The sequence below is a fragment of the Dioscorea cayenensis genome, chromosome 17, assembly GCF_009730915.1.
Source record: "Dioscorea cayenensis subsp. rotundata cultivar TDr96_F1 chromosome 17, TDr96_F1_v2_PseudoChromosome.rev07_lg8_w22 25.fasta, whole genome shotgun sequence".
Classification (NCBI taxonomy): Eukaryota; Viridiplantae; Streptophyta; class Magnoliopsida; order Dioscoreales; family Dioscoreaceae; genus Dioscorea; species Dioscorea cayenensis.
In genome coordinates this window covers 13,259,513-13,331,601 of record NC_052487.1, presented here as the reverse complement: position 1 = coordinate 13,331,601, position 72,089 = coordinate 13,259,513, and the positions used below count along the sequence as shown (strand labels likewise).

The following is a 72,089-nucleotide window of genomic DNA, read 5'->3' as shown; positions in this document are numbered from 1 at the left end:
GTTATATTGGATTTGATTAGGAAATTGGTAGGGTTTGTGCATGAGTAGAGGAAGCACAAAGCACTGGCATCACCCTCAACACCATCTTCTCCTCCTCTGTCTGTAGTGCCAAAGAAGAAAATTATGATAGAATCTAAGAGATCTAGTCAGCCACCGTTTGAGGGCACTACCAATCCTGTTGAAGTGGGAATTTGGGTAGAGGAAATGGATAAGGTATTCACAGTGATGAAGTATTCTAAAGAAGAAAAGTTCAGGTTCAGGGTGTACATGCTCAAGGGTTCGGTGAACCACTAGTATAGAGGAGAGCTTTGCATTCATCAAGGATAGGAGTTTGAGTCCTAGGTACAATTGAGGGAAGTCCTCTTTTTCAAATACTTCACCAGGTATAAGATGGTTCAGTTCAAGAGGAAGTTCATTATTCTGACTCAAGAAGCTATGACCGTTAATGAGTATAAGATGGAGTTTGATAGGTTTTCCAGATATGCTCCGAAATTGGTGGATGATGACCATAGCAGAGCCCGACACTTCGAGGAATGCCTACATGCACACAATCATAAGGGGTTAGCCGCTCTACACCTGACCAGCTATGCAAAGATTGTGGGCCGTGCTGTGACCCTGGATACTGTCACCAAGGATCAGTAGAAGAAATTTCAGAGGAAGATTGATGATGAGTGAATTTTATATAGATATTTTATACACCCTATTGTGTGTTTCACTTGTCCTTTTAGCATAATTTTGTTAGAAATGATGTTACTTGAGCACGGTCATGCTTGCCTCAAGAATGCCTTTTTAAGCCCCAAAGTTAGGTTTTCAAAGGAAAATTTTATTGGGATTTCTTCAAAAGTTTCTTAAAGGTGGCGGCTAGACTTCATCTTCCATGGATTGGAGGTGGATCTAAGGTGCTAGGACACCAAGTAAAGTGGAGCAAAGTCTGCAGGACTTCATCGGAGCACCGGCGGAGTTGTTTGAGAAGAAAACAGGGAGTTTTCATGTATTCCTTCTCTTTTGTTTTCTTTAGTCTTTCATGTGTTTGTGAAACTATGAGGGGCTAACCGTCATATGGTGCCCCAGGTTATGAACCTTGACATTTGATGTTTTGATTTTAGTGATATTGATTCTTAAGTTTCTTTGTGGTCTTTCTTTTTTTCATATTGCTTATTTTTCAATGTGTTTCTTGCCTTGATGCTTGTATATTGCTAACTTAATAAGGGACTTGCCGATTAGCCATGTTAGCTTTGATTTTTCATTGCTATTTTCCTCATTGGTTGCGATTGCATTTTAAGTTGCTATTTAACCTTAGATTGATTTGTTGTCTAAAGGGTAATCTCTACTCGTCTAGATAGGGCACACATCAGGAAAGGGGTTAAGTCCGCTTCTAGCCTTGGGCAATGATGTACATTATCAAATCCTCCATAGGTGTTCACCACGGTCCAAGAAGAAACTCTTGAATCATGGGGTAGTTATTGTATTTGTCAAGGGGATAAATCCGGGGCACTACTCTATCTTGGTGATTCTCACCTAGTTTACCTCCAGTCCTATATTTACTTAGCTGATTCTTAGTTCCATTTCACTCTTTAAACCTTTTTATCTAGTTAGATATTAGAAGAACAACGATTAATAAAAGCTTACCAGTCTCTGTGGATTGCACTACCTAATCCCATTCGGTACACTTTACTACTTGTATGACCTGTGCACTTGGGGTTACTCAAAGGGCATATCAAGTTTTTGGCGTCATTGCCGAGGACTAACAACTTTTAGGAAATTTAGGATTTTAGTAATCTAACCATTATCTTTCTTTTCTTTGTATATATTTTATTCTTTTGCTCCTTCTTTGTAATCTAACTCTTTTATTCATTCTTTACTTCTGGAGGGCCAAGATATGGATGAATTGCTTGCAGCAATGGGGACTCATTTATGTCTCCCAATGGTCATCATCCAAGTTACTCTCAACCTAAGCCAGGTTTGGTGGATCTACTGACACACTACATACAAGTCAATTATACAAGGGCACAGTAGTTTGGGGAATTGTTGCCCAACATTCAAGAAGATCCAGTGTGGTTGTTGACACACCCCTTGCATATGACCCGCAAGTGCACGGGTTTGTCGAAGTAATAATACCTCAGTGAGTGGGTAGTCGAATCTACAAGGAATAGTGATCAGAAACACAAAGATTTCTAATTAACTAATGTGAAGATGAATCAATAGTAGTGTGAACAAAATCAATATAAAAAGAACTAAAGAAAATAAGAAAGAGAAGTGCAATAAAATGAGAGGAAAAGCAATCGATGAAAAGTGGGGCACTCGGACATTGCTCCCATAGGACTATTGTTCCAAGTGCAATACAAATCATTACACATCCTAAATGATGTCTAATGAGTCATGGATATCTTTAAACACACAGTCCCAGAATTTAAGGTCAACCGTGACTAACCCTACACTATACCCCGGTGGAGAAATCTCTCAGTCTCGACACCTCACACTATGCTAGGTTGCTTTAGGCTCTAGGGATTCCAAGTGATAAACCCTATTCCCTAATATAGATCTAACCCTTTGGTCCAGGTGAAAGATTCTTAATCACAATTAAGTCCCAAATACTAAGGATTACTTCAACGCTTCACTCTGTTGCTCATGCAGCTAAGCCCCAGCAGAGTTCATCTCTTAGCACTTTACTTTATTGTGACCGCAAAGAACTCTTGCAACATGGAGGTAGGGTAAATCATACCAGATGGGAAGGGGATGCTCTGCTAGCTCTCGACTCACCCTCTCAATCCTCTCCAATCTAGCATTGTCTAACCCTCATGGTGTGTCACTCATCCACAAGGATTATCAAAATGGATTTTCAACCCTAGTGTCACTCTAAGCGAAAATCAACACATCAAGCATTCAAGATTGAAACTCAATTAAAAACATTAATTAAGGAAAGCATAATAAAAGGTCAAAGAAACAATATCATCCTAGGGTTTACAAGTCCAAGCACCCACTAAGTGTTTAGCTCTCCATAGAGAAAAATACAATCAACAATGAAGTCAAAAGTAAAGAGATGCAATCCATGAATAAAACTCCCTTGGTAATCATGTCAATGGTCTTGTGGAGTAGCCTTGGTCTCTTCAAAGGTTCCCTCATCAAGCCTAGGGCACACCTCGCCGAATCGATGCCGATAAAAGCTCCCCCAATAACTATCTTCCGGCAGAAGACGGTGTAGAAGTACATAGAACCACTCCAAAAACCTTCCCAAAGCCTCTCTAAACCCTAGCTGCAAGCCTCTCCAAAATTGTGGAAAAAATGGAGAAAGAATGCAAAAAAGGATTCCCAAATCAGTACAATTTATGCCTTTTTAAAGGGGTGGAATCAGGAATCCACATGAGTGTGTGGAATTTCCACACGCTCGTGTGAATCTGTAGGAACCTAATTTTCTGTGGCCTATGAACAGTAATTGCTATAGTAAATTGCTATACTGATTTGCTGCTTTGGCTCCTTTCTTCTCTATTTAGCTCCATAATTCTATAGTAAATTCACAATCTACTTTGGCCCTTTTCTTCTCTATTTAGCTCCACAACCCTATATGCGTAAAAGAACACAAAAACACAAGTATTAGCGATAAAACCTAATAAAAGTAATGCTCATCGTAAGAAAAGAATACTTCATATTCTTTATACACAAACACTTATCAGTTGTGCAACTTTAAAGTTGAAGCTTTACATTCTATGAAGAAAGCCCACTCCTAACTCAAGATATGTCAATTTGATTCAAGATGAAATATACTATAGGCGATTGGAATATTTTGAGGCAGGAGGATGATATTCCACAAGAGGCGCTCACATCGAAATCAAGTACTTCAGCTGAAAATCAATTTCTAGATGGGTCTAATGATAATGTTGAAGCAATTGGGTGTGATACTTTTCATGAATTGAGGGAAGAAACTCCAATTCTGATTGAGACTTGGGACATGCAAGGAAGTGGAATTTATGAAGCTTATGAGCAGAATTCAATAGTGCCACTTCATGATCCTATTCTAGAAGAGTTTCACGTGACAATAATCAGTTCCATGTCATACTTGACTGTCATGCAAAATGGGTAGTTTTTAAAATCCTTGGAGTGGCAGAGTTCACCTATTATAGTAGTGATTCTGCATCACCACCTCATCTAATTTCAACCACATTTCATAGGCCCATTACAGAATGGCACCTACAAAGCTAAAGGAGATGAAAAAGCAAATTAAAGACTTTCTTGAGAAAGGTTTCATTCAACCTAGTGTTTCGCCATATGGTGCTCCAGCTTTTTTTGTGAAGAAAAAAGATGGCAGATAAGTTCTTATGTATAAGTAATACGAACTATACTTTTCTTACATTGAGTATTACTTTTATCAGATTTTATAGCTCATTCATGTGTATTTGTGTGCTTTTATGCATTTAGGGTTGTGGATACAATTTTGGACAAAAGAAAGCAAAAGTAGATCGTGGACGCACTTGTAGATGAAATTCTTAGGTTGAACAAAGGTCAAGATACAAGTTGTGCTCATTGAAATGTGGGTGTATGCCAACCTTCATTAGGCTCAAGAGAATACACAAAGTCGAGGGATACAAAGATAGTCACACTCATATATTCTGACTTGTGCACCATTGTTAAGAGCTTCATCAATGTGGTTTCATGGAAGACGCAACTTGATCTACTGCATGGATGTGTGCCCATTCATGCGGCCTCAATGAAAAGAGTGAATTCAGGAGCATCTGGTAAAGTATTATAGCAGTTATTATTTACAGCGCATAGGAAAAGAAGTTCTAGAAATCCACACTGCCTTGTGGAAATTCTACACGCCCATGTGGATGCCAGATTTTAGCACTATAAATATCGCTTTGAGAGTTTTATTTGGAGATCTTCTTCCTATCTTTAGCCCATCTTCTGGGGAGAGTGCGGCTAGGGTTTGGAGATGCTTTTGCTTGGTTTTAGGAGTGGTTCTATAGCATTTGACATTGAGTTCTTTTGGAGGAGAACTATTGGGGAAGCTTTTATTGGCATCGATTTGGTGAGGCCTGCCATAGGTTTGACAAGGGAACCTTTGGAAAAGATGAAGCGGCTCCACAAAACCATCGATACGAACTACAAGGGGGTTTCCTCTATGGATTTATTGCATTTACTTTTGATTTCATTGTTGATTTTATATTGCTCCATGGAGAGCTAAACCTCTAGTGGGTGCTTGGACTTGTAAACCCTATGATGATTTTGTTTCATTGACTCTTATTATGTTTCCTTTAATTGATGTTTTAATTGAGTTTCAATGTCGTGTGCTTGTTGATTTGATTTTCCCTTAGAGTGACACTAGGGTTGAGAATCTCTCTAGGTAACCCTTTGAAGTGGTGACAACTTCATTAGGGTTAGACTTAGCGAGATTGAAGAGGGCTGAGAGGGTGAGTCGAGAGATAGCGGAACATCCTCTTTCCCTTCCTACGTGATTTATCCTACCTCCACATTCTATTAGTTCTTTACGATCGCAATAGAGTGAAGTGCCAAGAGATAAACTCCACTAGGGCTCAATTGCGTGAGCAACAAAGTGTTGAAGTAATCCTTGGTGCTGGGGCTTAATCGTGACTAAGGGTCTTTCACCTAGACCAAAAGGTTAGACCTATACTAGGGAATAGGCTTTATCACTTGGAATCCCTAGAGCTTCAAGCAGTCTCACACAGTGTGAGGTGTTGAGACTATTCCTTTCTGCCTAGGCATAGTGTAAAGGGCTAGTCACGGTTGACCTTAGGTTTGGGACCATGTGTCTTTGGATTACCATGAGTCATTAAACTTTGATTAGGAGGCATAATATTAGTCTTGCACTTGAAACAATAGTCCTAGGGTGAGTGTGATAAATGCTTGTGTGATAAGAATGTGAAGTGTTCTTTCCTTATCATGAGCATTACTTTTATCATGTTTTAGCGCTAATACTTGTGCATTTGTGTTCCTTTTATGCATATAGTGTTGTGAAGCCAAATGTTAAAGAAAGAAGCCAATGTAGATCGTGAACGCACTATTTGGAGAAAATCTTGAGAAGGGTCAAATGCGAAGACATAAGTCAAGTTTAAGATGCGAGATTGTATGCCAACCTCTGTGTATTCAAACTAGCATAATGGTTTGGAGGGGCACAAAGGCAGTCACATTCGAGTATCCTGGCTTGTGCATTGATAGCAAGACCTTCACCAATGAGGCCGGTTATTGAAAAAGGCAAAGCGATCTATGACGTGAACATGTGCCCGTTGATGTTACCTCGATGGAAACATGGATTCGGGAGTGTTTCAGGCCGATACTGTAGCAGGGTACTATAGCAAATACTGTAGCAAATTATTGTAGCAGGTGTTGTTCACAACTGGCTGAAAAAGAGAATTACAAAGAATCCATATGGGCGTGTCGAAATTATCCACGCCCGTGCAGAAATTCCACAGGCCGTGTGGCAAATCCACAGGGGTGTGTGGATGCCCGATTCCGCCTTAATTAAGCCGTGATTCAGCCCCGATTTCAGGATTCTTTTCTCCATTCTTTCCCAAACTTGAGAGGGGGCTGCGGCTACGGTTTTGAAATATATTGGCAGGGTTTTCAGAGAGGTTTTTTGGCTTCGACATCGCTCTCCACTTTAAAGAAGGTTATTGGGAAAGCTTTCATCAGCACCGATCCGGCGAGCTGTGTCCTAGGCCAGACAAGGGGACCTTTGGAGGAGACAAGGCTTCTCCACAAGATCATCATCATGACTATTGATAGGGTTTTTTATGGATTACTTGTTTTTACATTCGATTTCATTGTTAACAGTAACTAGCTCCATGGAGAGCTAAACCCCCTAGTGGATACTTGGATTTGTGAACCCTAGGATGTATTTGTTTCATTAAACCTTCTATTATGCTTTCATTAATTGATGTTTTATTTGTGTTCCAATCTTGAATGCTTGATTGATTGAATCCTCCCTTAGAGTGACACTAGGGTTGGGAGTTCATATTTGTAACCCTTGTGAGTGAGTGACACACCACGAGGGTTAGACAAAGCTAGTTTGGAGAGGGTCGAGAGGATAAGTCGAGAGGTAGCGGACCGTCCCCTTTCCCCTCTGATGTGATTTATCCTACCTCCATTTCCTTGATCTCTTTGCGGTCATAGTAGAGTGAATGGGCTAAGGGATGACTTTCCGTTGGGACTTAGTTGCAGAGTCAACGAAGTGAAGCGTTAAAGTGATTTTAGCACCTAGGGCTTAATTGTGACTAGGGACCTCTCACCTGGACCAAATAGTTAGGTCTATTTCTAGGAAGAGAGTTTATCACTCAGAATCCCTAGAACTCCATGTGATTCTATTCGAGTACGTGGTGTTGAGATTGTTCGATTTCTCCTCTGTGACATGTTATAGAGTTAGTCACGGTTGACCTTAGATTTGGGACCGTGTATTGAAAGATTTCCATGACTCATTATTGCATTAGTTGGGAGGCATAATTATCAGTTTTGCACTTGAAACGATAGTATTAGGCGGAATAATATCCGAGTACCCCATTTATATCGATTACCTTATCTCTCAATTACTTGTGCTTTTCTCTCTTGTTTTTTTATTCTTGGTTACATTACATCTTGTCAACACAATTCATCTTCACTTGGTTAAGAAACAATTTAACTATTTTTACTCCCTACTTTATGTGGATATGATACCCACTCACCTGGGATTTTATTACTTGACAAACCCGTGCACTTGCGGGACATACGCAAGGGGTGTTGTCAAGTTTTTGGCACCGTTGCCATGGAGTCGGCGCTTAGAGATACTTTGCACTTTGTTTCTTAGCCATTCTTTCATTCATTCTATTTCACATCATCTTTTTCTATCATCATTCTGATTTATTCTTCTTCTTTTGGTATAGCTCCAGGTTATGACCCGAGGGAACCCTTCGATATTAATTGAAAGAGATCACGAACTTGAACGTACACTCCGAAGAAAAGGGAAAGAACCTGTGCAAGAACCGTCAAATCTAGCTGAAGTGGAAGTTGACGGATCTGACAACATGGCTGAGCAGAATGAACAACAGTGAACATTATCTGATTACGCCAGATCGTCAGTACTGGGGACACAATCTAGTACTGTGCGACCCCAATTACAGCTTCAAACTTTGAGCTGAAACCATTATTCATCTAGATGATTCAGCAGTTAGCGCAGTTCAATAGTTTGGCCGATAAGGATCCAAACAACCACATAGAGAACTTCTTAGAAGTTTGTGATATGCTGAAGATTAACGGTGTATCAGATGATGATATTAGATTGAGGGCTTTCCCATTTTCTCTCTAGGTAAGAGCCAAGCAGTGGCTTCATTCCAAGCCAAAAGCATCCATCATGACTTGGAATGAGATGGTCGAAGCTTTTCTTGCTAGATACTTTCCTCTGGGAAAGTTGGCCAAGCTTCGCAATGAGATATCGTCGTTCGTACAGATGGAATTGGAATCATTGTTTGAGACATGGGAGCATTTCAAGGACCTTTTGCGGAGGTGCCCACAACACGGATTTCCCGAATGGATGATCATTCAAACTTTCTAAAATGGGTTGAATCTTAGTACAAGGCTATTGCTAGATGCCACCGCGGGAGGTACAATGGGGAGTAAAACCCTGGAAGAAGCCCGACAATTAGTAGAAGGCATAGCCATGAACAGTTATCAGTGGAATGCACAGGAAAGGAAGAAGGTGGCTGGGCTACATAAAATAGATGCAGTCACTTCTTTGGCAGCCCAAGTGGAATCATTGAGTAAGAAGTTAGACCTTCTAACTTCGAATAGAGTGGCAGCCATGACTACTTGCACCGGGTGTGGCGGAGGACATGCTCCCTCCGATTGCCCGATCTCTATTGGTGATGTATCTTCGGTGGAGAAAGTCGACTTTGTGGGTAATGCAATGAGGAACCAAGGTAATCCATATAGCAATACCTACAATCAGGGTTGGAAGAATCATCCCAACTTTTCATGGAGTAACCAAGGACAACCAAAGGCCATGGCACCACTGAGTTTCCAACAACAACAAGCCCTAAACATGGAAAATAGAGTGTCCGGCTTGGAAACACAAATGACCGACTTAGAAAAAGCCTTGACTGGATTTGTGCAATCATCGGATACACGGTTCCAATCGATCGAGGCTACACTTCGCAACCACATGGCTTCATTGCACAACCTAGAAAATCAAGTGGAACAAATTGTGAAATCTCTATCGAAAAAACTGCAGGGAAGCTTGCCAAGCAATACCAAGACCAATCCACGAGAGCATGTGAAGGTGATCACTTTGAGAAGTGGTTGTCAGATTAAAGCTAAGCTTCCAAGTGAGAAGACCAATGTTGAAGCACCGGAGGTCGTTTAGGTTGAGAAAGGAGCAACCAAGGAGAAGTAGATGGCACCTCCACTTTACAAGACAAGAATCCCTTATTCCTCTAGATTAAAGAACGACCAAGTGGATGAGCAGTACAAGAAATTTCTGGGTTTGTTTAGGCAACTACATATAAGCATTCCCTTTGTTGAGGCATTATCCCAAATGCCAAGGTATGCCAAGTTCTTGAAAGATTTGTTAACCAACAAAAGGAAATTGGAGGAGAGTGCCTCCGTAATTCTAGATGCATCTTTCTCGGCGGTCTTGCAAAAGAATATGCCAAACAAGAAGAAAGACACAGGAAGCTTCATTATTCTGTGCAACATTGGCAACTTGGATGAAGAAATGGCATTGGCAGACTCAGGGGCCAGTATTAACATCATGCCATATATTTCCTATTGATTTTGTAGTGTTGGACGTCGATGAGGATGCGGATGTTCCTTTTATACTTGGACGGCGTGGAGTTAACACTGAAGGTTGGAGATGATAAGCTGACATACCACCTCGCCGAAGCCATAGGACATTCTCTTGACTTTGATGATACTCTCTACTTTCTTGACACTACTGATGAGATAATTGATAAATATATACAGGAAATGTTCAATCCGAACCCATACGAGGGCTTGCTAGACCAAGAATTGGAGAATGAAGAAGTGCTAATGCTTGGTCTAAAGGAAGAAGTAACATCTAATCTGGGGATCATGAAAAAGATGCTCTGGAAGATCAAGTGGAGGAGGAGATGCTATAGGAAACGCCCCAAGTTTGTTGGGGATGTGCGCGAACCAAACAAGTTGGATGAACCTTTGCTAGGCGTTACCAAGCCCGATAACTTCTCCTCTACCTTCAAGAGGATTTCCTCATCATGTTTTCAAGCTATGGGTAAAAGGGCAACTTTCATCTATGAGCCCCTGTGAGGTAAGACAAGGTACGTCAAGCTTAGTGACATTAAACAAGCGCTTCTTGGGAGGCAACCCAAGTGTTTACTGTTTTCTTAGTTGTTAGTTTAGTGTTTGCATGAATAAGACTTTGAGTGTCGGTGTCTTGATTTCTAGATGATTTTTTTGTATTTTTCTTGTCGCTTTTTAGTGTCATCTTGCACTTTATTGTGTTTTGGCAGAGAATTTTGGTCATTTGAGCTTATTTTCAGTGTTTTCTCTGGGTAAAGTTGCTTTGTAAGGTAGGCTTTGAGTTTATTTATATGTTCAAGAATTTTCTCCAGAGCTTGCAGTGTTTTCAAAGTGTCCAGAGAAAACACACTCCCGTGTGGAATTTTCGCACAGACATGCATTTTTGTTCAGAGCTCATCTAGAGAGGGCATAAGAGCGTGGACTCGCCCCTGTGAACGACCTTGTAACGGTCCACACCTGTATGGAATTTCTACACGGACGTGCGTTTTCCTGCAGAGACTTACAAATTTATCCCGAGAAAACACAGGGGTGTAGACTCGCCCTTTAGATAACTCTCCCATAAACACACGGGCGTTAGTAATTTCCACACTCCCGTGTGGATCTCTGTAGAGAGTTTCTCCTCCATCTCGAGAAGACACAGGGATGTGCATCTGCCCCTATGAACTGCCCAGTAAGAATCCATGGGCGTGCGTAATTTCCGTACGGGCATGTGAAACACTTTGAGAGTTTTCTAGGTTGGACAGAGAAGCCACAGGGGCGTGCATTTACCCCTGTGGGTTAGGCAAATGGGTGTGCGTATTTTCCGCACGCCCTGCGGTTGTGTTCAGAGACAGAGAAGAGGTTTCCCAAGAGTGCACAGGGGTGTGCATCTGCCCCTGTGACTCTCTCTTGTGGAGGTGCACGGGCGTGGGTAATTTCAACACGCCCGTGTGAATGTGCAGGAACATAAGAGCCGCAGCCTCTCTTTAAAATCTTTTGGCTCTTTTCCATTCTCACACTTCCAGATACTCCTAACACCCCTCCGAACCTCACACCATTGATCTTAAGGAGTTTCACTCGATTTTCAAGCCGAATTCAAAAAATTTCGAGTTCACTATTGGTAAACCCTCAATTCTTCTCCTTCTCGCCATAACTTTATTTTAACTGATTAAAATGGTTAATGTTTCTTAGTTTCTCTGTCTATAAGATTTATACATATTTAGAACGAACGGCCGTCGTGAGACTTCGGTTCGGTCAGACTCGATTCCTGAGAGAGAGCACACTGAGTTCGCTATTCCCGAGCATCAGTCTCGTTTTGAGCGATTGTTGAGACTTCGGTTCAGTCAGACTCGATTCCTGGACATGAGCGTATTGCGAGATATACAGTAGGGAGGAGAGCTGGAAGATGAGGTAGAGGATCTGGTATCGGTAGAAGGTTGGAGACAGTTATTAGCGATCAGAGAGCCTGCTATCCGTACACTTACACTCGATGTTCTATCCTCATTCAAATTTGACCGTTCTTATGATAGATTTGACAGGGACGACGCTATACAATTTAGACCACTAGGGGATCACTATAGTATGAGCGTGACACAGTTCTCGATCAGACTGGGTTGTATGAGGCGACATTCACAGATACTGAGGAGTACGCTTAGTTACCAACAGACTATCCTGGCGCCTTGACCCCACAGAGGACGTATAGAGTGCTATGTGGACAAGGGCAATATGAGCCAGGGGTTTCGAATGCCACGTGCCTTACTCAACCTGCATATCGATATTTGCATGCCAATATGAGCAGGTCAGTGAACGGCCATGGTAACAGTACCGGCTAACTGAGCCGGTAGGAGCTCCTATATCTTTATTCGATGGGTCTGAACATACCGATCCATCTGGGACATATCATCATGGAGTATTTACGACATCAGGGAGGGGGCAGTATGCCAAATTAGGAGTGATCTTTTCGGGCCCCTACATCATGAGATTGGTTATGGGTATGGGTCTTCTAACTGTGATTAGGGTGACCAAGAAGGCGAGTAGACCAGTTCCCTTGGGTATAGAGAGATTGAGGTTGATGGGGATGGTGCGCAGGGTTCGGTCCGCAGTATATGTGATAAGTGCTTGTGTGATATGAATGCAAAGCATTCTTTCCTTATGTTGAGCATTACATTTCTGGGGTTTTTACACTAATATGTGTGTTTTTATGTTACTTTCGTGTAGGTAGGGTTGTGAGGCCGAGTATGAAGGAAAGAAACCAATGTGGATCATAATGCACCGATTTTGGAGGAAATTTTGCTAAGGTTCAAACGAGAAGACATAGGTCGGGTGTGAGATGCTAGAGTGTGTGCCAATCTCCTCGTATTTGAGTTAGCACAACCATTTGGAGGGGCATAAGGGCAGTCACACTCAAGCATTCCGACTTATGCACATAGAACAAGATCTCCACCAACTTGTCCGTCATTAAAGAAGCAAAGCAATCCACGACGTGAATGTGTGCCCGTTTGCGTCACCTCGATGAAAGTATGGACTCGGAAAGTATTTTAGGCCAGGTACTGTAGCAGATCGATGTAGTAAAAGTACTGTAGCAGCAATGTTCACAGCCGGCCGAAAATCACAATTCCAGAGAATCCACAGGGGCGTGTGGAAATTACCCACGCCCGTGTGGAAATTCCACATGGGCATGTGAAAAATCCACAGGACCGTGTGGATGTCTGATGCCAGCCCTATTTAAAGCCGATTTCAGCCCCTATTTCAGCATTCTTTTCTCCATCTTTTCCCCAACTTGAGAGAGGGTTTTGGCTAGGGTTTGGAGAGGTATTGGCTAGGGTTTTGGAGAGGTTCTACAGCTCCGACATCGTCATTCCTTTGGAAGAAGGTTGGTAGGGGAGCTTCTGTCGAGGCGTATCCTATACCGAACAAGGGAATCCTTGGACGACGAGTAGAGGACTTTCCACAAGACCATCAACATGACTATCGAGGGGGTTTCTCTATGGATTCATTGCTTTTACATTCTATTTCTTTGATTGTACTTAGCTCCATGGAGAGCTAAACCCCTAGTGGGTACTTGGGTATTTGTGAACCCTAGGATATATTTGTTTCATTGAATCTCTTTATTATGCTTTCAATTAATTGATGTTTGTTGTGAGTTCCAACATTGAATGCTTGATTGTATGAACATTTCCCCTAGAGTAACACTAGGGTTGAAAGTTCTTGTTGGTAACCTTGTGAGTGAGCGACACACAACGAGCGTTAGACAAAGCTAGGTTGGAGAGGGTTGAGAGGGTGAGTTGAAAGGTACAGGAGCGTCCCCTTTCCCCTCCGGCGTGATAGATTCTACCTCCATTCCTCGAGTTCTTTGCGGCCATAATAGAGTGAATGGTCTAAGGGATGACCCTCCGCTGAGGCTTAGTTGCGCATGTAACGGAGTAAAGCGTTGAGGTGATCTTAGTATCTAGGGCTTAATCGTGGTTAGGGACCTTCCACCTGGACCAAAGGGTTAGGTCTATAATTAGGAAGAGATTTATCACTTGGAATCCCTAGAGCTCATTGCAACTCTATTCGAGTGCGAGGTTGAGAGGTTATCTAATCTCTCCTCTGGGACATGTATAGAGTTAGGCATAGTTGGCCTTAGATTCTGGACTATGTATTTAAGGATTTCCATGACTCACCATTGCATTGATTAGGAAGCATAATAGAGGGTTCTTGTACTTGAAACAATTGTCCTAGGCGGAGCATTATCCGAGTACCCCATCTTTATCGATTGCCTTACCTCCTCCTTTACTCGTGCTCTCTTACTTGTTGTTTTTTTTTAGAATTGAATCATTGTCACACTTATCACTACTGATCTTTCACATAGCTAAGAAACGGATAAAGTGTTTTTATTCCCTACTCCCTATGGATTCGATACCCGCTCATCCGGGATTATTACTTGGACAAACCCGTGCACTTACAGGATATACGCAACGGGATCTTGTCAAGTTTTTGGCGCCATTGCAGGGGAGTAGGCATTTAGAGATACTTTGCACTTTGTTTTCTTAATTATTTCACCATACATTCTATTTCATATCTTCTTACTCTATCATCGTTCTGATTTCTTTTTCTTTCTTTTTGGGTGCAGCTCCAGGTTAGGACCCGAGGGAATCCCTCAATATTGATTGAAGGAGATCCTGAGCTTAAACGTACACTTAGAAGAAAAAGGAAAGAGCCAGTGCAAGAACAGTCTAATTTAGCTGATTTGCAAGTGGAAGAATCTGAAAACATGGCAGAACAGAATGAGCAACAGCGAACATTATCCGATTATGCCAGACCTTTAGTGTTGGGGATACAATCGAGTATTGTGTGTCCCCCGATTACAGCTCAGACCTTTGAACTGAAGCCGGCATTTATTGACATGTTGCAGTAATCCGCATAATTCAATGGTATGGCAGATGAAGATCCAAACAGTCATATAGAGAGCTTTCTTGAGGTGTGTGATATGCTGAAGATAAATGGGGTGACGGATGATGCAATCACGTTGCGAGCCTTCCCATTTTCCCTAAAGGGGAGAGCGAAGCAGTGGCTACACTTATTACCTAGAGCGTAAATTACCACATGGGAGGAGATGGTAGAAGCTTTTCTGGCCCGTTATTTCCCTCCCAGAAAATCAGCAAAGCTTAGGAACAAGATCTCATCCTTTGTTCAGTTGGAATTGGAGTCTCTATTCGAGACATGGGAAAGGTTCAAGGAGCTCCTGAGAAAGTGCCCGCAACATGGATTCCCGGAGTGGATGATTGTTCAGACCTTTTATAATAGTTTGAACCCGAGTACAAGGCAACTCTTGGATGCGGCAGCAGGAGGTATCTTAGGTAGCAAGACCCCCGATGAGGCCCATCAGTTAATTGAAGAAATGGGGTTAAACAGCTACCAATGGAATGTTAGGGAGAAGAAAAAAGTGGCCGGTCTCCATGAAATAGATGCGGTAACTTCATTGGCGGCTCAAGTGGAAAATTTGAGTAAGAAGTTAGATCTTCTAACTTCAAATAGAGTGGTGGCCATAACTATTTGCACCGGGTGTGGTGGAGGACATGCTCCCTCCGATTGCCCGATCTCTATCGGTGATGTTTCTTCGGCGGAGAACGTTGATTTTGTAGGTAATGGCATAAGACCTCAAGGAAACCCATGTAGCAATACCTACAATCCGGGTTGGAAGAATCATCCCAATTTCTCATGAAGTAATCAGGGTCCACAAAAGGCCATGGAGCCACTGGGTTTCCAACAACAACAACAACACCCTCAAGTGGAAAACAGAGTCTCAGGTTTGGAAACCCGAATGAATGACTTAGAGAAGCACTTGACTAGATTTGTGCAATCTGTAAATACAAGGTTTGAATCAGTCGAGGCTACACTTCACAACCACACCGCTTCTTTGCATAACCTTGAAAATCAGGTGGGGCAAATTGTGAAGTCTCTCTCTGAAAGGCCACATGGAAGCTTGCCGAGCAATACAGAGACCAACCCTAGAGAGCACGTGAAGGCGATCACTTTGAGAAGTGGTCGTGAGGTTGAAGATAGGCTTCCGAGTGAGAAGCCAAAAGAACACGTACCCGAGGTTATAGAGGTAGAAGAGGGAACAAGCAAAGAGAAAGAGGTGGCACCCCCACCTTTCAAGCCAAGAATCCCTTATCCCTCTAGATTGAAAAAATGACCAAGGGGATGAACAATCCAAGAAGTTCCTGAGTTTGTTCAAGCAACTCCACATCAATATTCCTTTTGTTGAGGCATTGGCCCAAATGCCTAAGTATGCGAAGTTCTTGAAAGACTTGTTGACTAACAAGAGGAAGTTAGAGGAAAGTGCTTCAGTGATTTTAGATGCTTCATGCTCGGCGGTATTGTAAAAGAACATGCCAAACAAGAAGAAAGACCCGGGAAGCTTCATCATTCCGTGTAATATTGGCAATCTAAGTGAGGATATAGCATTGGCGGACTCAGCGGCCAGTATCAACGTTATGCCATACACTTTCTTTCAAAAGCTAGGCTTGGGCGAGCCTAGGCCTACTCGGATGACTTTGCAACTAGCGGACCAAACAGTGCGACATCCGAGAGGCATCATTGAAGACGTGCTTGTCAAGGTGGACAAGTACATTTTTCCGGTTGACTTTGTACTGCTAAATGTCGATGAGGATGCAGATGTACCTTTGATACTTGGGAGACCGTTCTTGCAGACTTCCAAGGCATTGATTGACATGGACGGCGGAGAGCTAACTTTGAGGGTTGGAGATGACAAGCTCACATACCGCCTTGCTGAAGCCATGCGGCAATCTCTTGATTTCAATGATACTTTATACTTTCTAGACACTACTGATGAGATTGTTGATAATACATGCAGGAAATGTTCAATCCGGACACATACGAGTGTTTGTTCGACCAAGAGGAGGATTATGAAGAAGTAATGATGCTTGGTTCGATGGAAGAAGTACCATCTACCCCGGGGATCTTGAAGAAGGTGCTCCAGAAAATGTAGAGGGCTAGGAGACACCACCGGAAACACTCCAAGGCTATTGGAGACGTCTGTAAACCGAAGAAGTTGGATGAACCATCGCTAGGTGGTCCGAATCCCGATAATTCACCCTCTATCCTCAAGAGACTTTTCACATCATGCTTTCAAGTCATGGGTAAGAGGGCAACCTTCATCTATGAACCCCCGTGAGGTAAGACAAGGTATGTCAAGCTTAGTGACGTTAAACAAGCGCTTCTTGCGAGGCAACCCAAGTGTTTACTGTTTTCTTATCTTCTAGTTTAGTTTGTTTGCATGAATAATTTGTTAAGTGTTGGTGTTTTAGTTTTTAGATGATTCTGCTGAGATTTTCTTGTGGGCTTTGAGTATTCATTGTGTGTTTTCATGTGGAATTGGCGAAGTTATGTCGTTTAAGCTTTATTCCAAGTTTTTCGCTGGTAAAACTTGCATACTAGGGCAGGCTCTGAGTGTGTAAACATGTTCAGAAACTTTCTGCAGAGCCTGCAGGTTTTTCTAAGGCATCCAGTGAAAATGCACGGGCGTGTGGAATTTCTGCACGCCCGTGGATTTGTATTGCGAGCTCATCCAGAGAAGGCACAGGGGCGTGCGGCTGCCCCTGTGAACGACCATACGAATATCGCACGCCCGTGGGTAATTTCTGCACGGGCGTGTGATTTCCTGAAGAGTTTGTCAAAATTATCCCGAGAGCACACAGGGGCGTGAACTAGCCCCTGTGGGTGACTTTGTGAAAATCGCATGGGCGTGGGTGATTTCCACACGTCGGTGCGAATCTCTGCAGAGGAGCTCTAGCCATCCCGAGAAGACACAGGGACGTACGCTTGCCCCTGTGAGTTGAGATTGTGAATGTCCACGCCCGTGCATAATTGCTGCATGGGCGTGCGAAACACTTAGGAGATTTTCTCGGATGTCTAGAGCAGTCACAATGGCGTGCATCTTACCCTATTGGTCGGGCGCACGAGCGTGGGTAATTTTCGCACGCCCGTGTGGATGCATAGAACTCCAAGGGGCGCGACTTCTTTTTAAAAAGGCGTCGTTTCTTTCCTTGTTCACATCCTCTATTCCTCTGAGAATGCCCTCACATCATTCCCTGACTTCCTTGTGTCAATTTGGTGGAGTTATTGCGAGGTTTTCCAGCCAAATCTTAAGTTTCTCATCTCGACTCGTCGGTGAGCCCTCTTTTTCTATTTTCTTGATTTCTTCGTCAATTCATGATTTTAATTCGATGAATCCTGTCAGACACTCTTCGCTTCTTCAATTAGGGGGATTAGTCATGTTTAGAATAAAGTTAGAAGTAGTTTTAAGATTAATTTTGGATTTTTAAGGCGCGGCCGTACGGGTTTTTCGCACCCCGTGGATCCATATCGGCGTGCAAAAATTCTGCACGACCGTGTGGAATTCTGCAGTAATGCTTTATCATCTTGCTTGACCGATTTCTTCTCAAATTTTGCATATTATGGCACCCCGGTCAAAGAAGCAAGCTGATAAGCGGCCGCGTGAGTCATCTTCCGAGTCTGAGGACAGGAGTTTCACCATTCCGGAGCATAGGGTTCGTTTTGAGCGGCTTTCGAGAGTTCGTTTTGGACAGACTCGATTCCTTGATATGAGTATACTGAGAGATCTATAGCAGGGAGACGAGTTGGCAGATGAGGTCGAGGATCTCGTATCGGTAGGTGGTTGGAGGCAGTTATTGACTATTAGAGAGCCAGCCATACGAGAGCTCGCACTGGAGCTCTTGTCATCATTTGATTTTTGACAGATCCTATTCGAGCTTTGACATTATTGATGCCATTCAGTTCAGAGTATTTGGACACCACCATAGCTTGAGCGTTACTCAGTTTTCAGTTCTACTTGGCTTGTTTGAGGAGGCATTCACAGACACTAAGGAGTACTCTCAGTTACTGACTGATTATCCTAGAGCCTTGACCCCGCAAAGAGCTTACAGAGTGCAATGTGGTCAGGGTCAGTAAGAGCCGGGGATGTCCAAGGCCTTGTGCCTTTCCCGACCTGCATCAGATATTTACATGCCATCATGAGTAAGTCGGTGAATGGTCGTGGTGATAGCACTGGTGTTCTGAGCCGACAAGAACTTCTGTAATTGTACTCGATGGTGCAGCGTGTACCAATTCACTTAGGACACATCATGGCAGAGTACATCAGACATCAGGGGCATTATGCTAGACTGGGAGTGATCTTCTCGGGTCCCTCCATTACGAGATTAGTGTTGGGCATGGGTCTCTTGGATGTGATTCCTGGGGATGAGAAGATGAGTATACCTACCCCCCCTGAGTTTAGAGACACTGAGATTGATGGGCATGTTCCGTAGAGTTCGGACAGGGGTTTATGCGTTGGTGCTACCTGCTCCAGAGATAGCTGAGGGTGAGGGTGATCATACTGAGGCTTCCCAGCCTGCTCCCCGCCTCAGTCAGCACCGATGGAGACCGAGGCACCTTCAGCGGCAGAGGACGCTCCCCCCGTACATATTTTTTCACCATCTCGAGCCCATGATCGCTTCGAGAGGCTCGAGAGTGCGGTGGGAGTGATACGGACAGAGGTGGCTGAGGCTCGAGCAGAGATTTCCGAGATTAGGGCTACGCAGGCCACTCAGTACACAGAGTTCATGGCACATTTTGACGTATTACACCAGATATTAGAGCGAGACGTTACCTCCTCATTTGTCTTGCGACCGAGGACTCCTCAGCCCCCCTCAGCATCTCCTGCATCCCCATCTCCTATATCAGCATAGGTAAATCCACCTTATGTTTCCCCACCACCAGCAGTAGCAGAGGAGCCGACAGAGCGTGACACCGACATTTGACTTTATTTTTCTGCATTTTCTTTGTTTTGCATTTTATTTGTTCACTCAGAAAGGATTCTCCTTTTGAGTTTATTTTCATTTTACATCTCGAGTTGTATTCATTGTCTATCTTTTATATATACTCGAGTTATTATGTTTTTATTGAGCTTCACTGAATCCCCTTGTATATGCGTGCAAATGGTCTTGTCATTTGGGAATTGAGACTTTGTCATGGGTACGGCCAAAGTGCTTTGGCACTTGACCGTGTGCGCTTCACAACCCGTTGGAACACTACTTCCAAGGATTTAGCTTCATCAAACGCAACACTAGGAGTCAGGGGAGTATTGTTTTGATTGCTTCTCCCACATATATTCTTGATATATATCCATTATGAGTGAGCTTGCATGTGTACATTGGGGACAATGTACAACTTAAGTGTGGGGGGGAGATTCATAGTGCACACATCCTTTTTATTGTTCTTGATTGATATCCATACTCACATAGCCAATGGCGGTTCACCTTAGTTGCAATGATTGTATTCTTGAGTTTAGGAGAATTTTTAACATTGAATATCTTCATGCTCTAGTTTTATTTGAATTTTTAGGAATTTTTGCCCGAATTACACTCAGTGCACTACTCACTCTTTAAACTCTATTGGAAACTCATGTTTGATGTTAAAGGGACTAGTTATAGTTGTTTCTTGTGTTAAATTCTGAAAAAAAAAATGAATGACGAAAAGAAGGAACAAAATAGTTTTCTTGTTTGTTTTGCATTTTGGGTGGAAAGAGCTACCACCTATGTAGTATAAAGCTACTCTCATAAGTCAAATACTAGTTATGCCCTAATGAGAGAAAGAGCTATCTCATAGGATGAGTGAAAGCTACCACTCCGGTAGAAAGAGCTACCACCTCGAAAGTGTGAAAGCCACCTTAGCGACCGTTTTGGAAAGGGCTACCTTAGAGGATGTGTGAAGCTACTACCATCTTTGAAATTGTTGTCACTTTTGTAGATAAATAAGTCCCTTGTACTTAGAACTTTGAGGAGTATACCTTGGGTTGTTTTGAGTGAGTTCACACACATACACGATTTCGGGTTTGTTGTCCTTTTTTATTCAAGTTTTTAGCTAGAGCTTTGATTTTTTGTATTTAATGTTGAAATTTCCCTTACTTGTAGAATGCTCTCTCTGTACACATTGGTGAACCTAAGGCCAAGCACTTCCAATATTTCCTTCATCTATGCATAGAATGTTTAATTTTTGCTTGAGGACAAGCAAAAGCTTAAGTGTGGGGGAGTTTGATAATTGCTTGTGTGATATGAATGTGAAGCATTCTTTCCTTATGTTGAGCATTACTTTTCTGGGGTTTTTACACTAATATGTGTGTTTTTATGTTACTTTCGTACTGGTAGGGTTGTGAGACCGAGTATGAAGGAAAGAAACCAATGTGGATCATAATACACCGATTTTGGAGAAAATTTTGCTAAGGTTCAAACGCGAAGACATAGGTCGGGTGTGAGATGCTAGAGTGTGTGCCAACCTCCTCGTATTTGAGTTAGCACAACCATTTGGAGGGGCACAAGGGCAGTCACACTCAAGCATTCCGACTTATGCACATAGAACAAGATCTCCACCAACTTGTCCGTCATTAAGGAAGCAAAGCAATCCACGACGTGAACGTGTGCCCGTTTGCGTCACCTCGATGAAAGTACGGACTCGGGAAGTATTTTAGGTCAGGTACGGTAGCAGAGCGTTGTAGTAAAAGTACTGTAGCAGCACTGTTAACAACCGGCCAAAAATCACAATTCCAGAGAATTCACACGTGCGTGTGGAAATTACCCACGCCCGTGTGGAAATTCCACATGGGCGTGTGAAAAATCCACAAGACCGTGTGGATGCCCGATTTCAGCCCTATTTAAAGCCGATTTCAGCCCTAATTACTGCATTCTTTTCTCCATCTTTTCCCCAACTTGAGAGAGGGTTTCGGCTAGGGTTTGGAGTGGTATTGGCTAGGGTTTTGGAGAGGTTCTATGGCTCCGACATCATCATTCCTTTGGAAGAAGGTTGGTAGGGGAGCTTCCGTCGAGGCGTATCCTATACCCGGACAAGGGAATCCTTGGACGATGAGTAGAGGACTTTCCACAAGACCATCGACACGACTATCGAGGGGCTTTCTCTATGGATTCATTGCTTTTACATTCTATTTCTTTGATTGTACTTAGCTCCATGGAGAGCTAAACCCCTAGTGGGTACTTAGTTATCTAATCTCTCCTCCGGGACATGTATAGAGTTAGGCATAGTTGACCTTAGATTTGGGACTATGTATTTAAGGATTTCCACGACTCACCATTGCATTGATTAGGAAGCATAATAGAGGGTTCTTGCACTTGAAACAATTGTCCTAGGCGGAGCATTATCCGAGTACCCTATCTTTATCGATTGTCTTACCTCCTCCTTTACTCGTGCTCTCTTACTTGTTGTTTTTACTTTTGAGAATTGAATCATTGTCACACTTATCACTACTGATCTTTCACATAGCTAAGAAGCGGATTAAGTGTTTTTATTCCCTACTCCCTGTGGATTCGATACCCGCTCATCCGGGATTATTACTTCAACAAACCCGTGCACTTGCGGGATATACGTAAGGGGATCTTGTCAATATACCCTAATTACACCTAGCCCCGAGGTAGCAGAGGGAGAGGATCCTCTGGCCGAGGATTCGCAGCCTACTCCCGAGCTTCAGTCGATACTGATGGAGACTGAGTCAACTCCTGTGGCAAAGGAGCCACCCCCAGTACGCATGTTTTCACCATCTCAAGCCTATAATCGATTTGAGAGGCTCGAGAATACGGTGGGGGTATTACGGACAGAAATTGTGTAGGTCCGACCTATACAAGCCATGCAGTACATAGAGTTTATGGCACATTTTGACAAATTATAGCTGATTCTTGAGGGAGACATTACTTCATCATTTGTTCTGTGACAACGAACTCCCCCAACTTCCCGACACCATTCAATTATCCGGCAGCAGCAGAGTCGACAGCTGATGACACCGACACTTGACTTTATTTTTCATTATCTTTATTACTTTTTCATTGACAAGGTCCTCTTGCTTATATCTCGCAAGTGCACGGGTTTGTCGAAGTAATAATCCCGGATGAGCGGGGTCGAATCCACAGGGAGTAGGGAGTAAAGACACTTAATCCGATTCATAGCTATATGGAGTATCAACAATGATAAGTGTGGTAATGATTCAATTCTCAGAAATTAAAAGTAACAAGTAAGAGAGCAAAAGTAAGGAGAAGGCAAGGCAATCAATAAAGATGGGGTACTCAGATAATGCTTCACCTAGGATAATTACTTCAAGTGCAAGAACTCTCTATTATGCTTCCTAATCAATGCAATGGTGAGTCATGGAAATCCTTACATACATAGTCCCAAATCTAAGGTCAACTATGCCTAACTCTATACATGTCCCGGAGGAGAAATCGAACAATCTCAACACCTCGCACTCGCATAGAGTTGCAATGAGCTCTAGGGATTCCAAGTGATAAATCTCTTCCTAGATTTAGACCTAACCCTTTGGCCAAGGCAGAAGGTCCCTAGCCACAATTAAGCCCTAGATACTAAGATCACCTTAACGCTTCACTCCATTGCACGCGCAACTAGGCCTCAGTGGAGGTTCATCCCTTAGACCATTCACTCTATTATGGCCGCAAAGAACTCGAGGAACGGAGGTAGAATCTATCACGTCAGAGGAGAAAGGGGACGCTCCTGTACCTCTCGACTCACCCTCTCAATCCTCTCCAACCTAGCTTGGTCTAACGCTCGTGGTGTGTCACTCACTCACAAGGTTACCAACAAGAACTCTCAACCCTAGTGTCAGTGACACGTCCGAATATGCATATAAACCGCAAGTGCACGGGTGTCGAAGTAATAATTACCCGGTGAGTCGGGTAGTCGAATCCACAGGGAACGGAAGTATTAGTAATAACCACTTCTCAATTATCTAGTCGGAATCAATGAATATGATGAAGTGAACTAATTGCAAGCAAAGCAAACGAGTATGCAAGAAATAAAGTAGAAGAGTCTCAATCACTAAGGATGAGGTATTCGGGCAATGATCCCCCTAAGATCTTCCTTGAAGCTCAAGATTCACTAAATGCTCTAGAATCGAGTCTAATGAGTCGAGGTAATCCAACGATAACCAATCCTTGTCTCCAAGCAAAAGGCACTAGTCCCCTACAAGGTCCCGGTGGAGAAATCGACCAATCTCAACACTTCACACCCTATATGACCGCATTATGCTATAAGGAAACCTAAGAGTGAAACCGATTCCTAAATGTAGATCCAACCCTAATTCCCGGCGAAGGATCCTAACCCCCTACAAGGTCCCGGCGGAGAAATCGAGCAATCTCACACCTCACACCAAATATGGTTGCAAAGAGAATATGGAATACGGAGATAGGAAACACTCAATCGAAGGGGAAAGGGGACACTCCTCCATCTCAAGGCTCACCCTCTCAACCCTCTTTAATCTTGGAAATCTAACTCTAATGGAGACCTCTCACATCAAAGTATTAAATCATGCAATGTAAATCAACCACAAGGATTAACAACACTAGCAAGCAATTAAATCACAAGATTAAAACTCAAGACAACTCGGATTAACTAGAAGCATTAAGAGAATCAATTCAAAATATAAATCTTAGGGTTCACATGCCCAAATACCCACTAGGGTTTAGCCCTCCATGGGCCTAGTTACAAAACAATAATGGATACAATGAAAAGAAATAAAACCCATAGAGAAAACCCCTCGACTCAGCGGATTGGCCTTGATTGGTAGTTCTACGTCTTGAAGGGTTCCTCTCCGAAGCTAGGTCGCCAATGGCTCCCCAAGATGCTATGGACGTCGAAGGAACCTATCAAAGTTGGTGAAGAACTCCCTCTCAATCGGCGAAGACCTTCTCCTCAAACCCTAGCCGCCTCTCTCTCAATGTCTATGCTCAAACCTCCGCAAAAAGTCCCTTTAGAATCGGCCAAAAGGTGTATTTATAGCCTCACAACGCGTCTGTCACGTGCCCCCACGCGCCCGCGTGGATTTTCCACGCGCTCGCGTGGGCTGCAGGAATTTCCACGCGGTCGCGCGGAATTTCCGCGCGGGCGCGTGAACAGTAATTCTGCTACAGTAATTCTGCTACAAAGAGGAGGAATGTGGAGACATGGCTGCCTTTGTGCCCTTCCATTAATAACTTGGCTTGCAAAACTATGGAAGTTGGCACACATCTCCTCATACACGAACTCCTCTTATGTCTTCCAACTTGATTTGTACAAGAACTCCCAATATTGTGCCATGATAGCCTATCTTCGCTCCCTTTTGAATTCCCAATGCCTTCACAACCTATATGCATAAAAGAACACCCAATACACGAAATGAGACATAAACCGTATAAAATATGATGCTCAATGTATGTAAAACATTCATAAAAACATGTTCACTCAAGCACTTATCAGTCACTCTAGGGGAAATGTTCATACAATCAATTATTCAAGGTTGGAACTCACAATAAACATCAATTTATTGAAAGCATAATAAAGAAGTTCAAAGAAACGAATACATCCTAGGGTTCACAATCACCCAAGTACCCACTAGGGGTTTAGCTATCCATGGAGCTAAGTACAATAAAAGAAATTGAATGTAAAAGAAATGAATCCATAGAGAAACCCCCTCGATGGTCGTGTCGATGGTCTTGTGGAAAGTCCTCTACTCGTCGTCCAAGGATTCCTTCGTCCGGTATAGGATACGCATCGATCGAAGCTCCCCTACCAACCTTCTTCCTAATGGAATCATGATGTCGGAGCTGTAGAACCTCTCCAAAACCTTGGCCAATAACCCTCAAAACCCTAGCCGAAGCCCTCTCGCAAGTTGGAGAAAAGATGGAGAAAAGAATACCAAAATCGGGAGTGAATTGGCTTTAAATAGGGCTGGAATCGGGCAACTCCACGGGCGTGGACGGTACACTCGCCCGTGAGGAATTTCCACACGGGCGTGGATAATTTCCACACACCAGTGTGGATTCTCTGTTTCTCTGATTTCTCGGCCGGCTGTGAATAGTAATTGCTGTAGTGTTACTACAGTGCTCTGCTGCAGTCTTCGACCTGAATAACTTCCCAATTCCATACTTTCATCGGGGTAACGCAAACGGGCATACGTTCACGTCGTGAATCACTTGCTTCTTCAATGATATATATGTTGGTGGGATTCTTGTTCTTGTATGCATAAGACAGAATGCTGGAGTGTGCCTGCCTTTGTGCCCCTCCAAATGGATGTACTCACTCGAATGCGAGGAGGTTGGCACACACTCTAGTATCTCACACCTGTCCTATGTCTTCGCGTTTGAACCTTAGTAAGATCTCCTCCAAAATAGGTGCATTATGATCTACATTGGCCTATTTCCTTCATACTTGGCCTCACAGCCCTACCTGCGTAAAAGTAACATAAAAGCACACATATTAATGTAAAACCTGAGAAAAGTAATGCTCAACATAAGGAATGAACGCTTTGCATTCATATCGCACAAGCACTTATCATGCATCTCAATTTGGACTTGTATACTATGAAAGGACTTTCCTTCTGAGTTTATTTTTCATTTTGTGGTCTCGAGTTGTATTCATTGCTTTACCTGTTATTTACTCGAGTTGTTTTTGTTTTATTGAGCTTCACTGAACCCCCTCGTGTATGTGTGCAGATGGTCTTGTTAGTATGAGAATTGAGAACTAGCCATGGAAACGACCAAGGTGCTTTTTCACTTGGTCATGTGTGCTTCACAACCCATCGGAACATCACTCCCAAAGAGTTAGATCCATCAAATGCAACACTAGGAGTTAGGGGAGTATTATTTTGATTGCTTCTCCCATATATACTTTCGACTGATATACATTATGAGTGGACTTGCATGTGTACATTGGGGACAATGTACAACTTAAGTGTGGAGGGAGTTTCCATAGTGCACATGTCTTTTATATTAGTTTTGATTGACATACACGCTTACATAGCCAATGCCGGTTCACCTTAGTTGCAATGATTGTACTCTTGAGTTAGTTGCTTGATTGTACTCGCTCATTAAACTCTTTTGGAAACTCAAGTTCGATGTTAAAGGGACTAGTTATAGTTGTTTCTTTTGTTAATTGAAAAAAATGGAAAAAGTGAAAAAGGGAAAAGGAAGAACAAAATAGTTTTATTGTTTACTTTTGCTTGTTGGGTGGAAAGAGCTACCACCTATGAAATATGAAGCTACCCTCATAAGTCGTATACTAGTTATGCCCTAATGATAGAAAGAGCTATCTCATAGGACGAGTGAAAGCTACCACTCCGGTAAAAAGAGTTACCACCTCAAAAGTGTGAAAGCCACCTTAGTGGCAGCTTTGGAAAGGACTACCTTAGAGGATGTGTGAACCTACTACCATTTTTTTAATTTGTGTTACTTTGTGTAGATAAATAAGTCCTTTATACTTAGAACTTTGAGGAGTCTACTTTGGGCTGACTTGAGTGAGTTTGCACACACACTTACACAATTTTTGGTTTGTTGTCCTTTTTTATTCAAGTTTTTAGCTAGAGTATTGATTTTTCATATTTATTGTTGAAATTTCCCTTACTAGAGTATTGATTTTTCATATTTATTGTTGAAGTTTTTAGCTAGTGAGTTTGCTCAAAGACAGTCACATTCTAGTATCCCGGCTTGTCCATTGATAGCAAGATCTTTACCAATGAGGCCGGTTATTGAAAAAGGCAAAGCGATCTACGACGTGAACGTGTGCCCGTTGACATTACCTCGATGAAAATATGGATTCGGGAGTGTTTCGGGCTGATACTGTAGCAGGTACTATAGCAAATATTGTAGCAAATTATTGTAGCAGGTACTGTTCACAGCCGGCTGAAAAAAAGAATTCCAAAGAATCCACACGGATGTGTGGAAATTATCCACGCCTGTGCAAAAATTCCACAGGCCCGTGTGGAAAATCCACAAGGGCATGTGGATACCCGATTCCAGCCCTATTTAAGCCGCGATTCAGTCCCGATTTCAGGATTCCTTTCTCCATTCTTTCCCAAACTTGAGAGGGGTCTACGGCTAGGGTTTTGAGAGGTATTGGCAGGGTTTTTGGAGAAGTTTTTTGGCTTCAACATCGCGCTCCACTTGGAAGAAGGTTATTGGGAGAGCTTTTGTCGGCACCGATCCGGCCTGGTGTGTCCTAGGCCGGACAAGGGGACCTTTAGAGAAGACGAGGCTTCTCCACAAGACCATCGTCACGACTATCAAGGGGGTTATCTATGGATTACTTGTTTCTACATTCGATTTCATTGTTGATTGTAACTAGCTCTATGGAGAGCTAAACCCCCCTAGTGAGTTCTTAGATTTGTGAACCCTAGGATGTATTTGTTTCATTAAACCTTCTATTATAATTTCATTAATTGATGTTTTATTTAGGTTCCAATCTTGAATTCTTGATTGATTGAATCCTCTCTTAGAGTGACACTAGGGTTGAGAGTTCATATTGGTAACCCTTGTGAGTGAGTGACACACCATGAGGGTTAGACAAAGCTAGTTTGGAGAGGATCGAGAGGGTGAGTCAAGAGGTAGAAGAGCGTCCCCTTTGCCCTCTGATGTGATTTATCCTACCTCTATTTCCTTGATCTCTTTGTGGTCATAGTAGAGTGAATGGGCTAAGGGATGACCTTCTGTTGGGGCTTAGTTGCAGAGGCAACGGAGTGAAGCACTGAAGTGATTTTAGCACCTAGGGCTTAATTGTGACTAGGGACCTCTCACCTAAACCAACGGATTAGGTCTATTTCTAGGAAGAGGGTTTATCACTTGGAATCCCTAGAACTCCATGCGATTCTATCCAAGTACAAGGTGTTGAGATTGTTTGATTTCTCCTCCGGGACATGGTATCGAGTTAGTCACGGTTGACTTTAGATTTGGGACCGTGTATTGAAGGATTTCCATGACTCATTAATACATTAGTTGGGAGGCATAATATTTGGTTTTGCACTTGAAACGATTGTCCTAGGCGGAGCAATACCCGAGTACCCCATTTATATCGATTGTCTTATCTCTCACTCGCTTGTGCTTTTCTCTCTTGTTTCTTTTATTCTTGTTTACATTACATCTTATCAACACAATCATTATTCATCTTCACTTGGTTAAGAAACAATTTAACTATTTTTACTCCTTACTCCCTGTGGATACGTTACCCACTCACCTGGGATTTTACTACTCGACAAACCCGTGTACTTGCGGGACAAACGCAAGGGGCATTGTCAGAGCGTTGTCTGAGTACATCAATTTACCATCGATTACCTCTCCTTCCTATTCTTGCTTGTTCTCTTTTCTCTTTACTTTTATTTGCAATGACACTTTGAATCAACATCACAACTTGGTTTTCACTATAGTTAAGTAGCAATACTTGTGTTTCCGAGCAACTATTCCCTGTGGGTTCAACTACCCACTCACCGGGGTATTTTATGACTTCTATGACCCATGCACTTGTGGTATACACACGCAAGGGATGTGTCAATGGCAGTTTATGACTGTGCATCAACTACCGAGAGTTGAGTAAGGTGCCAGTGAAGAATAGATATCCACTGCCTCTGATCAACAATCTTTTTTATCAATTGCAAGGTTCTTAGTTGTTATCAAAAATTGACCTCAAGATTGGATATCATTAGTTGAAGATCAAATCAAAAGATGTGTCAAAAACTGCATTCTGGGCTCGTTATGGGTATTAAAAGTTTCTTGTAATGCCTTTTAAGTTAATGAATGACCCAGCTATTTTCATGGATCTGATAAATAAAACTTTCAAACCTTTCTTAGATAGGTTCATGGTAGTGTTTATTGATGATATTCTGGTGTATTCAAAGAGCTAGGCAGAGCATGAGGAGCAGTTAAGAATTTTGTTAGGGATCCTAAGAGAGGAGAAATTGTTTGCGAAATTCTCCAAATGCGATTTTTGGTTGGATAGGGTGGCTTTCCTTGGTCATGTTTTAACCAAGGATGGAATTAATGTTGGTCCTTAGAAGATAGAACCAATTGTTTAATTTAGAAGGCCCACCAGTGTGATAGAGGTTCGTAACTTTCTAGTTAGCCGATTATTACAGACAGTTTGTGGAAGATTTTTCTATATTAGTCGCACCATTAACTAGGCTCACCAGGAAAAGGATAAACTTTTAGTGGTCTGAGCAATGTGAGCAAAGTTTCCAAAAGTTGAAATGCAGGTTGGTATCGGCACCTATTTTCACACTTCCGTCTCCTGGTGGATGGTTTACTATTTACAACGATGCTCGTAAAACTAGTCAAGAGTGTGTATTGATGCAGAATTGCCATATGGTGGCTTACGCTTCTAGATAGTTGAGGCCATTTGAGGAGAACTACCCCACTCATGACCTATACTTAGCTACAGTGATTTTCACTCTAAAAAATTTGGAGGCATTACTTGTATTGTGAGGCTTATGAGGTGAGCATGAGGCAAAGGAGATTGTTTGAGTTATTCAAAGATTATTATTTGACAATCAGTTATCACCTTGGAAAGGCAAATGTGGTGGTTGATGCTCTTAGCAGGAAGTCTTTTAGCAGTGTTGCTACATTAATCACTTCCTAGAACCCTATCTTGGAGGATATGAGACGAATGGGCTAAAAGTGGTGTTGAAAGGTACCAGTATGTCTTTGGGGATTTTAGTGGTGAGGCCCACTCTATTTGAGAGAATTAAAGTGACACACCCCTTGCATGTGTGTACCACAAGTACACAGGTTGTTGAAGTAAATAAATACCACGGTGAGTGGGTAGTCCAATCCACAGGGAGTAGATGCTCAGAAACAAGAAGTATTGCTATTTAGCTAGAGTGAAAACCAATTTGTAATTTTTGATTAAAAAGATTAATGCAAATAAAGATAGAAGTGAAAAGAGAAAACAAGAGGAATAAAGAGAGGTAATCGATGGTAAAATGGGGCACTCGGATAATGCTTACGATAGGACTATTGTTTCAAGTGCAAACTAATATTATGCTTCCTAGTTAAAGTTTAATGAGTCGTGGAGATCCAAAGACACACGGTCCCAAATCTAAGGTCAACCGTGACTAGCCCTCTATACTATTCCCCGGCAGAAAGGAATACTCTCAACACCTCACATTGTGTGGGACTGCTTGAGGTTCTAGGGACTCCAAGTGATAGACCCTATTCCTTAATTTAGATCTAACCCTTTAGTCTAGGTGAAAGATCCCTAATCACAATTAAGCACCAATACTAAGGATAACTCAACACTTCACTCTGTCACTCATGCAACTAAGCCCCAATGGAGAAGGTCACTTAGCACTTCACTCTACATGATCGCAAAGAACTCTTGGAACATGGAGGTAGGATAAACCACATCGGAAGGGAAATGGGGCATTCCGCTATCTTTCGACTCACCCTCTCAACCCTCTTCAACCTTGCTAAGTCCAACCCTAATGAAGTGTCACTCAATTAAAGGGATTACCTAGATAGATTTTCATCCCTAATGTCACTCTAAGGGAAAATCATATCAATAAACACATAAGATTGAAACTCAATTAAAATATTAATTAAAGAAAACATAATAGAAGTCAATGAAACAAAATCATCATAGGGTTTACAAGTCTAAGCACCCACTAGAGATTTAGCTCTCCATGGAGCAATACAAAATCATTGATGAAATAAAAAATAAGTGTAAGCAATCCATAGAGATAACCCTTTTGTCGTCTGTGTCGATGGTCTTCAAGAGCCGTCTTGTCTTCTCCAAAGACTCCTCCATCAAGCCTAAGGTACACCTCACCGAATTGATGCTGACAAAAGCTCCCCCAATAACTCTCCTTTGGAAAGCTCCAAAATCCCAGCAAAAGCCTCTCCAAACCCTAGCCACGCTCTCTCCAAAAGATAAGAAAAAGATAGGAAAAAGGTCCCCCAAATTAAACTCTCAAAGCGGTATTTAAAAGGCTGAAATCAGGCATTCACACGCCCCTATGGAAATTCCACATGGGCATGTGAATTTCCAAGCTTCTCATTTCTTGCGCGCTGTGAACAATAATTGCTACATTAATTTTGCTGCAGTGACTTACTACAGTAAATTGCTACAATATTTTGTTGCAGCATTCTTGACTTTATTTTCTTCATTGAGGCCACATGATTAGGTACACATCCATGTGGTATATCATGTCACATCTTTCTTTGAGCGTGACTGCCTTTGTGCCCCTCCAATTTGTATATTCACATGTACATTTGGAGGTTGGCACACACCCACATGCCGGTGAACACAACTTGTGTCTTGATCCTCGTTCGGTACAAGAGATTCCTCAAAAATTGCATCCATGATTTATTTTTTCTTTTTTTCTTCCAAACTTGTCTCCACAACCCTAAATGCACAAAAGAACACAAATACACACGAATGAGCCATAAAATCTGATGAAAGGAATGCTCAATGTAAGAAAAGTGTACTTAGCAACACTTATACATAAGCACTTATCTTAAAGCAACATAAGAAACAGATGGTTATTTGTAGAATATTTGATGAGAAGTTGAAAGTGGCACCCAAGTTTAGTTTAGAGTTCATAAGGATGGCTCAGTAAGATTCGGGAACCGGATTTGTGTTCTAGATAATTCAGAGTTGAAAAAGGAGATAATGAATGAAGCCCACTATATTAGCTACTCAATACATCCCAAAAGCACTAAAATGTACAAGGATTTGAGGAGTATTTTCAGGTAGAATAACATGAAGTGAGATGCTACACAATTTTTGTCATAGTGTTTGACCTATCAGCAGGTCAAGGTGGAGCATTAGAGGCCAGCGGGACTTCTCCATCCTATTCTCATTCATGAGTGGAAATGAGAGAATATTGGTATGGACTTCGTGTCTAGGTTTCCTCGCACCAGCAAGGGATTTTAGCTGTAAGGACTAGCATGTCATTAGAGAGGCTAGTTGAGCTGTATACTCGATTCGTGGAGCATTTCTCAAGGAGTCTGCACTATGCCTCGGGAACCAAATTAATATTCAACACAACTTTTCATTCACAAACTAATGGGCAGTCTGAGAGGATAATTCAAATTTTGGAGGATATGCTTCAAGCTTGTATGCTTGATTTTGGGGTTCTTGGGATCAGTTATTACCTCTGATAGAGCTTTCTTATAATAACAGCTATCAGGCGTGTATTAAGATGGCTCCTTATGAGGCATTGTATGGTAGGAGATGCAGATTACCTATTTGTTGGGATGATGTGGGAGAGGAGAGATTATTAGGGCTAGAGATTGTGTGGCAGATAGTGGAGAAAGTTTGCCTAATTAAAGATCACCAGTGAGCAGCTCAGAGCAGGTAGAAAAGTTATGCAGATAATATGAGAAGAAGCTTGGAGTTTCAAGTGGGTGATCATGTGTTCTTGAGAGTAGCATTAAAGGAATTATCTGTTTTGGTGTTAAAGGGAAGTAAAGCCCTCAGCTTGTCGGTCCATTTGAGATCTCGGAGTGCATTAGTGATGTGCCATATCTAATTACACTCGGTCAGTACTTTCTTGAGTGCACAATGTGTTCCGTGTTTCTATAATGAAAAATTTCTTTTCGAATCCTGACCATGTAATACAATTCTCCAACTTTGAGCTTAATAGCGACATGATATATGTATAGAGAGCGACCAATTAATGTGGTGGATTTCAAGGAGCAGGCATCAAGAAGGCTGATCACTCCTTATGTCAAAGTTTAATAGAGTAATTACTCAGAGAATGAAACAGCTTAGGAATCGGAGGTGCGAGAGAAATACACATGCCTTTTCTGACGATCAAGTGATATTTTAGAGGACTAAACTCCTCTTTAGGTGGGGGGTGATTTTGTGAACCCCACCCAGTTTTAATCCTCACCGTTAAATTTTAAATGTTAATTTTTTTTTAAAACACATGGGTTAATTCACTTATCTTTATATCATATTTTCATCAACTGCCATATCTCATTGTGATAAGACTTCGAAACCCATAAGAGGTGATCACCCAACCCTATTATTTTTTTAAATAAAATATGGAACCTAGCCTCATCTTTCTCTCCTTGGTTACATGTGGTACCGGCGGTGAGGACGAGAGAAGGGTCTCATCATCATGGTTTTTGTTTCACTATTACTATTCAGGTGAGCACTCTCTTCCATGGATCAATGGCCAAGTTGTCTCATTGTTCTCTCTTGAAACTTGAACTACTGATGTCTGATGCTAATGATTGATGGGTTAACTTGTTTCTGTGTAGAGATTTAGATATTTGCTTGGTTAATTGTTTCGCTCGTCGTTGCAATTGATAGGGAATGATGGTGATAGCATCCCATTTAGATGCTTGGTTAAATCTCTATCCTAATTACGTTTGATGTTAATCCTGCTATTTTCTAATGATTATTTGACATCCAAAATAGTGACGTATAAGTTTAAGTGCTCTATGACGGAAGAACCTTGGTGAATTAGATGTTTGGATCAGCTACTGAATTTCTCTCTAGTTATAAATCTGTGTTGAATTGTATGTGTTTTAAAGTGAATTTCATATACTGTTTAATTAAGGATAATCATTGGATTGCTTTAACTGCATAAGGCGGTTAGTTTTGAAGTTCTATGTATTATTTATTAATATATATATATATATAATTGATGGGTTTTTTTTTCTATTATGCCTGTTAATGTGAGAGTTTGGTTCACTATATATCCCTTTTTGAATAGTTGTTTAAATTGATAGCAACTACTAGCTCATAGTGTGTTTGCAGCGGTGACCTTGGTCATAGTAAATGGCTATGGGCTTGCATATTTATTGCCTTAAAGCCTTGATGATTGTTAACCAATGGTTATTGTACGTAATTGAGCTTTAGAATCTATGTCAAGGTGTAATGTTCATGTTTTAGGGCCTTTGCTCGAATTTTGATTTTAGTGTCCGAGTGAATTCTATAGCTCGGGGATTTTTCCAGGTATGTAACCACATATAAACTTATATTATGTATATATATATACATATATCTTTTTGACACCAGTTAAATTTGTTAATTTAATTATTTTATATATTCATTGTTGATAATTAAATTTCTATTAATTAGTCAATTATTACTCTAATTATCACTATTTTCCAAATTATCTATTAATTATCTAAAATTCAGATTAATTATTTTTTTTAATTATCTAGATTATTCAGTTATTTAATATATTTTTTTAAATTATTAGTTCAAGTTTAAATAATTGATTCTTTTGATATTATAAAAATGAGATCATACAATTGGTAGGATTTTTATTTCCCATTTTATTCCGTATTTGCTTAGTCTGGACTTTGTTAGTTATTGTTTTGCGGACATGAAGTATTTTGCCATAACAATTATAGTCTCCAATTAACTATGTATGACTCTGTCACTCGGGGTTAAACACTGACTGTGTCGACATATAACTCTGTTAAAAAACTATAGTTTCTCACCATTCCGTCGGTCGAGAATAACGGCCTCTAACAATCTGACTGGGGTCACCAAGGGTAAACAAATGAATTCTAAACCTCTGACTCGGGTCACCAAGTTTAAATAAATTATCTCTGATATTTTGTTTCGGCAATAGTGAATTGGGAGACATTTCTAGATTAACTGACAAAGATTGTATTTTTGCAGAATTATTTAGTTTGAATTGTACTTTGACAAGTTTTGTGCTATGATATAACATTTGAAGTTAAAATTCTAAGTTTTTGAGAATTGTCATGATCACAATATTTTTAGTGGTTACTTATTGAGATTTTGAGTTCATAAATGTGTTTTTACCATTTTTCAGATCATCCGTAGGGCTATTTGGCGGATTGTTTAGCAAGGGTCGTTGAGCGAAGAGCTACCTAGTTTCTTTCAATAATATTCTACTCTTCTAGTAGGCCTAAACACTAGTATTGAATAAATGTTGTTTTCGTAATCTTGTTAGTTTGAATTTTATTGTACCAGACTCTGAAGTATTTCTACTTTAAAATTTGTACTTTTGTTAGATGTATCTGCTATATTGAGATAGGCTCTGAGGTTTTGCATGCTCACTTGGTCTCGGGATTATGGGTATGCGGTCAATTGTCGAAGTACCGGGCTCTATAGACAGGGTCCCGGGCATGACAACAACAAACTTGGAAGCTTCTTGAAAAATAAAAACAAAGAAAAACAATCCACACAAATCATTCCTCTTTCATAAAGTTAAAAATTGAATGAAGGGTAAAACCAATGTTTTGAAACCTGGTTTGACCTAGCCAATTTTACCAAACCCGGCCATGTCATCGAGTCGGGTCATATAAAACCCGGCATAAGGAATTGTCCTGGATGAGTACTTGACTAAAACTGTCTACCCAATCTTGTCGAGGGTTATGTATAAAATTTATTTTTCATTTCTTAATGTTGGGTAGATTATTATGGCATGTTTATTGTATTTTATTTAAGATATTAAATTATTATTTATAAATCAAAAAGAAATAATATTTGTTTGTTGAACTTTTGTATTATTATTTGTCCAATTGTTAATCATTTATAACATCTTATATATTTATATATAATTAAAATTATAAAAATAAATAATATATTCATGAAAGGGTTAATCCCAGTTCAACTCTAGTTTGACCATTGACCCATAACCCAATGCCTTCCCAGGTCACGGCGGAGTCGAGTCTCAAAACATTGGGTAAAATAGCTGCCACCTTTCTAACCAAATAAATAAATAAATAATGTTTAATTAGAAGACTACACATTCAGAGAAGGCAAATTGGAGTACTAAACCAATAAACACTCTCCTCGCGACTGACTCTCTCTCCTCGTCCCCTCTGAGAGCTTGTTCTGTGCTTCGTGCGACTAACTCCCCTTGCCATGGCAAGCGGGAGCCAGCCTCATACTTCCGTTCCTCAGGGTCGATCCTGGTCCCAGATCGCCTCTTCGCTCACCCAATCTTTGGAGAAGTCACCGCTACACAATGTTCAATTACTGAATAAGCTTAAGGCTACTACGACCAACTTTATTCGACTGGATAATGAAGCCATAAACCGTGGTCGTATGAAATTTCAATATGCCTTGTATGGCAAGCTGTTTGGTAAGGCTCCAACCTTTGAGCAAGTCAAGACTACCCTCCTAGACAAATGGTCAGGAATCGGTGAAGTTTTCATTTCAGACCTGCCAAACGGCTTCCTGCTAATTCGTTGTTCCTCTGAGAAAGTAATGAAGCGTCTTCTCCTTGAATGGCCTTGGTCGGTCAATGGAATGATACTGCAACTATCGCCATGGAAACCTTATATGAGCCTTCATTCGCGCAACTCAACACAGCTGCTATATGGGTCCAGTTTCATAACCTCCCAGTTGAATGCTGGGATGGTGAAACTCTGGAGACCATTGCTAGCAACTTCAGCAACCTCATTAAAATAGACGAGCTTACTTCCACACTGGTAAGATCTAACTATGCACGGGTTTGGATAGAGATTGATCTGTCTAAACCTCTTTGCAGGGGATTCTGGATAGGTGACGATATACACCGGGTCTTCGTTGTCATCATGTATAAGAGGTTGCCTACATTCTGTTATACTTGCGGTCTCATCGGACATGGGAGTAATTCATGCACTAAGTCTCCTTCTGATAGAGCCGGTGAAAATCTTTCGCCCGTTCATGTAGCGCGAACGCCGGTGGAGGGGAATAACCAGGTCTCGTCGGGTACGGAACAATGCATGGACATTTCTGAACCTCCTATACCCGAATTGATTAATTCTGGCCCTTCGAAAATGGAACATGGTTTACCGAAAATGGATTTTGGACCATGGCTTGTTGTTTCTCGCCGGCGTGGCCGTGCTCGTGGTCGTGGAGGGGTCTCTCGTAACACTCACGTGACCGCGAGGACTGCAGCCGAGAAGAACGAGCCGTTTACGGAGTCCCGAGATACCGTCTCCCAATGCTTACATGGCGGGCATAGAGGCAACGGCAGGGGGTGGTTCTTCGTTCCTCACGCTGAGCACAGTGTTCCTAGCTCTGACAACCCCACTCATCAAGCTTCTATTCTACAGACTTTTATCCTAACCGTTGAGACTTTTGAGACTGCACCCACGCATTTCGATGGCAGCCCCCCGTTTCATGACACCTCCATTAATGGTGACACAACCTTCCTTGCCACCTCACTGACAAGCCTCATCAATCAGCCTAACCCTTCACATCAGAATCGAGACATTGGAAAGACCCACACCTCAACTAGACCCCCCTCCCCCCCTTCCCATCCTTCACTCCTCTCTACCTACACTCAACCTCCAACATCCTGACTCTCTGAATCACTCTCATATCTCTATTGTTGATAGAGTGGCCTCGGCTCTTGACCCGGGAGACCATGGAGACATGGAGGAGGATAGTAGTGAAGAGGACGACCCTTTGGATGATGACGAAGTAGAAATGTCTGACGACGAGGGACCGGATGATTCCATGACTTTGAATCAATATCAAGAAGAAACCCGTAGAGAAACACTTATCAGGAAAAGCATAACTTAGCAGAAGTCTCCCCGAAGAAGGGAAGGTTGGAAGCAGGATGCTCCCATCCTTAAATGTGACCCTCGTTCATCTCTCTCTCCTGGATAGGAAGTTTCTGTCCCTATTTTCCAAGTTCTTTCATGAATTACGCTAAAATAATATGTTGGAATTGCAGGGGCATCTCTGCGCGGGATACCTCAGCTAGGGTTTTTCGGTTTATTAAGAAATTCAAACCTCAAGTTGTTTGCCTCATCGAGACTCAGGCTAACTTGGAGCGTGTTGATCGCTTCTGCAAAAAGGTTCCTAGTCAATGGGGTTGGGCTGCCATCCTGGCTGATGGTTATTCGGGAGGTATTATTGTTCTTTGGAACACTGTCATTGGGCAAGTTACTCCTCTGGCTTTTTCTCGTCATGCCCTTCGTATTGTTGTTTCTTCTGCGTTGTCGAAAACCATTCTTATTTCTGTGATTTATAACTCGCTTCGTTGGCATAGCCAACTTTTCCTTTGGAACAAGCTTTGTAAAATCACCCCCCTTGGTATACCATGGCTTATCTTGGGAGATTTTAATACGGTTCTCTCCAGAAATGAGCATAGGTGGGAAACTTTTCTTATTATCTTCGCAAATCACGTTACTTTTTTATTTCATTAATAATAACAATTTGATGGATTTAAAATTTATCAGTCCCCCTTTCACCTGGTGCAACAATCAGATTGGCCCTGCCCGTCGATGGTCAAGACTTGATCGTTGTCTGGTGAATATTGAATGGTACGACATGTTTAAATCCTACACCCTCAAACATTTACCGCGCTCCTTCTCTGATCATTCCCCTCTTTTTTTAACGGCTAATTTATTTTTTAGACGTTCCAAAAGACTGTTTAAATTTGAAAACTTTTGGTTTGAGTTTTTGGGTTGCTATGAGGCTGTTCGCGAAGCTTTCAATTTCATCCCCCACGGCAACCCAATGCATGCTTTTAGTCATCTGCTCCTCCGTACTCATAACAGACTTAAATCTTGGAGTCTTAATGGGGTTGATGATGTGGAATCCGCTATCATACATACTGAGAATTTGATTCAAAACTTTGAGTGTTCCGACGTAGATAACGACTCTCATCATGTGCTAATGGAACATTATGCTAAACTTTCTGCCTTGCAGCGACAGTGCAGCATCAAATGGGCTCAACAGGCCCGTTTATTATGGGTTAAAGATGGTGACAAAAATACAAAATTTTTACATGCTATTGCTCGCACTCGCTCACATACCAATTTTATTCCTCAGATTAAAGACTTAAATGGCAATATGTATTGCAATCCAGAGGATGTTGAAAGGGCCTTTCTCGATTATTATCAACAACTCTGGAAAGCTCCCCCTAATTCCAACATTAACTTTGTCGAAGCTCTTCCTTCGGATTTGCCTTCTCTTACTACTATGGATTGTGAGTACCTCATTAGGAAGATTACTATGGAGGAAGTTTACTCTGCTCTCCTCGATCTCCCTTCAGGTAAGTCCCATGGTCCAGATGGTTTCAACGTTGAATTTTATAAAAAATTTTGACCTGATATTGGTAATCAACTTTTTACTGCCATTCATTATTTTTTTAAATATGCTTTCATGCCAAAATCTTGGGCTAAAACTTATATTGCTCTAATTCCTAAAAAAGATAAACCTAAATTGGTTTCGGATTTTCGCCCCATATCCCTTTGCAACATCTGTTTCAAAATAGTCACCAAAATTCTTACCAAACGTCTTCAGAATATCATTCCTAATCTTATTGGTAAAGAGCAAGTGGGATTTGTTGCTGGTTGTTGTCCTTTTGACAATATTATTACTGTGCAAGAAGTTGCCCACTCTATTGAAACTGATACCACAAGTCCCCCTAGGATGATTATTAAACTAGATATCGAGAAAGCTTACGATACACTGAAATGGAGTGCAATTCTTGTCGTGCTATCTAGAATGAACTTTCCCCTAATTTGGATTTCTTGGATTTCAAATTACCTTAATGCTAGTTCATTTTCCCTTCTGATCAATGGCACTCCCACTCCCTGGTTTTCTTCTTCTAGGGGGATTAGACAGGGGGATCCTATCTCCTCATACTTATTCATCCTTGTTTCTCAAACTCTTACCAACATGCTCAACTTTAGTTTGACAAACAATTTAATTCCTGGTTTTAATCTTGTTCTTTAGCATAATTTCAATCACCTTATGTACGCAGATAATTTGATCTTAGTCACTCACGCTTCTCGTCGAGTGGCCAGGAATCTGCAACATTGCCTTTCAATTTACTTTGATCTTACTGAAAAAAGGCCTAATTGCGCTAAATCTCAAATCTTCTTCCCTTCTTGGTTCAACCAACATGTGTCTCAAAGAATTTGCTCAATCTTGAATCTTAGTAAAGCATCTTTTCCTTTTAAGTACTTGGGAATTCTTATTTCACCTAAGAGGATTGTTGTTCAATCTTTTCGACCCTTAATCGATAAAGTTAGGCAAACTGCTGGAAAATGGGCCAACTTTCATCTTACTCTAGCAGCGAAAAATATAATGATCAACTCAACTCTTCTTTTGATTCCTATCTATACCCTATCTGTTTATCCCTTGCCTGACACCATCATTTCTGAGATTTCTAAAATCGTTAGGAAGTTCTTCTCGAGTAGACACGGCAATGAAAAGGGCATCCACAATGTTGGTTGGAACTCTTTAATTGAAGATAAATCTGAGGGGGGCTTGGGTATCAGGGATCTCAATCTGGTGGAGCACTCTCTAATGGCCAAACATATTTTCCAAATTTCTGAATTGTGACAGTGAGATTTGGGTGGAAATTTTAATTAATAAATATGGGAAATTTAACTTTTGGAATGGTAGCATTCCCGCTAAATGCTCCTGGTTTTTCCGTGGACTCTGTCATTCTGCCAATCACATAAAACATTATTGCAAAATACACACTGTTAATCCAGATTCTACATCTTTCGTCTGGGACCCTTGGGTGTTTGATGTTCCTGTTGCTCTTAAACCAACCTTCCTTAATATGGATCTAGAGATTGATCAAATCAATATTTCTGATATGGTTCAAGATAATCATTGGGATCCCAGCTGCTTTACTAACGTTTTTGGTTACTTGTTTGATAATAATACTTTTAATTCGATAGTTATTGATACATCTGGTGTCAATCAATGGGTCTGGTATCCTAAATCTAATTGTTCAAAAATTCCGGCTGCTGTTTATCATCAGCTCAACCAACAAAGATCTTCTTCTGATAGTTGGATTGGTTGGCATATTATTTGGTATATACCTGTTGCGCCTCGCATAAAACATTTAATCTGGTTATGCTTAAATGGTAGAATATCCACCAGTGCATTCCTTCACAGCATTAATATGGGACCAGACAACCCTTGTGTTTTTTGTGGTCTCCATAGGGAGACAATTGATCATATGTTTTGGAATTGCAACAGAGTTCAGCATTTTTGGTACATTCTCTATTGCAGAGAAAACATCTCTATATCATTGTCTGCAGGTTTTTCCAACGGATCTTGGGCCATCCAGTATAAACACTCTATTAGATCCCTGGCTTTCATCTCTGCAGGAGCTTGGTTCATTTGGATTGCCCAATGTAATGCTATATTCAAGAACATAAGACCCAATCTCTCTATCATTGCTAGCAGAACATCTGCACATGTTCAAGATTTTTCCTGCAGCAATTTGGAGCCTTATGGCAGGAAGATCATACTATGCAACTTTTCTAGTGCTGACGGTTCCTTCATATTCACCCATGCCTTATCCAGCCTAGAGACACAGGTTAGAGCCATTGGTTTTTTTATATCTAATGCTATTTACAAAACTAATCTTGCAGGGAGCATGTCTCAACCTTTGGATGATAATTCCTCCGATGCTATATTGGCTACTGCAGACTACACTTCAACTCCAAATCCCAGTCAAGCACATATTCAGTTGTCATCATACTGATCTGAACTTTATTCGTGAGATTAATCACCCCCTTGCCTGGCGATATCGCCCGCAGCTGTCTAATTTGAATTTCCTTATGGACATAAGCTCACATCCCAGAATTCACGTTATTCCCTCCTCTTGGATGAGACCGGCCATATCTTTGGCAGGCCTTGGATTTCGTCACCAATATCTTAACCTTTATCTTGTGGGCAGGGAGCTTCCATACTGGATTATGAGATCCTTTCTTGAACTCGGTTTTTCCTTCTAAGTCTGCTGCTAGTTTTTGTCTTTTTTGTTTTACTTCGTTGTCTAGTTTGATCTGTCTTCTTCATTTTTTTAGTTCTGTATTCGTTTTTCTCTTTTATTTAATAAATTCCAGCTTCTCAGTTTTGAGAAGTTCTTCAAAAAATAAACACTCTCCTCCCCTTTGTAATCAATGTATATATAATCATGCAAGCATGCAAAATTACAAACAATATATATGTTTTCCATCTATGTTTCTATATATCTAAACCATCAGTCACTAGACTCACCCCACATTTTCAAGAGATACCTTTTACAACCACTTACATCGATGTCCCCAGAGTATGCCATTCTTATCTGCTGATCATTCTCAGCTGACTCTTTTGAATTCAAACCCTCACGCTTAAGATTGTGCCTGTACTCCAATGCTATGTGTTCAAACACCTCAACTTCAAACATGTTTATTTTGATCTTTGGCCTCATAAGATCTCGGACATATGCGAATGCGAGTTGATCCCTCGGGTTGAATGCTTCGAGTTCGTTGAAGAGAAGGCAAGAGAACAAATTGCTAGCTAATCCATGCCGTCTTATGATCAATGCAGTATCAGGAACATCTGCATGTGGTACATAAGCTAGTTATTTTTAAGATATAAATGCATTTTCAATTCCTACACAGGATTGTGTTTCTCCATATTTTGGAGCAAGCATTCATGCCATTCCTAACATAGCACTGGAGATTACCATACTGAAAAGAGCAATAATAAAAAAAAAATGGATTCACCCAAATTATGTTAATTAGTAATTATACTAGGTTTTTTTAATAAATATATACAAATCACTGAGGAACATGTACGAGTTTTCTAAATATGCCACACCTCTCACCATGCGGCAGTGGAGAAGATTCTACCTCTTTGGCTTTGCACATGCACAAAGGGGTGCCAATAAGCTAAGAATGCTATTGGCACAATTATACTAAGTCACTACATTTATTTTAATTATTAAAGAGAAATTTTTAGAGTCAATAACAAAAATAAAACTCGAGATATTAAATTTCTTCATAAAAAAGGTTAAAATGAATTAAATCTTGTTAAACTCCTCTTTTAATTAATTATAATTCAGAGATCCAAAGTACCTTTGGAACTTACTTTTCACCTTACATTTACTAATTAATCACGATACATCTGTCCAAAAAAGAATAAAAATAAAAATTGAGAGAGAATTAAGCACCTGTTGTGTGTGGAAGTTTGCTAGGACTCCAAGGTTGCAAACCATTTTTACAATAAGTCTTCATCTGAAGCCTCAAAGACTCAACATCTCGCCACTTGTTCCACCTTGCAGTGGCCATGGCCTCCTGCACGGTGTGCACATTGAAAGGATGTTTAGACAAAGCCATATCCACATCTTTGGAGATGAGGAGAGAGTGAATTAACAGCAATGGGTCCACTGAAAGTTGTAATTTGGCATCAATCCAAACACTGAACTTAGAATTCGGAAAGAGTCTGTGGATGAGATGTTTAACAATGACTCCATTCATGGCATCATTCTCATATGGCATGCTCTTCTTAGGAAGCCTCACAATTCTCCAAACTCCAACCTTGTAATTTTTCTCATCCTTTTCAGTGAGAATTTTGTGGATCTGAAGACCTCTAACTGTGGAATCATCCACAAACATGAAGAAACAAACAGCTTGCAAGCTATGCATTCCCAACCCTTTCGGTTGCCGTATTTTGTCGAAATCTCCAAATATTACTGATGCCACAACCACACCATGGCAATTCTCCATCTCCAATTTATCTAAGAGAATATCCAACTATGTTACTTTCAAAAGAAGATGCTCACCTATGTTAAAAGACATAATTATATCTAACATAATTAATATATCAAGCAACAACTTTGCTTAACTTTGGAAGCAAAAGAGAGAAAGAGAGAAAGAGAGAGAGAGAGAGAGAGAGAGAGAGAGAGAGAGATCAACCGGATTGTTTGACAGGGAATTCTTTGAGAAAACCACAAGGGACTTGAACCAAGGGATCATCCTCAAAGCTAAAGAAAGATCTCCTCTTCTCAGTGGAAAAGTTGCCGGCAAAACTATCTCTGCTCCCTGTCAAATAACTCAAAGATGAAGACGATGACAAGGAGAAGTTCTTGAACACATCATGAATATCCCTCACAGCAACTCTATATTCTAATAATTAACAAACAACAAAGAAAATAATGAATATGATGAAAAGAAAAGAAAAAAAGAAATCAATGAGAAAAAAAAAGAAGAGATGATGAATACGTACCAGGGAAAAGAAGAGGAGAAGAACAAGAAGGATGAAGAGAAGGAATAGCATACTTGTGTTCCCCATAAGAAGGAGGGTAAGAGAAGAGAAGGGTGTTGGGAAGGTGAGATTGGGAGGTGGGAAGGGAGGTGAAGAGACATGAAGAGTGGGAGGAGATGTATACAGAGAAGATAGTGGTTGTGAGGAAATACAACAGAGAAAGGCACAAGAGCTTGGATTGGAAAAGGAGTGGAGTTTTGATGCTTCCTCCTCCCATGCTAATATTGCTAGTACAACCACCATGAACATCATGCTTCTCTTGGTTGTTTGTTATACGTTCTGTTCCTTCTCTTTTGTGCTTCTCTGTCTCTCTGTATCTCCGGAATTGCTGCCACTTGGACCACTTTGTTAGGGGGAGGTGCATTGAAGGAGTTGGAGTACTAATAATGCTTTTAAATGTAAAAATTAAGAAGTTTTGACTAGATGAATATTTATATTCGTATTAATTCTTAGTTTTTCTTGTTTTTTTTCTTTATCTTTTTGAGATATCTTATAGTTTTTTAGGTATTTTTATTGGTCACCGACTTGAAGAGTTGTTCTGGAAGGTTTTTTTTTTCTTTTTTTTTTAATATTTTTAATATTTATTATTTAAATAAATATATTTAATAGTTTATTTTTTAAAAACATGAAGCTTACTAAACATCTGTTATTAATAAGAGAAGTGTGTTATATTTCTTTTTTTCTTTTTTGTTAACTTTGATATGTCACTTTGTTTTAAGTTTTGTTAAAAAGTATTTAAATTAACAAATATTGTTCTTATGTTGCTTTTTCACAATTAAATTTGTTTAGGGCTTTTTTTAATTAGTCTTAATATATCTGTTAAATAAAATTTTTTTTTTTTTGTTTGTGGAATTGAAATTATAAAAAAAAATTTTATTATACAGTATTATTATTTTATTATTTCTTCTTAGTTTAATCAGTTAGAAAAGATAAGTTTTTGGATTTTATACAAATAAAAAATACATGGCTTCAGAAATGTTAAAATATTTGTGTATGATTTTCTTATAATAAATTTAAAAGTATAGATCATCTGTGTAACTGGATGCATGAGAGCTAATTCTTTTATTTCTTAAAAAAAATAAAAAATACAAATATTTTAGTGATGATTCATTATTAATGTAATAATATATTTATTTTCATAAGATTACCAAAACAGAGAAAATAATGTCCATAATTTGGTGTGCTTTGGTTATTAACAATTGTAGCACAAGGATGCAAAATAAGACCATAGTTATCAGACCCGGCCCGGACATCGACCCCGGTCCCAGGCTCCCGGGTCTCGGGTCAATTTGGTTCAACCAGCGGGTCATTTTGAGGTCAATCGTTTGAGTTAATAAAAATTATTTTTTTATATTATTTTTTTAAATTATAAATTAGTTTTTAATTCTATAATAATATATAATATTCATTTATTATTTGTTATCAAATAAATAATATGAAGGGAAAAAAAATAAATTAGTAAAAAAATACATGACAAACATAAAATCAATACATATAAAATTTCAAAAATTCAAGCTTCACATGATCGACTATTCCACAACACAAATTTAAATTTAACACCAAATCAATCTACAATACATGTTTAAACTTAACATCAAACCATTTTTAATCCAATACATAACAAAAACTAAAGGATGAAAGGGTCATTTTTACCCTCCAACATATAAAAAAAATATACAAAAACTAAAAAAATAAAAAAAGGTTATTTTATAAACAAGCATTAACCCGCCGGGTCATTGAAACCCGACGGGTCACCGGGTTTAGCCGGGTCACACCGGGTCACATCGGGTTACATCGGGTTGATTGCACGTCCGATCTAATTGAGACCCGAACCGGTTTAGTCACCGGGTCACCGGGTCGACCGGTCGAACCGCCGGGCCGGTCCGGGTTTGATAACAATGAATAAGACCACACAAAAACCAGTGTCACTATCATGACATGACATCTAATTATTTCATTACTTTCTTTTAATGTATATTAAAAATTAAAGGGGTTCCTAATTTATTTTCAAAACAACAAAATGGCTTAGAATTTATTATTAGTAGTATTGCTATTACCTCATAGGTTGATGATGAAAACAAATTTTTTTTTTTTACACATATTTCCTTTATTTTGCACCTTAATTTCTTTTTGTGTGCAAATAGAAAATAGTGAATAATTTATGTTACATATAAAATTGCCCATGAATAAAAAGAAAACATCAATGAATTGGGTTATCAATTCTAGTACTGAACACCTAATTTTTGCATGATAATGAGCTAGACTTTATTAAGTCACATGGTTTGTTACATGTTTTTTGTTGGGCAAGGAAAAGAAAGGAGCTGGTAGGAAGGAAGCATCATCTTTTGTTCATGTTATAGATGTCTAGCACATTCATCACTTGAAAATAAATTAATAAATTGAAACACACTTACTTTAACTTCCGGTGTCAAGTTTTTTTTTAAGAAAAATTAAAATAAAATTAGTACAGTTTAAAATCTCAATTTTCTAAATACATTTTTTCTTCTTTTAATATGGTTCACTGTAGATTTTTAAAAAAAATATCGATATCTTTTCAATTCTTTGTAATTTTTTTTATATACCAAAAATTCATTTACATTTGTACCGAATAGATTTACCCCGAATAGGTTTCCCGAATGACGTGGATGCCCAACTCGTCATCCACATTATTATCCACGTCATTACTTTTTTTATATAAACTTCAAATTTAAACCTTAAAAATCCTTAAATTCTTAATAAAAAAAAATTAAAATTATAAAACTATATCTAAAATCTTAAACTCATATACTACAAAATTTATACCGTAAAAATCTAAAAACTTAAACCCTAAATAATAAATAAATCCTTTTCCCCTATGGGGGTTTGTGATGTTTAAATTTATGACTTAGATAATAATAAAGAGAAATTATTTGTTTTTTTTAAAAAAAAGAAGAGATATAGAAAGGATAACGCGGATGCAGACATGGATACCAACTTGACATCCACGTCATTCGGGAAACCTTTCGAAAATTTTTTCGGGAAATCTATTCGGTAAAAATATCATTACACTTAATTTATATAATTTTGTGTTTGCAGCATTTTTTCTTAATTTTTTATACTGTTATTTGAAAAATCAAAATCATTTTCAAAATAAATTGGTTTTTATCATAAAATCCTTTCTATTCAAAATGCACATATCACTATTTGGTTTCATATTAATTTATTTAAATTTTTAAATAACAAAAATAATAGATAAACATATTTAATGATTATTTTTTAAACCGTAAGTAATTTTTATCTGTATTGATACATTAGTTATATTTGTTATGTTTATAGGAAAAATATACTTCATTGATTAAAAGGGAAAACATCATGCATTCACATATAATTCTTGGCTCAATTTTAATTCTCAAATGTGTCACAATGAGGGCCATACTAGATGGGATGTTATATCTTTATCATAGTTATTATATTACATACATGCATGTGTTCTAGAGTCTCTCAATAACATCAATCCCAATTTAATAATAAATGCATAGCATGCAGAGCCAATTTATTGATATGTTTGTGGTGCAAGTGGGGGAGGCTTTATATTTATTTTTTGAATTTAAAATTCGATCAAAATTTTTTATGAAAAAAACCCATTAAATTGAAAAACTCATGGATTAAGACTCTGTTAATCAGACATTTCCGATTGGCTGAATCCTAAATGCCAGAGTTCTTTGATCTGGCATCCAGCAGATGCTTGTGTATGTTTTTCTTTTAAAGTCTTTCATTACTATTATTTAAAGATTCTCAGTGAATTTAGAAACAAAAAACATATGGAGAGTATAATTTTATAAACCATTTGATTTTAGGTCATAGAACCCTCATTTTATGTGGATTATTATGATTGACAAAATTCCTACATTTTTTTATTTGTTACAAATAATAATTTTCATTTTTTATTAAATAATATAACAGTTTTTAATTTTTATTTATTACGTTAGGAATTATAATAATTCAAAATGTCCAACCATTTGCTTTCATTAAAAAAAAACAGAACAAAAAATGATTATATCCATACATACTACACTTTTATTATTGGTTGGGGCAAACTATCAATAATCTATTTCTTCTGTTTTTTTAAAATATAAATATACAAAATATAGTTACAGTTTTTTTCCCCTCATTTCATGCATCTCACTAGTTCTTTTATATATTTTTAAAATAAATAAACTATATATATTATGAAAAAGTAACAAAAATACCAAACGAAAGAAAATCTATAATGACTCAATTAGCCTTAGATAAAAACAATAAATCTACCAAAAACCAAAAAAAAGGTTATAGCAAATAAAACAATGCAACCTTGATGAAAATGAGACCAAGTCTTCAATCCAGAAGAGCACTTGGATGGAGCTCTTAGATCTAAATTCTAAAATATAAGGCCTATAAAATGATGGATGACAAGCAAAATAGATTCTTAAGAAGATAACATATATATATATATATATGAGAGAGAGAGAGAGAGAGAGAGAGAGAGAGAGAGAGAGATAGTTTGTTAAGAAGTTTTACAATTTTTGGAGCCCACAAGCAATTGCACAGTTAAACAAACTTTTTAAGGGTGTATTCGGAAAACTAAAATGTTTAAAACTGGAATCAAATGAGGAGAGTAGTTAGTAGTGGGCACGGGCCGTCCGGAAAACCGGCCCGGCCCGTGCTCGGCCCGGAACTGGTCCGCCGGTTCAATGACCCGGCGGGTCGGTTCATTGACCCAGTAATCGGCTCGTCAGTCAGACGGGCGGTTACGGGTTGGGGTTTTCCCAACCCGTGACCCGGCGGGTTGACCCGCCGGGTCAAAACCCGGTCCGGCCCGGCGGGCCAGGTCAAACCCGGTTCCAAACCGGTTAATGTTATTGTTTGTTTTTTTTAATACTAAGTACTTGTTGGTCATGGATCTGAACCCATGATCTTGAACTTGGATAGCAAAAATCCAACCACTTGAGCTACAATTTGTTTCTAATATTTATTGAAAAGAATTATATATAGATAGATGTAGGATATGGATTAAAATATTATATATATTTAATTTATAAAAAATTAAGAAACCATATAATAAATTAAAAAATTATACAAATGAATTAATAAAATATCAAAGTATCAAACAATAAATTTTCATAAATATTTTTTTTAAAAATAATTATTTTGTTAATTGTCTTTTGGCTCATAAGCACTAAATTCTCTTAAATAGGGCACTCTAATTTGTCACATATATATTAGATTATTTTGTTTCAATTTATAAAATAAAAAAAAATTACAAAAAATTGTTTTTAAATTATGTAAATCAATTTATAAAAAAATATATTAGTAAAAAAAAAAGAATATCTTTGAATAATGGTTCACACCATATTATTTTGATTTGTAACTTTTTTTCAATGACAACATGATAAGCACAATAATAACCCTATTGTTAGAGACCAAAGTAAAATCTAGAGCCAACCCTAATTATAATAAATAAATATGTTGATGATAACTTCAATTTAAAATAAGAATACTACTTGATATATACATTTTGTTGCACTTAAAAATGTGTGCTAATAATTTAATTTGATAGATAAATAAATTAAAAATGTAGCTTTTTTATCCTTTTTAAAATTATATTGATATGTCTTAAAATTTTTTAAGTTATTATCAATTATTTTAAATTTTTTATTGTTTGGGATTAAATTTAATAAAAATATATTGTAACTTCTTTATATTTATTTATGTTTTAAACTAAAACAAGAAAAATTTGTAGGCCAATTGGTTAATGTTATTTTCCTATGTGAGAGGTCCTAGGTTCAAACCCCATCTATTACACATTTTTTGGTTATTTACAAAAACCCGCCGGGTCAAACGGGCCTGGCCTAGACCCGGCGGGTTATGTGCTAAGTCCGGCCGGGTCCGGTTCATTCATTGAATGGACCGGACCCGGCGGGCCTGCCGGGTCTCCCCTGTAGCACGGGCCGGGTCCGGTTTTCGGTGAACCGGATCAGGCCCGTCTGGCCCGGTTAACCGGCCCGTGCCCACCTTTAGTTAGTACACAATACACATACAAATATACAGATAATTGCATGCTTTTATCTATAAGGCCTGTTTGGATTGCCAGAAATTAAGCCATAATCCGTATAATATGGCATAATTTAACATTTTTTGAGAATTATACCATATTGACTGTTTGGGTACTTATTTTAGAGTATAAAATTATGGCATAATATAGGTATTATGGCATAAAAAAATATTCCACTAAAAATGGAATATTTTCTCATTGTAAGAAGTATCTCTCTTCCTTTCCATTCAGCCACCAGCCATGGGCCTACCGATGGTAATGCCAGTCTCCGACAACTGGCCACTGGCGATCCGGCCAGTCTCCAGCAACCGGCCCCCAGTCCAACCGATCTCCGGTGAGACACCAGTTGTCCACCGGTGGTCCGCTCGACCTCCGATGACACGCCGGCTGTCCACCGGTGGTCCAACCGACCTCCGGCGATTCGGCCGCTTACCGACTGGCCTCCGACAACCGGCCACCGATGGTTCGCCCGACCTCCGGCAACCGGCCACCGATCCAACGACAGTCCATTCGTTGATCGCCCAGTCTCCGTAATTTTTTTTTTATTTTGTTACCCAAACATCCATTCTGTATGAATAAAATATGCCACAATTTCTGTAATAATCACTTGCACTTTCTACATAATAAAATTATGCCATATTTTTTTTATTTTATAGCCAAACATGCCCTAAGTTATTTTTGTAAGATTTATATATATAGATATATCACTAAGATAAATCTAAATTACAATATATCCATGAGATAGAGGTAAGGAAGAAAAGATTAATAATTAAAATTTCCACTTTGTTACACAATTTGCACACGATAATTAAAATTAAACAATTTATCCATCTAGCTTCTATGTAATTTACTCAATTTTTTAAATATATTAATACATGTCATGATGAAATTTTTTGACGTGGATAGAACCATTTTTTGCGACTTTTTTGCTCAAATTTTTCTGCCGTTGACTCATTTAGAGCCCCGAACCTTCATTTATGCAAGTTAAACCACAATAAACAAAAGTTTAATAACAATAACAATAACAATAATAATAATAATAATAATAATAATAATAATAATAATAATAATGATGATGATTTGAACAAAGAATAAGAAGTGGCGTAAATATCACCAGGCATTCCAAGGCAAACCAGCCTCTTTCAAGCATGATTTCAAGATGCATTTAGATTCAAAAAGAGAATCAAAATAGCATAATCCCTTTCCTCTAAAAAATTGTAGATCTTCGGCATTTACCATCAAATATAAATATAAACAAATATAAATACAAACACCTTCGCATCCTTTTAATTGCTATGCTCACTTTTCATATAATAATTCTCAAAACTGTAAAAAAAACCACTCCCACATAAGTGTAAGTTAAGTGGGCTTTCGAATAAGAAAGAGCAAACCAAAAGTTGACCAATGATTTATTTATCATCAAATAACTGAAATACAATAATCTAAACGTTTTTAGACATTCATTAGCATCTTCATGATTTCCTCGTCCAGCCTTCATATGATGTGTCTCGTACTAGAAAAGAGCCCACTTTGACACTAATCTCTCATTAAACCTGAAAAAAAAAAAAATATATATATATATAACGAATTAACTGGACACTATGTACAATTATAAATATGATGAGTAAAAACTGCAGTATGAAAAACAGCTATCAGGAAATGCAAATAACAAAAAAAAAAAATCATTAGATAAGTCATATGGGCACATGATTGTGAATTTACAAGTAGATCTGCCAGAAATTGATAAGATTACATATCATGTATCTCAAACAAGTATCTCTTCACAAACAAAAATTTATAGGTATGATAACTAGATGCTCACAATCAAGCAAGTTCTTCATTGTCATTGTGAGAACATAAAAATCAAATCAGCTTCTCCAAAACTCTCTAATTAACTTTATATAGCATATCAAAGTGTGAAAGGGCAACTATAGTATTTCTACACAACATTTCATTTCTGGATCCAAGAACAGCATCAACATCTCAATACTATGACCACTAGTTCAGTAGGCACTTTAGTTAGATCTTGTATAACTTCAATGTTGGTAATCAGAATTCAATTGAAATTTATATACAAACCAACAAGAATAAGAATTATTAAATAAGACATTGAAGCAAGACCAAGCTTATATTTTCTTAGTATCACAATAGTGTAAAATGCATTTATAACAGAAATCATAAAAGTGGAAAAGGTACAAACATTCTCTCATGGCTAGGAAGGAAAAAAATATATATATAAATCGAGTAGTAACCAAGTGACAATCCACCTAAAAGTTAGAAATCAAGTTACAAAAATTCATTTCAAACTAAGAAAATGAACAACCATATGAACTAAGCATGGTGCACCATAATAAGATCTATATAATTCCAGTAGTGCCTCCTCCAATTTGAAGTGAACAATCTACCAGTTGGGAAAAAAAGTTAATAAAAAATATTGCCAGAGGAGACTAAGTGAAGCTTAAATTTAAAAACACAACCAATCAGCATCTTGTGAAACATAAACAACGTTGAGGGAAGAATGCTTCCAAGCATTGAAAATTTAGATTCCTACACATAGCAACAGCATAAACATTATTTAGAAGTCATATATATGAAACCCTTTTTTAAAAAAATAAAAAAAACAAAAAACTTTTCAGAGCCATTAAACGGAAATAATAATTCCACCTACAATAATTGTTTATTACAAAAACAAACTGTGGAAAGAGCTTAAATTGAAAGAGAAGCAAGCAATACAAAAGAATATGAATCGCTCTACATTAAAAATCATATTAGCATCAGAAGCATCTTTTAACTGGGAATCACTCCGAGAAATCTCAAAGGAAATCATTAGTCATTCCACAAAGCACTTAGCAATTTCTGATATTCAGATACAACAATTCACTCAATATTTATCATCAACAAAAATGAAAGATTAAAAAAAAGAAAACAGCTAGAACTCCTAACTAATACCATAACACCAACCCTCAAGTATACCAAGCTGCTTATTGCTTACTAAGATTTTCTAAAACTAAGTTAGCAACCACTTGTAAAAGCTAATATACAAACAGTTTCAATGCTAACAACACAGCCAAAAAAATTGCTAAAACACATCCCACCAAATACTTGAGGATAACTGGTTTATTAAGGAGGCATTTGGCATTGTAGTCATTTTTCAATTTTATATTTTGGAAACAAAACTAATAAAAACATGTTTGACACATTGTTTTTGCCTTAAAATTTTGGCAACAATTCTCATGTTTTCACATTTTTTTATGTTTTTCAATTTTTTTTAAAACGTTTCAAAACCCTTCCTTCCTCCCTGAAACTTCTCCTCTACTAGTCTCTCTCTCCTTTTGGTTTTTTATTTTTATTTTTTTAAAAATATCCATTTTTTTTTACAAATTAATACCAATAGTCTAAATAAAATATAATTTTAAGAAAAATATTTATAAAAAATTTATTATTTGGCCCACTGATATTTTACAAATCAGTTTATACAGTAATAAAAAAATTATAAACAGTAATTAAAAATTATTTTTTGGAAAGTATTTGCCAAAATTACTGTTTGACCCCCTGATTTTTATAAACTAAGATATAACATATAAAAAGTATAAATATATTTTTCGAAAAAATATTTGTAAAAATCTTCTGTTCGAGTTACTAACTTTTTACTTGACCCCCTATTTTTTAAAAAATTGGATGGGTTTAGTTTCAAATGGTGTATTTTTTATGAAATATTTTTTACTTATACAATACTAGTCTCATGTTATTAATTTTATTTAATGAACAATCAAGTAAACTAAAAAATAAATTTTACAAAAACAATTATAAAAAAATATGAATTCGAAAAAATGTTAAAAAAATCATAATAATTTTGTGCTAAACAAACATGTTTTGTGTTTTTAGCTTTTTAAAATACACAACAACTAGTGCATCCAAACATGATTTTGTTTTCAAAAAATTAACAAAACAAAAACAAAGCAAAAACAAAACAACAAAAATGATGCCAAAACGACCCTAAGTAACTTCCCTTTTTTCCACAATTTTAATTAATTCAATTACATATTTACTATTTCATAACAAAAATATTATTAATAAACCTCTAATTTTGTTTTATCCAAAACAAAGTCAAACAATCAAACTCCAAATCTAATTTAACCTAGATTTTCAAGACCCAACAAAATAGCAACTAATATTTGGAAGAAATTGAAATGCTAGACTTCAGCCATCTCAATATTCATACCAAAAAGAGATTGCAAAATTTCATTCTACAAGATGTTCCAAAAATTAAACATTTTGGACTGAGTGAAGGATTTGAAACCCAAACCAGCCATGTACGACCTTATCACTCAAGAAATGAGGAAATCGAACACTATCTTGGCTGTAGATGTTATTTGCATGTTGCTTCAAAATAACTAAGAAATGGCTAATTGTCAACAAATTCTAACCAAGATTGACACACAGAATACTTAATTACCAAATTGTCAATGTAACAACAAGATAAAAATAAAATAAAATAAAATAAAAGGAGCAAAGAGAACATATCCGAACAAGTTTAGCATACATAATCATCAGCAGCAAATCATGTGAGGGCATACCTTTAAAGGTTCAACTCAAACATTTATCTCCAAGGAAAGATCAATAACATTTTCATATATTTCCAACTCAAGGGGAAATCTCTACCACTCAATCTGAGGTATAAAGTCAAATGTTAAAGAATCAGTGAAACTGAAAGAATAGAAAGAAAGGAAAATCACAATAAATTAGAGCTCATAGAGAAGGATAATTATAAAAAGGATCAACTACCTTTGTATTTGGCTTGTATTTTTTGATCTTAAGGAAAAATTCTTCTAACCAGCAAGTCCTTGAGAGTGTAGATTGCACAGAGATAGAGCTGGATTGCCAGGCCGCCAAGCACAATGCATGGCATGGCACACGTAGTGTCAGGTTGTGGCTCATCACAGGCAAAGCATGTATATAGGCTGGATTCTGCTCGTGCCTGACCAATTTAATGCTTTCTTACAATAAAAAGAAAGTCTTTAAAACTTGCAAAAAATAGTTAAAAAATTACAGAGAAATGCGATTTAAAAAAAAAAAAAAAAGATAAACATTATTTTGTATTTATTGACAACATACATGAAAAATTTTAAACTCATGTTAAAAAATTAAAAATGAACATTACATATTTACATGTGAAAAGTCATATTATAAAATCTTGGAAAATACATGCCAACAAATTGTAACATTGGAGTAGTATATTATAAAATCTTAGGGGAAAAAAACTAATTACATGTGAGAAGTTGTCTACAGAATTTATTTATCGAGCCATCGTATTAAGTTGTTTTGGTGAATTTTTGTTAACTCGTAGTTTTGCACTAGCAGTATTATACTTGTCTCATGGTGTTGTACTTATTATGCTGTGAGCTTGTAGTCTCATAGCCTTATAGCTTTGAAACTATCTGTCCACCTCTTATATTAAACTAAATGTACCTCGTTCACCTCCTTCATTGAATGCGGCTATTGCATAATCTTCCAATGTCAGTCATGACTTAGGACAAACATATCAAAAATATTAATAACGATGGTAGGAGAGGAAAAGCTGCCTAAGTCATAACTCTTTAGAGATGTGCATATGTTTATAGGATTGATTCATTGCCGATGCTAATGATCAACTTCAAGACATAATTGACCATGCAATGGCTTATCCGATGATGGAGGTGAACAGGGCTCATCTAATTCAATAGAAAAGGTGCACATAAAAATTCACAAGACGTCAAGATTACAATGCTGCAACACTATAAGCTTACAACATAGCAAGTACAACTTTACAAGACAACTACAATGCTATATGTGCAAAACTACAAGTCAAAAACAACCAAACAAGATGACCTAATAAATAAATTCAGCACTCAATTTCTCATATATTATTCATACAAGATGTTCCCAAACTTTTGTGATATACTACAATACTTTTACAATTCACAAGCATGTAACATACAAACATACACTAATTTATTCCTTAGATTTTATAATATCCCACTTTTCATATATAAATATGTAATGTCCATTTTCAATTTGTTAACATGAGCACAAAAATTTTCATGCATATTGTCAAAAAAAAAATAATATTTATCTTCTTAAAAAATTGTATTTCTTCTGTATTTTATTTTTTTACTATTTTTAAGATTTTCTTTTATTTGAAACAATAAAATGGATCAGATCAACACAGCCTGGCATCTTATAAGCATGCTGTGGACCATGGCAACCAGTGAGTCATGCCCAATCGGTAATCCAGCTCTACAAAGATAAGAAAATCCAAATTGCAACAATTATTAGGTCTTATACAAGAGAGTAAACAACAAAATAGAAAAATGATTAATCCATCACCTTTCTAATCATTTTCCATCTGATAATTCTTGTGTTCAAAAGAACCATATTTGGAGAAAATGGGTTTCTATTTTTTCACTAGAATTGAACACGTCCCTCAAGTTCACACATGGCACAAATTTTGGATTTGAACCTAGCAAATATGAAATGAATTAAGTGAACATTTGGACATCGGAAAAGATATTCATTATTTTGCTTATGCTATGAAGTACCAAAAAAATACAAGCTGTATTATATAAATTTTCTAGAAGGCACAAGTATGAATTTCACAAGTTAAGCATCAAAGCACCACAATAGTATATAAGCTGCGCAAAGAATTTCAACAGGTAATATGTTGATTTCTTTCAAGCATATTCAAAAAGAATTTGACTATAGATACGACCTTTGAATTTCCAAGCAGACGCAAGAATATAATTGTTCAGGCTGCAGTGTCAGAAATTGGTGAAGTTACGCATGCACATACTATACATTTTGATGTGCAAGTATACCTCAATAAATCTACCTCATTTTAGGATCAAGACTACCTTCTACGTCATTTTTGGATCAAGACTACCTTCTCAGAATCTGAACCTTGAATAAAAGTGTTCTTCAAAAAAAAAACACAATCACTTAATAGAGTCAACAACACATAAATCAACTGCTACTGCAAAATAAACCTTATTGAAGCAATGATCAAGATAAGTCAAAATAAATACTTCCCAAAAGTGAGAAGGCCTCCGGAAAGTATGTCCCACACAACACACTCAAAAGCTTGACAAGATATTAAGAAATAAACTGGAAATATCTACTTACTACTAAATATAAAGCATCTGGAGTACGAGGATTCGGTTACTGCTATTTAGGGATATCAGGAGAACTGCAACGAAAATTTCACAGAGAAAGCTAAGTAGTAAACCCAGTTTTCCTTATGGTACTTTATAAACCTTGTGATATGCTCAAACTCTTTTCCACATCTCCAACGATTGACCAAGAATCAGAGTTCTGTGAAGGCCCACTCCTGGACAGTCTGGTCTGACATACTCTTTTCTGCCAAGACAATGAATGAGACTACACGTACTAAACATGCAAATCTATTGTAAAAAATGTTCTGTAACCTACCAAATTCGTTACTGAAGCAAATGTATCTTGCAATCTCAGCAAAAGGATGCTTTCTAAAATTTTATTGAATAATTTCCAGAAAGAGTAAGAATCGGGTCTCAATCCATAAGTAGTTTCACACTTCATGATTCCATTTGACTATTCAGTTTGAAAACTCAGTTCTTATTTGCAAGAATTTTATTAGAGGCAACATAGAATCAAACACCAAGCTTCTGAAAAGGGCACCTACATCTACTTAGCAAAAAGATCAGAGGCCAAAATTAAAGGAAACAATTTGGATCCAAGGACCTTAATTCAGAAAGGTGGAACCATCAGAGGAAAATTCCATTTGGCAAGGAGCTTAAAGCGTCAGCTACACTGCCACATCAACCAAACAACTGCCTAGAGTCACAGTAAGGACATCAAAAAATCATCACTTCTCAATCTTCTCTTCCCAATAATCTTAACAAATTTGACTAGCTAACTGTAATGCTTGCATACAATAATTCATCTAACAATGGAGTAAAACATCGACAAGTCAAAAATCATAAGACTATTTCATGGAGGACTATTATTGAACACTATTTAACTTCACTTTTGGATCTAGCAATTCATTTAAAGTTTATGTACGACAACTTAAGAGTAAGAAATCAGATCCACAATTACCTGAAGAAGAATGGATTAAACATATCTGAGGCAGCAATAATACCATGTTTTTATGCTTTCCAAGTAGGACAAATGCATAAATCACATTCATGATAAAAACAACATAAAATGGGAAAGACATTGTGCTACGTCTAATGCCCACAAGGACAGAACTCAATTAAAAAATTCACTCAACTAGGATAATGAACAAGTGTATGCAGGAAGAATGCTACATCATAATACAACTTGTATACAACCATTTCTGCCTCCTGAAAGGATCAAACTTGAAGTAACCAATGAAATCTTTAGACAAACCAAACTACTGAAAAATACTACATCAAAGTTCAAGGAAGCGGCTTACCTCATAAACTCATAAACCAAACCTAACCCATCAATTTGTAAGATATAAGCATTATTTAGAAGAAACAAAAACTAAAACATACACCCTTCTTAAATTTAGGATCTACTTATGCCGAAGGAGTAACAACTTAGTAAACAAGAATAGTTTGCAGTCAATTTGTCATTGTTCTGAGAATTAGCCAACATAAGGTCTAGGTAAAGGCCCTAAAAGGAAAGAAAACTACTAGTGCAACAGCACACAAATTGATTAAAAACAAAGCTATGCTCACTAGCATAAACATCCTTGTGATACTCCTAAGATATATCAAAGAGGATCAAATGCAAAAGGTCAGTTAGATGGCTGCAATGCTTTGATATAGCAATACATGTGTGTGTGTGTGTGTGTTTTTGCGCGCTTTCATCAAGGACTTTAATGGTAATTCAAGTATATTATTGACTTCAAAACATGAAAATTTTCATAGTTCTTATGCTCAACCTAAAAGCACTGCCTTCTGCAACAGAAAGCATAGCTATTGAGTAATGAACCACAAAAAGGTCTACGAACTCAAGAACCATCCAAAAGGCCACTGAAGTTTATGTTTTTATATCAAGAACAAAACACTGAAGGTTAAAGATTTCAATAATTCATATAACTTAAGAAGAAAGTTACCAGACACACTAAAGAACAAGACTATAAAAATTAGTCGCAGAGCATATTTTACATGACACAGCTGAATATCATTAAATGATGAATATCAAACACAACCGAAAAACATTCGTTACAAGAACTAACCCATGGAACCAACCAAAGCAAATCGTCTCAGACATCAGGGGAGCCTCCCGGCTCTTTATCATTCTGCAAAGCAAACAAAAACCAATCAAAGGTGACACCTTGCATCATGAAACCAACAACACGATCTCAAATAGAGAAGAACACTACCTTGGCCTCATAACCACCAGCTCGCCACCACTTGACCATAGGGAAGTCCATCCCTTTCATCTTGACAATATCCAAGATATCAGTATTCGCAAACCTCTTATCACATTTGTTAAAAAAAATCCTAACAAGTTCAGGAAGATCCCTAGGGAAATTCACCCCCTTACGATGTTTTTCTCTATCATCTTCAAGGGCCTGCTCCACAAACGAATAGGGAAGCCTGCGCCTACCATCAACTTCTATCGTACAACTTCGAGTTTCAAGAAGGTCCTTCAATATCTCCACGGATTGGTAGCGGTACTTATCATCATCATCTTCCTCCGAGTCAGGTGAGCGAAGCTTAGGGCCTCTGCTTCCTTTCTTGAATCTCTTGGGAGGGTGATCTGTGAGGATTTCTTTAGGAGGTAACCCTAGGTCCGGAACCGCGGCATCAGTGGTAGTAGTACCCACACCAACAGCGGTAACAACATCGGCAACATCAGTGGTGGTGTCAGCACCGGCAACATCAGCGTCATCAACGTTGTTCGCCGCGCCAGCGTCATCAACGTTGTTCGCCGCGCCAGCGTCATCAACGTTGTTCGCAACATCGGCAGGATAGGCGTCGGTGGCAACAACAGTGGGGTCAGAGGTGTTGCCGCCGGCGACAGGGGAGTTGGGAGGGGAGTAGAAAAGAATGGGAGCGTCGGCAGGAGGAAGGGAGGGGCCATCATCGTCGTCGTCGTTGGAGGAGGAGGAGGGAGAATATCCCTCATCATCGAGGAAAGGGAAGCGAACCAAACGGGAATCTTGGGAGATGGAGAGATGGCCGCACTCGGCATCAATGGCGGAGAAGGGATCCTTCATGGCGGTCGGTGCTCCCTAGGGTTTCTCTCTACGACTCATCTTACCGGAAGCTTGAGAGTTGAGACTCTTCTGCGCAGAATTGTTTTAAAACCCGTATAAAATTTAATTTAGAGAAAATTATTGACATATCCCTGCAAGTTTTAGTCTTTCCAAATAGTCTTCTGAGAATCTATACATACATTAAAGTAGATATATAATCTACTCAAAAACATTTTAAGGAATAATTTTAATTTTGTTATAAAACTATATAATATATCAAGACAAATATAGAGCAAAGATAAAGTAGAGGAAATTCTCTTTTTTGTTGTTGTTATTTTCATTCTTTTGGTACATATATATAGGGTTTAAATTTGAAACCGAATAAACTTTTGGCAAATGAAACGCCAAGAGTCAAGAGGAGTTTGTAAGAAACATAATGGGCATTCATTTTTTTAATGTTTCATGACACTCCCCCTTGAATGTCCATTATATAGGAATTGGCTCGTTAAAACCTTACTAGAAAAAAAAAACCCAGTAGGAAAAAATCCTAGTGAACGAAAAAGAGTACAACTTTCCTGATATACACTTCATCTGCTGCCTCATTAAAACCTTGTCAGGAAAACCCAATGGGACAAAACCATGACGAAGGAAAAGAGTGCAGCACGTATATGACTCCCCTTGAAGAGAACATTATTGAAGATCCCTGAGGCGACGCATTCCAATCTTGCGAACAAACTTTTCAAAAGTTGATGTGGGTAATGCCTTAGAGAATAAATCTGCAGGATTTTCACTTGATTGTATTTTCTGAATATGGATATCACCATTTTTCTCAAGATCATGTGTGAAAAATAACTTCGGTGATATATGTTTTGTTCTGTCGCCTTTGATGTATCCTCATTTCAATTGAGCTATACAAGCTGCATTGTCTTCATATGTTGGGCTATCCTTCTGGGACAACAAACCACAATTTTCTTGAATATGGTGTGTCATCGATCTTAACCAAACACATTCACGACTTGCTTCATGAATTGCAAGTATTTCTGCATGATTTAAAGAAGTAGCAGCTATAGTTTGTTTCATAGAACGTCATGATATGGCCGTTCCCCCATGTGTAAACACATAACCAGTTTGTGATCGGGCTTTATGCGGATCAGATAAATATCCCGCATTTGCATATCCAACTAATTGACTTTTTGATTCATGTGTATAAAATAATCCCATATCAATTGTTCCTCGAAGATAACATAGTATATGTTTAATACCATTCTAATGTCTCCATCTTGGTGCAGAACTGTATCTTGATAATAAATTTATAGTGAAAGCTATATCTGGCCGAGTACAATTAGCAAGATACATCAAGGCACCAATTGCATTAAAATATTGTACTTCAGTACCAAGTAATTCTTCGTTATCTTCCTGAGGTCTAAAAGGGTCTTTATGAATATCAAGGGATCGAACAACCATAGGGCTTGATAATGGATATGCTTTATCCATATTAAATCGTTGCAAAACCCTTTCTGTATATATCGATTGGTGGATAAAAACACTACTCTCTAAGTGCTCGAACTGCAGTCCGAGACAAAATTTTGTTCTCCCAAGATCTTTCATTTCAAATTCTTTCTTTAAATAATTAACGGTATTTGGAAGCTCTTCAGGAGTTCCAATTATATTTAAATCATCAACATATACCCCAATTATCACGTATCCCTTTTCGGATTTCTTGATGAATACACATGGGCAAATAGAGTCATTCTTATACCCTTCTTTTAATAAATATTCACTGAGGCAATGATACCACATACGCCCAGATTGTTTCAAACCATACAAAGATCTTCGTAACTTAATTGAATACATGTCCCGGGAATTCAAATTGTATGCTTCAGGAATCTTAAGTCCTTCTGGGACTTTCATATATATATTATTATCTATTTGGCCATATAAGTATGCAGTAACAACATCCATTAATTGCATATGCAATATTTCATGTATTGCAAGACTAATTAGATAACGAAACGTGATTGTATCTATTACAGGGGAATATGTTTCTTCATAGTCAATACCAGGTCTTTGCGAAAACCTTTGTGCAACGAACCTTGCTTTATATCTAACAATTTCATTTTTCTCATTTTGTTTTCGCATAAATACCCATTTGTAACCAACTCGTTTAACATCTGCAGGTGTTTTAGTTATGGATCCAAAAACTCCTCATTTTGTGAGACAGTCTAATTCTGCATGTATTACATTTTTCCATTCTAACCAATCATTTCTTTTTCGGCATTCCTCAATAGATTTAGGCTCATAATCCTTATCTTTCAAAAGATCAATTACCACATTATATGTAAAGATATTGTCAACAATTGTTTCATTTCTGTCCCATTTTTTCCCATTTGAGACATAATTTATGGAAATTTCCTGATTTTCCTCTTCAATTTCAGGATCTTGAACTTCTTCTGGAAGTTTGGTATTATTTATTTCAATGTTTATTTTATCTGCATTTTCTTTATGATCTTTTGTTTCCCTTTTCTTTCGAGGATTTTTATCTTTTGAACCAACTGGTCTTCCACGCTTCAGGTGTACTTTAGATTCATTTGTTATAAGAGGTCTTTCTGGGACATTAATTCTAATAGGGGCATTTTCCGCAGGTACATGTGATTTTGTTATTCATTTTGGATCAGAGAATGCATAAGGTAGTTGATTTGCCACTCGTTGTAAACGAATTATTCGTTGAACTTCCAGTTCACATTGTTTTGTGAAAGGATCAAAATGATTTAAACTTTGAGCATTCCATGTGATTTCTTTTTTCAACATTTTCATCTTTCCATTTTCTCCCCCTAATGTTGGAAAAACTGTCTCATCAAAATGACAGTCAACAAATCTAGCTGTGAAAACATCCCCTGTCAATGGCTCAAGATATTTAATAATAGAAGGAGATTCATATCTAATATATATTCCTAATCTCCTCTGAGGTTCCATTTTAGTTCTTTGTGGTGGAGCAATTGGGACGTATACTCCACACCCAAAAACTTTCAAATGAGATAAATTTGGTTCTTGCCCAGAAACCAATTGAAAGGGGGAGAATTTTTTATAACTTGTTGGCCTTATGTGCACAAGTGATGCGGCATGTAAAATTGCATGTCCCCAAGCATAGATCGGAAGCTTTGTTTTCATTAATAATGGTCTAGCAATCAATTGGAGCTGCTTAATAAATGATTCTGCCAAACCATTTTGTGTATGAACATGGGCAATAGGATGTTCAACTTTTATTCCAATGGACATGCAATAGTCATCAAATGCCTGAGATGTAAATTCATCAGCATTATGAAGCCTTATTGTTTTAATTGCATGATCAGGGAAATGTGCTCGTAATCGAATAATTTGAGCTAACAACCTCGAAAGCGCTAGGTTTCGAGTTAATAATAGGCAAACATGTGACCATCTCATTGATGCGTTAATTAAAACCATAAAATATTTAAATGACCCACATTGTGGATGAATTGGTCCCCACATACATCACCATGAATTCTCTCTAAAAACATAGGAGATTCAGTTCAAATTTTATTTGTGGATGGCCAGATAATAAATTTGCCTTGAGAGCAGCATGCTAGACATGAAAATTCATTTGATTGAAGAATCTTCAAGTTCTTTAATGGATGCCCATATGAATTTTCAAGTACTTTTCGCATCATTATTGATCCAGGATGGCCTAACCAATCATGCCATTGAATAAATTCATTTGAGTTAGTCAACTTCTGGTTTACTATAGCATTTGCCTCAATTGTTTGAATATATGTATAATAAAGGCCAGATGAGAATGCGGGCAATTACTCCAATACATGCTTATTACCTAAAGTAACAACAGTAATGTATTAATATTCAGTATTTCCCATATTTGACGTCTCTATGTGATACCCATTGAGACGTATATCTTTAAAGCTTAATAAGTTTCGATGGGACTTTGGAGAATATAATGCATTAGTTATAATAAACTTTGTTTCTCTAGGAAACAATATATTTACTCTTCCGGAGCCTTCAATCAAATTTATACTACCCGATATTGTATTGACATTGGTTTTACCCATTATTAAATGGGAAAAATATTTTTTGCTTTTAAATATTGAGTGCGTTGTTGCACTATCAACAAGGCATACATCCTCATCTTTGATGTCCAATCTAACCATGGATTTTGTAAGGATTCTTGATTACCATCCTTGATGGTTTCTCCAAGTCGATTAGCATTCAAATGTATTTCAACATCAAGCACCCATAACAAATAATTTTTTTCCGAAATGTCAAGGGCAGCAAAATCAAGTTTTGCAAGATTTGACATGACAAAAAAAATGTGTGTACTTACATGAAAAGGATTTGCCGAGAAATTGGATTAGTCAGAGCTTGGTTAAAGCTTCGTGCTGATAACGTGTTATAAAACTATATAATATATCAAGACAAATATAGAGCAAAGATAAAGTAGAGGAAGTTCTCTTTCTTGTTGTTGTTATTTTCATTCTTTTGGTACATATATATATATATATATATATATAGGGTTTAAATTTGAAACCGAATAAACTTTTGGCAAATGAAATGCCAAGAGTCAAGAGGAGTTTGTAAGAAACATAATAGGCATTCATTTTTTAATGTTTCATAACAAATTTTACAATTTTAATTTTTTAATAATATTTAAATTTTTATTTATATTACTTATAATATTAATAATTAAAAATATTAATTACATTTAATTATTTATGTAATAAATGTCTATAAGACTTTTGAAAATTCAAAATATAAAATAGTTTCCATAGAAGGAGTTGTTTAATTATATTATTTTATATATGATATTGCCTCAAAACTCCTCACAAAATTTTAAAATCTCCAATGTGAAACCGGAAAAAATGCCTAGTTTAATTTTATTTTCAATCCTTCCTTTTCCAGTCAAATTACTTTTCAATCCTTTCCGTTTACAAAACTGTTATTTTTGGGGCTATTTGGTTACATATAGATATATGATGTAAGAAGTTATAATATAACTAGTTTTATATATGAAATACTATTTAGTTTACTGTAAAAATAAATTTTACAGATAAAATATTTTACAAGGTGTTTTTACAGTATTTTAATTTATAGCAAAATTTTTTATGAAAAAAGGTAAATTTAAAGTTGTAAAATGTAACTGCTATGTTTTCAAAAGTCCATGAACTAGCTATGAAGAGAGGTAAATATTTTGAACTGCCTAGGGTACCCTTATGGTTATTTCATCACAAAAAAGCCTAATTAGGTCTCACCCCCATATATTATGATTCAAATAGCTCTCACTTCCAGCTTTAATTATTAGAATTGTAGATATATGTATGAGTATGTCAATTGCATACCCTTCACCCAGAAAAACTTGTATACCCCAATAAAAGTGGTTAATTGCTGGAGATGCTTGAAAAATGGATCTTCTTTTTTACTTGCGAAACAATTTGCATGTCACAAATCAAGATTAAACTTTAATTTAGAAAACAAATAATTAAAAAATTAAAGGAAATAAACATTTATCAAAACTTTGGTTTCCGTGATTTCCAAATTATAAAATTTTATTTCTAAAAAAAAGTTTTTTTTTTCCTAAGATGAGCGGTTAAACCGCTAAAAAAGACAAAGAATGCAAAATCTCGACGGTGCAAGTGGGGGTAAGACTAGCACACACATGGACATAAGACCATTCACATAAAACTATTACTCATACTTTCAAAAATATACCCTTACCCATAATTTGAACTCTCACCAATTATTATTATTATTATTATTTTTTTTTTTTAGTTTTGTTTTTTTTGTATCAATAGCATAAGTGGAATATGTGATACATTTTCTATATTTAAAAATGTTTATTAATTACATGGGTGTCTTATGAAGTCTGATCTGGCAATGTACACATTGTTAACTTATGGCAATAGTTACCATGGCTTAAGTTTGTTTAAAATGCTCACATGTTAGTTCACTCACCATTGACATACAGTCGGTGTTGCCATGGTACTAAAATTTTTATATTCAAATTTTTAATTTCTATAATTAAATTCTTCTTTTTTTTCCTCTTCATTGTTTAAAAAACAAGATATTTTTTTTAAGTCACTAAACTTTGGTCTTGTTTTATTTTGGTTATTGAACTTTAATTTGTATCAAAACGGTTACTTATCTTTGATTTTGTTTCTCCGGGAAGTCACCCATGAGTAACCAAATTCAATTCACTGATGTGGCAACTGAAAAATCACAGTCAGCTTAACCTAAGACACATCAATAAGTTGCCATGACATATAAGTCGTCCCTGTCGACAAAGGAACGCCACGTCAGTGTCTTTCTTCTTCCTCATCCTTCACCCTCCGTTTATTACAAAGATGAACACCAAGGACTATGAAAATCCGCCCTCTAATAATCCAGCTATAAACCTGAAAGCATGTCTCATTTATTAAATAAACAGATATATAAAAAAAATCCCAACACAAAGTCATCACTAAACAACCCGACGATGGTAAAGCAACTACTACATATATAACCCTAGGTGCCCGCCCCAAGCTCTCTCATATATAATAGGTTGATGAACAAGGGAAGTTCATAACTAAGCTATTAGACCTGTAACTTTCTTCAAAGGCAAGCCTTGTCAACACTGAGTCAAACAAAAAAGACATAGTATGAGACTACTAAAATCTCACATGTAACTATACACTATTAATTAAACCTCAACTTCACTAATGAAAATTCAAGAAAATGGCATGGTATGTGAACACTTAGTCATCAAACTCCTCTTGGGATCTCTCTCTCTTTCAATTTCCTTATCCTCTCAGCAACCCACACACATGCTCCTAAGCCTTTCTCCCCTCTAGAGACAACCCAGTGATCTCTCTAACCTTCCACCTCTTCACAAAGAACTCCAAGATATCTGCATAATCCTTACTGGTATAAACACAAATCCTCTCTGCAAAGGCAAAGTAGTAATGCTCAAAAAGCTTCTTATCTTGCTCATCAAAGAGCAACATAGCAAGCATGACTATCTTCGTTAAGGCGACTTGCATTGTTACATTCGTTATCAGAGGGGTCTGTGATAAGGCAATCCGCTTTTGCCTTTGCTTTTCGTTTTGGTGACAGATGTGTTGTGTGAAATGTTCACACATGTGCTGCATTCTAAAATTCTGGTTGGTGTTCCTTTGGGGAATTTGAAAGCAAATGTAATCTTCATTATGCTGATGATATGCTGCTTTTAACCACGGGTGGTCTAGAGGACCTTAGGATCATTAAGCTGATTATTTTTGTGTTTGAAGGTATGTTAGGTAAGGATTTAAAAACCGGACCAGTCGGCGAATGGGTTGGCCAACCGATTCGCGGTTCAACCAGTCCAACCAGTTCGACCGACCGGTTTAATGATTTCCATTTTTTAAGTTTCTAAAAATAAATAAATTCTTAAAAAAAGAAAATTCCATAAAATTATCAAAAAAATCCAGAAAAATCAGAAAAAATGGGGAAAAATAGATATTTAATAAATATAACTATAAAACTAAAAATTTTATTTCATTTACTAGCTCACAAGTCACAAATCACAATTCCTACATGAATTTTATTTTTAAAATATAAATATACAACTGCAAGTCTACACTCTATAAGACTCAAGACAAGACTACATTAAAAAGCAAGATTCAAATCAAATAATTTACTCAAAATTTTGGACATGTTTTGGAAATATATGATAAGATGATGATTCATGAATCATTTGATTCATTTCATAATATTGGAAATTGGATAACATGATAAAATGATAACAATCATAAAAATAAAATCATTAGTCGTGCAAGCCTGCAAGGATCCATGCCATGCATTTCATTCATGAAGAACATATAGAATTGATAAGTGTCTAAATGTAGATGTTTTCATGTATATATCGTATTCACTTTGCATGTATTTTGTGAGGTTTAATGCCCGTTTTGCGCTTAATCGTCTATTATTTGCTTTGTAGGGCATAAGGAAGCCATGAAGAACAAGAAGATATCATTTGAGCGAAAAGAGAAGAAAACAGGAATTTCATACTACCCCCATACTACCCAGTATGGGGGCCGTATGCACTGTAGCAGCGGAATGATTTGAAGTGTCTGCCCAGATTTCCATACTACCCAGTATGCGGGTCGTATGCACCCCCGTATGGATCGCGAATCTAGGGTTTTAAGTGCTATACGACCCCCATACGACCCGTATGCCTCGGGGGGAGGGGGGTATAAATACCAACTTTTAGGGCAGAACAAGGACTTTTTGGCTGGACCTTTTCTTGGCCGATTTTGGGGAGACCACTTGGAAGATTTTGGGTGACCTTGGGAAGGAGAAAAAGGGCAAGGAAGCTAGAAGATCATTCAAGCCCAAGGTCCAAGACTCTCAAGGCAAGAAGGCAACATCATTCAAGGGGAGATTTACCACGATTTGAAGGAAGGAGACCCACGGCTAGAGGAAGCGTCATTTGGCACTCCTTTGGCGGGGAAAGTGTCATTCGGCACATTCTTCACCTCCTCCTCCACCATTTCATCTAGGGAGTGTCATTTATGCTTTTGTTTCATGTTTTGCTTGTTTGTATTGCTTGTTGTGGGATGATGATACACTAGACCCCCAAGGCCACCGGGTGTTGGTGAACCTTGGGGGGTTTTATCATGTATGTTGGATGATAACTTGTTAATTCCATGCTTGGGTAATTTTGAGATTTAATCCATTGTTTTCATGCTAAGTGCTACATTAAGGAGAAATCCGTAGCTCTTTTATGAATGATGCATGTAGATGTAACTTGCTCGCATGTATTAGGTCATGAATGGATTAAAAGGGGATGTTTGTATCATCACGCCAAGAAATCGGGTGCTTGGTAGCCCTCCATGTAGGTTTAATCCGAAGAAGAGTAGGTTTAATCCTAAGTGAGATTTCCTCGTACTCAATGCAATCGTAGGAATGTAGATTTGGAAGAAATTCCTATCTATGTTCGTATGGGATTAGGGTTCAATCGCCAAGAAATTGAGGTTGTTCTAATCTTGGAATCTCATGGTCCATTTTACCCTTGCATCTTTAAATCATCATCCATGTTGCATGATAACCCCTCAAGGGGATCCTCATCCATAGGCCTTTGCATCTCATTGATTTTCTTGCTTGCTTATTGCTTGTTCTCTCTAATTTGGTCATAATCTCGTTTTAGCTTTAATTACATCTAGTAGAGTAAAAATCCATCACTTGAGATCTTAGGCTAGATAATAGCTCGAGAAGGAGTAATAGGAGATCCTTAGTCCCGTGGAATACGATCCTCGTGTCTTCACATGAGGTATTACTTGGCGATCCCGTACACTTGTGGGGAAGCAATCAAGAATACATTATTACTGTAAACTAGTCAAGTATTCATCAAATAAAAAAAGGATGCTAAGTTTCTAACCAACCTAACCCTCGATGCTCCTCTCCGGCTAATACAAGGTTACAGATCACCTGCAGGCCGACCCGAATGATATCCAGAGGAGACGAGGTAAGATCCGGTCAGTCGAGGCCATCGAATCGAAGGAAGGTGTATTGGTTTGTGGGTTCACTGGCACAGAGGTTTTGTAGGAGTCGAAGGCATAGAGAAGAGGGAGAGGAGACTTTAGAAAGGAGGGGGGAAAGGCCGCGCCGTTGTGGAGGGTTGCATAACTTACTCTAGGATTCCAGTGATGGCAACCTTGGATGAAGATTGAAGATGAAGTCCCGTGACAGTGGTCCGTGAGTCGTGCAGCTCGTGCTTGATGCCTTGGCCTTGAGCCCTTGCAGCTCGTGATTTGTATTAATTTGTGAGAGTGAATAAATTATTTATCAGAGAATTTTTTTTTATTAAAACCAATTGTTCTAGTCAAACCAGTTCACTGGTTCTTGGTCTGACAATGGTTCATGGCCGGTTCAATTAGAACCCGATTCAATATATATAAATAAACTGGACTGCGGCAGGTTTCCGAGTAAACCAGTTGAACCGGCCTGTCTGGTCTAGTATAGTTTTTAAATCATTAATGTCAGGTGTGGAAACCAACTTCGCCAAGACTTGCCTGTTTTCTAGCATTGTGGGGATTACTCCAGGTGATGAGGCTCCTACAACTTTAAATTACTGGGAATATCTGACTAAGAAAGTGAGAAGAGGCTCTCATCTTGGAAAGCTCAACATCTGTGTCTATAGGAGGTCGTCTCAATTTGGTTAATTCAGTCTTAACTGTTATTCCAACATATTGGATGTCTATTTTAGACTACCAAGTAAAAAAATTGACTGACTTAGAAGAAATTTTTTATAGTTTGGTCCAGATCTTCGACCGGGTGGTAGGCTGGTTTGTTGTAAGAATTTATGTCGTCCTCGTGATCAAGAGGGTTGGGGTATTTTAGATTTATGTTCTTTCAATCAAGCATTGTTGGGGGAAGTGATGGTGGAAGTTCTCGTCAAACTCTGACTAGATTGGAGCGATGGTTATCTAGATTAATTACAGAGTGTCTAATTGGAATTTGTTCCCTAGCCTATTGGCGCGAGACGGATCTTGTTCTTCTGGAAGGGGATATCAAGTTGTTTAACGGCATTTAGGGGTTGTATTACGCAAGGTGTTAATGTAGGAACTGAGACTTTATTATGGAAAGATAGGTGGCTTAATGGTAGGGCCCATATGTTACTGTGGCCTGATGAGTTTAGAGATTCTTCGCATCAGAATAATACTTTGCGGGAGCTAGCTCATCTTTTATCTGAAGCTCCTTGCTTGGATAACCCTGTCACGCTTCCTTTATGGGAGCGGTTATTCAATAGTTTGAGGATTGACAAGAATAAGAAGTGGTGGACCATTGCAGCAAATAGGTTCTTTACAGTGAAATCTTTATATACTTTTCTAATTGATGGGGGTATGCAATGTCCAATTTCTCAGTGGTTCTAGTACAGCAACTGCCCTTGGAAAATTAACTTATTTAATTGGCTCATGTGGAAGAATAAAATTTTGACTCACGAAAACCTTGAGAAACAAAGCTGTAACTGCCTTCCAACGGCAACTTGTGTGATGTGTCATAGGGGGGTTTAATCTGTCGACCACCTGTTTGTTCAGTGTTTTTTGCTAAATTTATTTGGGAATACTGATTGCTTCCCCGCAAGTGCATGGGATCGTCAAGTAATACCTCGTGTGAAGACACGAGGATCGTATTCCACAGGGCTAAGGATCTCCTATTACTCCTTCTCGAGCTATTATCTAGCCTAAGATCTCAAGTGATGGATTTTACTCTACCAAATGCAATTAAAACGAAAACAAGATTATG

At 38.2% G+C, this 72,089-nt stretch overlaps 2 protein-coding genes and 2 non-coding genes across 8 annotated transcripts; all 4 read right to left on the bottom strand.

Annotated features, from left to right (window-relative positions):
• Window positions 1–8,398: 8,398 nt before the first annotated feature.
• Window positions 8,399–8,505, bottom strand: LOC120281489. Its single transcript, XR_005542629.1, has one exon. It is a non-coding gene; the product is annotated as a small nucleolar RNA R71 (small nucleolar RNA).
• A 6,376-nt stretch (window positions 8,506–14,881) lies between these two features.
• On the bottom strand, window positions 14,882–14,988 carry LOC120281563. The gene has a single exon (XR_005542700.1). It is a non-coding gene; the product is annotated as a small nucleolar RNA R71 (small nucleolar RNA).
• Window positions 14,989–42,452: 27,464 nt separating this feature from the next.
• Window positions 42,453–44,940, bottom strand: LOC120281411. 2 transcript variants are annotated; one of them, XM_039288255.1, is made up of 4 exons: window positions 44,512–44,940; window positions 44,202–44,411; window positions 43,457–44,023; window positions 42,453–42,843 (listed from the first exon to the last, which is right to left on the bottom strand). In XM_039288255.1, the coding sequence occupies exons 1-4, from the start codon at window positions 44,912–44,914 to the stop codon at window positions 42,503–42,505; spliced, it is 1,521 nt and encodes a 506-aa protein (XP_039144189.1). In that variant the 5' UTR covers window positions 44,915–44,940; the 3' UTR covers window positions 42,453–42,502. The 2 variants fall into 2 exon arrangements, with proteins under 2 accessions (XP_039144189.1, XP_039144190.1); XM_039288256.1 differs by having other exon boundaries at window positions 44,202–44,327.
• A 6,961-nt stretch (window positions 44,941–51,901) lies between these two features.
• Window positions 51,902–60,904, bottom strand: LOC120280354. Of its 4 annotated transcripts, none has more exons than XM_039287172.1 (6): window positions 59,988–60,904; window positions 59,841–59,903; window positions 56,987–57,119; window positions 55,406–56,896; window positions 55,198–55,290; window positions 51,902–52,173 (listed from the first exon to the last, which is right to left on the bottom strand). In XM_039287172.1, the coding sequence occupies exons 1-2, from the start codon at window positions 60,825–60,827 to the stop codon at window positions 59,868–59,870; spliced, it is 876 nt and encodes a 291-aa protein (XP_039143106.1). In that variant the 5' UTR covers window positions 60,828–60,904; the 3' UTR covers window positions 51,902–52,173; window positions 55,198–55,290; window positions 55,406–56,896; window positions 56,987–57,119; window positions 59,841–59,867. The 4 variants fall into 4 exon arrangements, with proteins under 4 accessions (XP_039143106.1, XP_039143107.1, XP_039143109.1 ...); XM_039287173.1 differs by having other exon boundaries at window positions 55,406–55,598; XM_039287175.1 differs by lacking the exon at window positions 55,198–55,290.
• Between the last annotated feature and the right edge of the window lie 11,185 nt (window positions 60,905–72,089).

Excerpts from the sequence above, each read along its gene's own strand:
- LOC120280354 (XM_039287172.1), bottom strand. The coding sequence starts at position 60,827 with ATGAAGGATCCCTTCTCCGCCATTGATGCCGAGTGCGGCCATCTCTCC. Across the intron at positions 59,904-59,987 it reads CTGGTGGTTATGAGGCCAAG|AATGATAAAGAGCCGGGAGG; the intron begins GTAGTGTTCTTC and ends TTTGCTTTGCAG.
- LOC120281411 (XM_039288255.1), bottom strand. The coding sequence starts at position 44,914 with ATGCACCTCCCCCTAACAAAGTGGTCCAAGTGGCAGCAATTCCGGAGA. Across the intron at positions 44,024-44,201 it reads ATTCCCTGTCAAACAATCCG|ATAAATTGGAGATGGAGAAT; the intron begins GTTGATCTCTCT and ends ATATTCTCTTAG. Across the intron at positions 42,844-43,456 it reads CAAACTTCCACACACAACAG|ATGTTCCTGATACTGCATTG; the intron begins GTGCTTAATTCT and ends TACCACATGCAG.